Below are 72,089 nucleotides of genomic sequence, written 5' to 3' on the forward strand. Positions count from 1 at the left end.
TCAAAAGTAGAAAGAGCAGTAAGATCTTCAAACAACTGAGGAGTAGATGGTGGGTATTTATTTATCCCTTCAACCTTGAAGTATAAGTCTCTTTGCAACCATAAGGGATCGAAAGAGCCGTTATCATTGTCCATTGGTTAATCCCCACCCCACAGGAATGTATAACAACATATATATCAATATTTTTTTCCAAAACAAAGTCAACATGAACAATAATTTCTGACCAGAAAGAAGAGGGGGAAAAGCTATCCCCATATCATACGCCTCAAAGAGGCATTATCAGCATTACATTGCCAGCGGCTATCTGAACTAGCCAATTCCTTCCTATAAAGACCCTGTGGAGTCAATATATCTGCAATATCAACTTTTATTGAATGATCTCAGTTTTAAATCTAAAGATTTAACCCATTGTAACCCAACAAGTACTTGATGAACTTCTATATTTTTAAAGCCATTGAAGACTGGAAAATGGAGGGGAGAAGTGCATACCTTGCATTCCTCTATATGCCAATTCAGAAGTAAGTCCCATTGATTTCAATGAGGCTTACTCCTAAGCAAGTGGGTATATGTTTGCAGCATAAATGCCAATTACGACTTAATTTTGTTTCTGAAAGTCAAATGAAGTAGACGGCCTGTAAATTTGCACCAGTTGTGATATAGAAACTGTTTTAAAACTATTGGTAACTTTGTTGTATTTGTTGTATTTGTTTTATTCTTGTGTTGGCCAAACGGCCCTGCAACTTTTAATAAAGTTCTTCTTCATAAATGCCATGTATCTGGGCATTAGCTAGTTTTGCTAGAAATTGAGAGTTATATTGATATAGGAAGAGGTTGGAAGGCTAAGCATCCCCCACTTAAACATATCATCCACAGTGCTGCTCATTCACACTCTCGTTTTCCCAAGGAATTGGCAGGGAGCGGGAGTACACAGTACAGCACTCGTGGAGTTGGCTTGGCCCAGGGGCTGCCAGTTACGGACTCCTATCCTAGGTAATAATTGGAAAGCAAAAAGACAATTGAAGCAAGGATGTACCTGTGAAACCGGTAAGTTAAAGCAGTGACAACATCTAATGACATACTTCAAACACTCATCTAGATTCAGAATTAGGGTTGCCAGGTCCATGGCCTGAGACTGATCCTGTAACTTTAGGAGAAGAGAAGGCCAGTCAAGTGCAAGTGTTCTTGCAACTCTGTAATGGGAAAAACCACAAGGTGGAATTCTCCCTCCCCTCTCCACAACTTTTAAAGATACAGAAGACCTCTTGGAGGCTGGGCCTGGCAACCAAGAGGTCTTCTGTATCTTTAAAAGTTGTGCAGGGAGAAGGGAGAATTCCACCTTGTGGTTTTTCTCATTACAGAGTTGCAAGAACACCTGCAATTGGCTGACTTTCTCTTCTCCTAAAGATACAGGATCAGTCTCAGGCCAAGAACCTGGCAACCCTATTCAGAATTGCAACGTTGTTGTCTTTAGACCTGTAGTCACCACAAGCCCTCATCACATTAATGTGATACATTTGGCTCCAAATTCAGCAGGTTTGTTTAAGCCTCAGCGAACTTTTAATGTCATTAGAGGGTTCAAAGAGAATTCATTCAATAAATTAGAAAAGCAAAACAATTCAAATAAGGATATTTTGCCTAAAAAAATATTACTGCTTTTGATGAGATTACAGAGCTTACTCTCTTTTTTTTAGCCTTTTACTTTGGCTAACATTTATTCACTGCTTTTATTCATCAAGCTTTTAAACTAAAATGCATTCATTTTAGATAGCTCCTCAAATGCATTCATATAGTCTCCATCACAACATGCATCTGTAGCCAAAATAAACCTACTGCAATACTTAATTTATAGGGTTAGTTGAGGAACAAATTGCATGCTATTCAGTCCTCTAGCCAGCCTGCCTTGTTAAGTGGGGCAGCCACAGTGGGACTTACTCCTGAGTAAATATGCAAAATACTACACTGTAAGGTTGCAATCCTGCACACACTTACTTGGGGACAAAGCCCACTGAATTCAATGGGACCAATTCTAAGTAAACATGTATAGAATTCTACCGTTTAATGCTTTAGTGTGGGATGTGCTTCTGTGTACTTGAGCTCACTTCTTCAAGCATCTCATGAAGTGGACACCAGTCCATGAAAGCTTCTGCCACAATAAATCAGTTGGTCTTCAAGGTGCCACAAGACTCTTCATCGTCATTCCCCTTTCTTGTGTTTTCTATGGCTTAATGAAACCAAATATTTGGAGACCCTTGGTGTGTAAACTGCCATAGAAAAATAATTATGGACAAAAATAGCTTCTTACATATAGGAGAGCATTTTATGAGCGTAGTTGCTCCCTCTCTAAAAGAAAACTGAAGGGCAGTTTCTGGAAACTAAACTCCTTAGCTTTTATTTCTTAAATGTTTGTATACACTACTTCTTTTAATACAGCCTGTCTGCTTCTGTTTGCAGATGCCTTATTCTATGTTTGTTTGAAAAAATACTCCATGTACATTGTTTGCTGAATGTATTCTGATTAGGACACTGCTTACTGGAAGCAATCTTGCTTAATATATATCAGACAATTGCTTAAACTTGCTTCTCTTTCAGGAAGGATCTCACGTCATCTGACATGTTGTATACTTTGTACAAATTGCATTGGGTAAGACTCAAAAGAGCCCATATCGAACTTCTTGGAGTCTTAGAGCCATACTCCAATATTTGCTTTAAAATGTTCTGCTTTTACTGATGCACCACTACTGTCCTGGTATCTGCTTCTGTTATTGTCACATGTCGCTACCACTACCCCCCCATTATTATATTTGATATCTGCATAATAAAACTTTCTACTTTAAACAATATGGTGGTGCTAGATATGTACATATGATGAATTTTGGCTATTTTTGTTACTGTCAAGGCACAGTAGTGCCAGATCAGATAGTAACAGAGGGCAGCAAAAAATAGGGGCTGGTGGTGAAGACAGAGGATCTATATTTGTTTTTGGGGCTTGAAACACTTAAACTGCTGTGCACGGCCTTAAATACCAAACATGTGCCACCAAACAAGCCAGCTGAAGGTGTGTGTTACTTTTAAGCTGTCCTTCATTCCCCATGGTCCTGTTGAAAATTGTTCTCCTGAAGGACTTATTGGGGGGAAGCACCCATTGGTACCAAAACCTCCTGAGTCAAATAGGAGGAGTTTGGAGGGATTGATTTTCATTGGACAGGGGAGGAAAGGATTAACCTTCTCATGTGTATTACAGTCCCAGTCCTGACAAGGCCCCCCAGTGGCTAGTATTTAAATAAAAAATCTATAAATCACACAACCCCAGGCACTCTTGGAATAAATTTATTTATTTATTTATTTATTTATTTAATTACATTTCTAGACCGCCCTATAGCAGAAAGCTCTCAGGGCGGTGTACAACAAATAAAATCACAATTAAAATATGAGCAAGTGTGGAAAAAAATATATATATAGTACAATTATAAAACATTAATAAAATTGCCATTGAGATTTAAATTAAGATCATATTAAGTTTAAAATGTTAAATTAAAATATTTAAAAATTTACAAAATTTAAAAAGCCTGGGCGAAAAGGTAAGTTTTTACCTGGCGCCGAAAAGATAACAGAGAAGGCGCCAGGCGTATCTCGTCTGGGAGGGCATTCCATAGTTCAGGGGCCACCACCGAGAAGGCCCTAGATCTAGTTGTTGATCTCCGGGCCTCTTTATGGGTTGGAACCCGGAGAAGGGCCTTCGACGTCGAGCATAGTGAACGGGTAGGTACATAGCGAGAGAGGCGCTCCATCAGGTATTGCGGTCCGATGCCGTTTAGGGCTTTATAGGTAAGAACCAACACTTTGAATCTGGCCCGGAAACATATCGGTAGCCAGTGCAGCTGCGCCAGGACAGGTGTTATATGGTCAAATTTCTTTGTCCCAGTGAGAACTCTGGCCGCAGCATTTTGCACTAGCTGAAGTTTCCGAACCGTCTTCATAGGTAGCCCCACGTAGAGTGCATTACAGTAGTCCAATCTAGAGGTTACCATAGCATGGATAACTGAGGCAAGATGCTCCTTGCTCAAATAGGGTCGTAGTTGGGCTACCAGCCGGAGCTGGTAGAATGCATTCCGTGCCACCGAGGCTACCTGAGCCTCAAGTGACAGGAGCGGATCTAATAAGACCCCCAAACTACGTACCTGTTCCTTTAGGGGGAGTGTAACCCCATCTAGGACAGGTCGAACATCAACCATCTGGGCAGAGGGTCCTCCCACCAACAGCATCTCAGTCTTGTTAGGATTGAGTTTCAGTTTATTAGCTCTCATCCAGCCCATTATCGCGGCCAGGCAGCGGTCTAGTACATCAACAGCCTCACCTGAGGAAGATGAAAAGGAGTAGTAGAGCTGCGTATCATCAGCATATTGCTGGAAACGCACTCCAAAACTCCTGATGACCTCACCCAGCGGCTTCATATAGATATTAAAAAGCATGGGGGACAGAACTGAACCCTGCGGGACCCCATATTGGAGTACCCAGGGACTCGAGTAATGTTCCCCCAGCATCACCTTCTGGAGACGATTCCCGAGATAGGAGCAGAGCCACCGCCAAGCAGTGCCTCCCACTCCTAAATCCGTAAGTCGCTCCAGAAGGATACCATGGTCGATGGTATCAAACGCCGCTGAGAGATCAAGGAGAACCAACAGAGTTACACTCCCTCTGTCTTTCTCCCGACAGAGGTCATCATACAGGGCGACCAAGGCCGTTTCTGTACCAAACCCCGGCCGAAAGCCCGATTGAAATGGGTCTAGATAATCAGTTTCATCCAAGAGAGCCTGGAGTTGGCGAGCGACCACACGCTCTAGAACCTTGCCCAGGAATGGGACATTTGCTACTGGCCTATAGTTGTCCAAATTATCAGGGTCCAAGGAGGATTTTTTTAGGAGCGGTCTCACCACCGCCTGTTTCAGGCAGGGTGGGACCACTCCCTCCCGTAAAGAGGCATTAATCACCTCCTTGGCCCAGCCGGCTGTTCCATTCCTGCTAGCTTTTATTAGCCATGAGGGGCAAGGATCCAGAGCAGAAGTGGTCGCCCGCACCTGTCCAAGCACCTTGTCCACATCCTCGAGCTGTACCAACTGAAACTCATCCAATAAAACAGGACAAGACTGTGCTCTGGATACCTCATTAGGATCAACTGCTACAATAATGGAGTCAAGGTCCCGGCGGATGTTCATGATCTTATCACGAAAGTGTCGCGCAAACTCATTACAGCGGGCAATTGATGGTGTTATTGCGTCCTGGGGACCAGAGTGTAAAAGTCCCCGGACAACTTTATAAAGTTCCGCTGGGCGGTTAAGGGATTACTGAATAGAGACAGCAAAGTATTACTTCTTTGCTGCTCTCACTGCCTTCACATAGAGTTTGGTAGAGAGCTTCACAAGTGCATGATTACAGCCGTCGGGAGTTCGCCTCCATTTGCACTCAAGCCGTCTCCTTTCTTGCTTCATCACTCTTAGCTCCGGAGTAAACCAGGGAGCCAATTGAGCTCTGCAACGGAGAGGGCGCACCGGGGCGATCGTGTCAACTGCCCGGGCCATTTCCGTATTCCACAGCATGGCCAGGGTTTCGACAGGACCGTCAATTCTATCAGCCGGAAAATTCCCTAGAGCCATCAGAAAACCCTCAGGATTCATTAGTCTCCGGGGACGGACCATCTTAATTGGTCCTCCACCCTTGCAGAGGGGAGAAAACAGTGTAAGTCTAAACCTTAATAGGCGGTGATCTGACCATGACAAAGGAATAGATGAAAAATCCCTCACTCTCAGATCACCATCCCCTAATCCAGTGGCAAAAATCAAGTCCAGAGTGTGCCCCAACACATGCGTAGGGCCAGTAACAAATTGAGACAGCCCCATGGCTGTCATGGAGGTCATGAAGTCCTGAGCTGCTCCAGATAAAGCGGCCTCAGCATGAATGTTGAGATCCCCCAATACCAAAAGTTTGGGGGAACGCAACAATAGATCCGAGACCACCTCTGTCAGCTCAGTTAGGGAGGCTGTTGGGCAGCAGGGTGGACGGTACACCAACAGAATTCCCAGTCTGTCTCGCTGACCCAACGTTATGTGCAGACACTCTAGACCATTAGCCATCTGGATAGGGTGCCTAACAAGAGGGATGGAACTTCTATAGACCACAGCGATTCCCCCTCCCCGACCCTCGGATCTACCCAGATGCTGAACCGAATACCCAGGTGGGCACAACTGGGAGAGATTAATACCTCCCAGATCGCTCACCCAGGTCTCGGTAATACATGCCAGATCGGCCGCCTCATCCACAATTAGGTCATGGATGAGGGAGGTTTTATTATTTACCGATCTGGCATTAAAAAGCAGCAACTGGAGATCCGAGGGTTGGCTGATAGAACTACCAGCAATCCTGTGGGTGTGAGGAGGACCGGAACACATCACAGCCACCAGTTGTCTGGGGCGAGTTCCCCTTAACTGGCATGTCCTACTCACAGCGCCATACCTCCCATTACCCGTCACTACACTAATAGGGGCCCCCTTTGGTCCTCCCTCCCACAACACTGTCCTCTCGCCCAGGCACATAATAAAAATAAAATAAATAATAAAACTCATGGCATATACACACAATCACACACTCACTCATACAACCCACTCATACATTCAGACAACACAGCAGCATCCGAGGAGCTTCAGCAGCCGATAATCCGTAGTAGCTGATGTAATGGGGCCCAAGAACGATAGACAGCAATGACCCCCAACCTGGTGATAATGACAGCAGCAACGGTGGCATACACCTCAGAAGAGGCAACAGCAGCACTTCAGTCTCGCATTCCAGGACAGCCCAACGGCAGCAACAGAAACGTCCACGCCCTGATCAGGATCAGGCCTGGGGCCTGGTCCTGCCAGGCAGAAGTCCCTCTGGGAAGGGTGGTGGAGGTGGTGGTCCCACGGCGGCAGCAGCAGCAGCAGAGCAGCAGCAAGAGCAGCAGCCTCTCCTTCCCTTGGGCAATGGTCTCTTCCTCCTGCAGGCCCTGGGTCTCCCAGGCCACCTCAGCCAGCCGGCTTATGTATCCCTCCAAAGAGGGACAGGTGGTAAGAATCAGTCCTGGCTGGCTGGGTACCTGGGGCCTGGTCCTGCCAGGCAGAAGTCCCTCAGGGAAGGGTGGTGGAGATGGTGGTCCCACAGTAGCAGCAGCAGCACAGTAGCAGCAGCACAGTAGCAGCAGCAGCGCAGCAGCAGCGCAGCAGCAGCAGCAGCCTCTCCTTCCCTTGGGGGCGATGCTTTCTTTCTCCTGCAGGGCCTGGGTCTCCCAGGCCACCTCAGCCAGCCGGCTTATGTATCCCTCCAAAGAGGGACAGGTGGTAAGAATCAGTCCTGGCTGGCTGGGTACCTGGGGCCTGGTCCTGCCAGGCAGAAGTCCCTCAGGGAAGGGTGGTGGAGATGGTGGTCCCACAGCAGCACAGCAGCAGCAGCACAGCAGCAGCAGCCTCTCCTTCCCTTGGGGCGATGCTTTCTTTCTCCTGCAGGGCCTGGGTCTCTGATTGTTTTGATTCATTTTAGGCCTGGGTTTGGCACAGAGACTGCCTTGGTTGCTCTATATGATTGCCCATGTTAGGAGAGAAAGGGGGAGTGTGACTTTTTAAAATTCTCCTTGATATCTCAGCAGCTTTTGATATCTTTGACCATGATATCCTTCTGGAGCAACTGCCCAAATTCGGAGTGGGCAGTACTGTTGTGCACTGGTTTCCCATGTACTTTAATGGCCAACTCCAGAAGGAGGTCTTTGGGAGATGATGTTCAGCCTTGAGGACCCTTCAATGTGGGGTTTCATAGGGTTCAAGCTTATCCCCCATACTACTTAATATCTACATAAAACCACCAAGTAGGGCCATACAAAGTTTTGGAGCATGTTATTGTCAATATTGCCAGAAAGCGGCAGCAGCAGTGGCACCTCCTTCTTCTCTTGCAGGAGATGCCAGTGGACGAGGCAGGAAAGGATGGGTGGGAAGCAGGGAGGCTTTTGCTTGAACACCTGAGAAGGACGAGGCACATCTGTTGCTGCCGCTGCTGCCTCACATGACATTAGTGAGTGCCTGTACCTTTTGCCTCACATTGCTCACTCGCTCAAGTCGCACCAGGCAGCACTGGCAGGCCCTTGCAGCAACTAAGATAAGGCAGGAAGAGGTGACTAGGTCAGCGCTGCTGGTGGCGAGGGGGTTCTGTGTACTCATGGGCCCTTAGCCAGTGCCCAACCTAGCTACCTGCTAGCGCCAGGCCTGCATAGCAGTAGTCTAATCTAGGGGCTACCAGAGCATAGATTACTGAATCCAGTTTATTTCTGTCCAGACAGCATTACAACTGGGCCACCAGCTGAAGCTGCTAGAAGGCACTCCACCCCACAGTTGACACTTGTGCTTCAAATGACAGTAATAGATTCAGGAGAACCCCCAACCTCACATCACTCACTTACACAAGTTGTGCTAGGCAACAGCAGTGCCTCCTCCTTCAGTGTGCAATGAAAGCCTCCCTCCTTTTCGCCTCTCTTTTCCCGCTTCAGAGACCTGCCGCATGCTGCCAACTCCAGCAGCCAGTAAGAGCGGTGGCGGCAGCCCCCACCAGGGAGGGGCGTGTAGTGAAGGACAGCCCAAGAGGGGTCTGTGAGAGAGGGTGGGACGGAAGGGAGGAAGGGCATGGAAGTGAGGCAAAAGAGAGAGGTGTTGGAGGGAACAAGGATCAGGAGGGCTGGGGGTTGCAGAAGGGGTTGGAGAGAGAAAGAAAGTGTGGGTGTGAGGCAGGACAGGCTGGTGTCAGAGAAAGAAAAATGGCATGGGAGGTGAGGAATTGGGGTGCGGGAAAATGGAGGGATGAGGGATTGGTGAAATAGAGACAGAGACAGAAATGAAAATAGGGGCATGGGACATGAGAAGAAAGGAATGGATATGAGGTGGGAGAGGCTGGTGAGTGAGTAAGTAAGAAAAATGGGGGTATGGGGTATGGCTGGGATGAAGGAAAAAGGAGGGATAGAAGCAGGAGTGGCTGGTGAGTATGTGTATCAGAAAGAAAGAACGAGTGTTTGGGGTGTGAGGGTGTAAAGAGAAAGGGAGAGGTTATGGGATGAGCAGGAAAATGAGGGGTATGGGTATGGGGGTGCGAGGGAGAAAAGAGGTACAAGATGAATGGAAAAAGATACAAGATTAATGGAGAATTATGGTAGGGAAAGGAGTGCATAAGGTGTTACGGTGGTGGCGGCCGCTGTTGGAAGTGGGGCAAGAGCAACTCCTGTTTTGTTCTTTTGTTTATGTTCCAGAAGGGAGATAGAGTTAGGGTCCTCCAGATGGATAGGCTTGATTACCTTTACCTGTGATGCTCTGACTGACTTCCTTCCGTCGCTAGACTGAAATATCTTAGGGAAGCTTATCTGCCCCTCCTCCTTCCACCCTTCCTTCTCTTCTCTTCTTCGACTGTCCAAGAGAGAGGAGACACCTTTGTCTCTACTCTCTCTCTCCTAAGCCACGAGGGCAACCCCCAAGCCTGGGTGTTGCGCCTGCAACTTAGTTAGTTAGTTAGAACTAGGTATTCCTTTCTATCTACTATGTATTTCTATAAATAAAGTAGCTTTTCTTATTTTACTAAGTCTTAAGTCTCAGTGATCTCAATGCAGGGTAAAAGCCTGCTACTTAGGTAAACACACACACTGGCACACATGCATTTCAGGCCACTGATGTTCTCTGCTTAACAAATGTAGAAATTTACACAACAACAGCCGCCACTAGGCAATACCTGGGTGCCCTGGAGACAAGGGGCCACTGTGCCCAATGGTTCCCAGGAACCTGGAGCCGGCCCTGCTGCTTTGTGTTATAAATAGGACTGCCTTTAGATTGTTTGGGAACTCTGGTGCAAAATTATGTGGCCATATTGTTAAAAGGAACCAGATGGTCCAAACAGATTGCACCAATCCTGTCCTTGCTGCACTTACTACCATTATGTTTCTTAGGCCATTTCAAAGTGCTGGTTTTGACCTATAAAACTTTGCATAACTTATCCCAATATCTTACAGAATGCTTCTTCTGACACAAACTGATCTGGACCTGGAGACTTTCATCAAAGGCTCTCCTCCAAGTGCCACCACTGAGAAATATTCAGAAGATGGCAACAAGAGAAAGGGATTTTCCATTTGTGACCACTTGTTTTTGTGGGATGCTCTCTCCAGTGAGGTCTGCCTGGTTTTGATGTTAACCACTTTTTGGCAGCAGCTAAAGACTATCCTCTTCTCTTAGGCATTTGAATATTAATATTTTATGTTGCTGGGAATTCTACTGGTTTCGTATTGGTAGTGATTTTACATATGAATATTTTGGAGGGTGGTGGGATTGCTTAGTTTAGCTCATAAGATCATTTTTGTTGTTGGTTTTAATCTTTGCATATTTTATATTATTATATTTGATGTAATTTGCCTCAATATTCTTAGTAGTAGACATCTAATTAATAAAATAATAATAATAATAATAATCACAACGTAACTTGAAATGATGCATTTAATATCATGTGTAATTTGACTCTAATCCTTACACCAAACTAAATTGTTTCAATCCTCCAATATATAGGTAGACTCCTAACTGAAAAATGCAAAGTGTTGCCTACATTCTGAAAGAAAGAAAGAAAATATAGCATGCCAAGATCTGTTTCAAAGGCTAGTGGAAATTATGATCTGTAGCATCCTGCAAATCTAAGAATATTCTTCACTCAATACCCCCCAACTTCCTTTCTCTGATTAAAGGAATGGTTTTAATTTGCATAGGTAAAAAGAACTATAGTGATGGCACCCTAATCATAGATAAGCATCAGCTATATCTGATCTGCTACATTGTCTGCTAAGTAATGACTCATTTTGTGCATTGTTCTCTGCATGCCAAAGACAAGGGGGAGTAAACCTTATCCACAGGCTCTGGTTGCATTTAGACATTCCCCTCAATCTGAGAGAGGTACTGTGGAATTGTTAGTGCAGTCATAAATTAAGAGGGGAAAGTCCATATTTGTACAGGATATAATTCACAACTGTTTTAGTTCTCCATGGGATTTCAAAAATTTATTTGAACATTCAGCTAATTAACAAAATATGGGCCTGCTATTCAAGTTTTTGTCACTACTGACAGAACACCAACAACTAGCAAAAGCTGGAAATAATTCTCACGTGAAGCTGGATGCCTTATCACACATTACTAACTTGGAACTGAAGAATGTCAGGGGGAATCGGCCTGTGAGCCATAATTATGAAGCACTGGCCAAGGAGGAAGCAATAGGGGTAACTAGCCAGTCTATTAATGATTCCTCTTGGATTGCAGCATGCAAGAGGAGATCATATAGTCTGATGTCTATAACGCTTCCATATCTGGCTTCATAACAGAGGTCAGATTTGCAATAGATCTGCTTACCAAAACCATTAGCACGTACCAAAACAGTTCATAGTATAAAAGAACTCAATGCATTGGGCTTCACGTGGCTGACCTTTTCCTCAAACCCCTAAGTAGGTGGGACATTTATTTTGCGTATTATTTTAAGCTATTTTATAAGAAAGTCCTCCTCCCCCTTCCCCAAAAGGCAGGATGTAAGTGTATTAAAGAAACAAATGTTAATAAGAACATAAGAACATAAGAAGAGCCTGCTGGATCAGGCCAGTGGCCCATCTAGTCCAGCATCCTGTTCTCACAGTGGCCAACCAGGTGCCTGGGGGAAGCCCGCAAGTAGGACCCGAGTGCAAGAACACTCTCCCCTCCTGAGGCTTCCGGCAACTGGTTTTCAGAAGCATGCTGCCTCTGACTAGGGTGGCAGAGCACAGCCATCATGGCTAGTAGCCATTGATAGCCCTGTCCTCCATGAATTTGTGTAATCTTCTTTTAAAGCCATCCAAGCTGGTGGCCATTACTGCATCTTGTGGGAGCAAATTCCATAGTTTAACTATGCGCTGAGTAAAGAAGTACTTCCTTTTGTCTGTCCTGAATCTTCCAACATTCAGCTTCTTTGAATGTCCACGAGTTCTAGTATTATGAGAGAGGGAGAAGAACTTTTCTCTATCCACTTTCTCAAGGCCATGCATAATTTTATACACTTCTATCATGTCTCCTCTGACCCGCCTTTTCTCTAAACTAAAAAGCCCCAAATGCTGCAACCTTTCCTCGTAAGGGAGTCTCTCCATCCCCTTGATCATTCTGGTTGCCCTCTTCTGAACCTTTTCCAACTCTATAATATCCTTTTTGAGATGAGGCGACCAGAACTGTACACAGTATTCCAAATGCGGCCACACCATAGATTTATACAACGGCATGATGATATCGGCTGTTTTATTTTCAATACCTTTCCTAATTATCGCTAGCATGGAATTTGCCTTTTTCACAGCTGCCGCACACTGGGTCGACATTTTCATCGTGCTGTCCACTACAACCCCGAGGTCTCTCTCCTGGTCGGTCACCGCCAGTTCAGACCCCATGAGCGTATATGTGAAATTAAGATTTTTTGCTCCAATATGCATAATTTTACACTTGTTTATATTGAATTGCATTTGCCATTTTTCCGCCCATTCACTCAGTTTGGAGAGGTCTTTTTGGAGCTCTTCGCAATCCCTTTTTGTTTTAACAACCCTGAACAATTTAGTGTCATCAGCAAACTTGGCCACTTCACTGCTCACTCCTAATTCTAGGTCATTAATGAACAAGTTGAAAAGTACAGGTCCCAATACCGATCCTTGAGGAACTCCACTTTCTACAGCCCTCCATTGGGAGAACTGTCCGTTGATTCCTACTCTCTGCTTTCTGCTTCTTAACCAATTCCTTATCCACAAGAGGACCTCGCCTCTTATTCCATGACTGCTAAGCTTCCTCAGAAGCCTTTGGTGAGGTACCTTGTCAAACGCTTTTTGAAAGTCTAAGTACACTATGTCCACTGGATCACCTCTATCTATATGCTTGTTGACACTCTCAAAGAATTCTAATAGGTTACTGAGACAGGACTTTCCCTTGCAGAAGCCATGCTGGCTCTGCTTCAGCAAGGCTTGTTCTTCTATGTGCTTAGTTAATCTAGCTTTAATAATACTTTCTACCAGTTTTCCAGGGACAGAAGTTAAGCTAACTGCCCTGTAATTTCCGGGATCCCCTCTGGATCCCTTTTTGAAGATTGGCGTTACATTTGCCACTTTCCAGTCCTCAGGCACGGAGGAGGACCCAAGGGACAAGTTTCATATTTTAGTTAGCAGATCAGCAATTTCACCTTTGAGTTCTTTGAGAACTCTCGGGTGGATGCCATCCGGGCCCGGTGATTTGTCAGTTTTTATATTGTCCATTAAGCTTAGAACTTCCTCTCTCGTTACCACTATTTGTCTCAGTTCCTCAGAATCCCTTCCTGCAAATGTTAGTTCAGGTTCAGGGATCTGCCCTATATCTTCCACTGTGAAGACAGATGCAAAGAATTCATTTAGCTTCTCTGCAATCTCCTTATCGTTCTTTAGTACACCTTTGACTCCCTTATCATCCAAGGGTCCAATTGTCTCCCTAGATGGTCTCCTGCTTTGAATGTATTTATAGAATTTTGTTGTTGTTGGTTTTTATGTTCTTAGCAATGTGCTCCTCAAATTCTTTTTTAGCATCCCTTATTGTCTTCTTGCATTTCTTTTGCCAGAGTTTGTGTTCTTTTTTATTTTCTTCATTCGGACAAGACTTCCATTTTCTGAAGGAAGACTTTTTGCCTCTAAGAGCTTCCTTGACTTTGCTCGTTAACCATGCTGGCATCTTCTTGGCCCTGGCGGTACTGTTATTTTTTACTGTCCACCAAAGTCGTTTTGATTGCAGATTTTTTTTAAAAAATTGTAAATAATTTTTAAGCATTTTGCACAGTTCTCCCACTCTGTTTCCCCCCCCCCAAAAATGCACCAGATGTAACACAGGAGAGATATGGATACTTATATGTTTTGCAAGCATGTTTAATAAGTGTAAACATGGTGTCATGACTAACAAGAAGAAAAACCTCTTCATTCATCTCCCTCACAGGTTCTCCTATAATATCTGAAACTAGGACTGATGTCACTTTACCTGCTGCATTAAGGGATTAAATGCCAATTTGGACCATTGCTCTATTCATTTCATCTCCATGCACTGGGATAATAGAAGAAGCAAATATCATATACGTTTTAGAAATCTGGAAGGTGTCAACATCAATTTGCTGACTATTGAATCTTACTTTAGGTTAGATAAACTGCTTAAGATACACCTCTTCCTTACTGTGTTCATTTAAAAAGATTTACAGCAAAGTGCCTTTCCCACTGCTGATTTCTGTAAAAAAAACAAACTTGCAAGCCTAACATGGCTGTTGCTGTCTCTTTTGTGCTGTGCAAAGTGTATTATATTTTGCAGAATATGCCATTAAAAACTAGAACACCACCACCATATAGCTGTTCCTGAGCTCTTATGTTCTTTTAATCCAGTGTTTTCTGTGCCACCAAATGAAATATGCTTTGCTGGCAAGAAACCAGATTATTATTATTTATATACAAACAATCATTTATTTTCATTTTGCATGGCAAAAAATTATTTAAATAACTAGTGGTAAAATTTAGTCAATTTCCAGCCCAACAGTTGATGCTTCTATACCTGAGGAGAAACCCCCCCAAGCAAATTGGATAATGAATCCTTGCCTACTTAAGTCATTTCCTGCTCCTGGCTTTCACTGAGGATTTGGAATTAAGTCACTTGGAAGGAAAGTATTAGGATAGAGAAAACAGAAACATATTTGTATAGCATCAGTATGAATGTGACTCTACATTGTCCCCCTTGGGAATAAAAGCCAGAGCTGAAAAGCACACTGGGATAATAAGCTTCCATTAATATATTTCTATATTATACAGCCACGAGAGTGGCTGTATACTATAATCAGCATGGATTTTTCGCATTCCGCAATGTTAAATTGAAAATACCCTTCATGCCATTCTGATGCTTCCTATAAGTTCATTTCAAAACAAAACCTTACAAAATTTATAGTCCTGAACTCAGAAACACTTGCTCAACAACCTTCTAAAGTTTCATGCCAATACATAAAACAGTCAGAGAGAATCGAGAGTTCAAAGTGTAAAAAGAGAGAGAGAGAAACCAGAACCCTTTTGGACTTTTTTCTGTCAGAGTTCTCATAATTTGTTGAAATTAATTAAAAATCAGCCATGTTCACAGAATATCTGCAATCCTATTACCGACCTTGCCCCATACTCTGACCTTCATCTTCTGCAGTTTAAAAAATGCCTGGTTGATTTTTAATTAATTTAAGAAATTTAGCATTGAACTCAATGATAATGAAAAGGCTGGGCACGGTCAGTAAGAACCAACTGTCAGTGTTCTAAACACCAGACTGACAGCTGCTTGGCTTGCCTAATCTGGGGGCCACACCCACTGTGAGAGTTCTTAGGAGATGCCCTGTTCCCCTCACAGAGCTTCAGTCAGAGTGGCTGACTGTTAAACCACTCTGGCCAGTGGAGCTCTGTCAGGGGAATAAGAGTCTCCTCTCAGTACCCTTCACAAACTACACTTCCCAGGATTCTTTGGGGGAAGCCATGACTGCCTAAAGTGAAATAAAGGTCTGGTGTTGTCAGGCCCAGGATGTGACTCAGGAACCAGACCAACGATTGTAGTTAATTCGTGTTTTATTAGGGTAATGTCCAAACAAAGACTGCGTTTTCTCATGAATCAATACAGGAATACAGGTCCTGCGGCATTGGGAGAAAGTTGACAGAGCAAGGGACTTCTTCCCACCTGTTCTTTAAGAAGGGGCCAAACGGGCGCGCAATCTTTCGCTCCTCCTTAACTGCCCCTCAGGTACTGCCCGCCTTCCCCCCCTTCTCTCCTGTCTTTTCAGCTGTCTGCGTGTGCGCGGTGAGGGGGGAAGCATCACCCCCTCCTCTTCTGAAGTTTCCGATTCCAGGATGGGGGATAGGGGAGGGGCTGATGGTAAACTGCCTCCCCGCTTTTCGGCTGCGAGCAGCCCTCCCTCTTCCCCCTCTTGCTCTGAGCCTGAAAGAGGGGGAGGCGTGAGAATGTCCAGGGAGGGCTCAGGCTCCCCGTTGCTAAGCGACCTTATCACTGGCAGTTTCTCTGTTTCGTCTTCGCTCCAAAGGGGGGAAGTTCCTCCCCCTTCCCTCTGCCATCCATGCGAATACTCTTCTCCCAACTCTCCGGGATCCAGCTCCCCGGGATTGGGACCCCAGCTCTGCCTTCCGACAGGTGTGGATGCAGCCAGAGACAGCTTTGGTTTAAATCTGGGTTAAAGTCTACATGTGCCTGCTGTAGAATAAAAAGGTGGGGAAAACCCTGGAAAAGAATGATACTGTTCACAATATTCTCCGTTTGGAAAGGAAAAGAAAAGAAAGGAAAGGAAAGGGCAGCTCTGCCCAGTGCCCACTCATCTAATCTCATCCCCCTCCCCTCCCACTTCCTCCCTCCCCCTTCCATTCCTGCCCTCCTCATTCCCTCCTTGCCCCTCCCCCAGGTCAGTTTCACCTATCCTAAGCATGATTGCACGGGAGTAAATCCCACTGAACTAAAAAACATGCAAATGATCAAACCTGCCCTCCCCAGCTTCTCCCTCCTATCCCCTCCCTCTTGCCCCTTCCCTCCCCCTTCCTTCACCCCTCCCTTCTGCTCCCCATCCACTTCCAATCCCTCCCTTCCTCTCTCATTCGCCCTCCTCCTTCCCATCCCCCATGTCAGTTTTAATTATCCTAAGCATGATTGCACGGGAGTAAATTCCATTGAACTCAATAAGCATGCAAATGAACAAGCCTGCCCTCCCTCCTCCCTCCCCCTCCCCCCTCCCATCACCTCCCTTTTGCCCCTCCCTCCCCCCTCCTTCCCCCCTCCCCCTTCCAGTCGCCTCCTTCCTCCTCCCCTTCCAATCACCTCCTTCTCCCTCCCACTCCTTCTGCTACCCTCTCCCCCTTCCTCCTTCCCTCTACTCTCCCCTCCCCCTCCTCCTCCCCCATGGTCAGTTTTACCTATCTTAGGCATGATTGCACAGGAGTAAATCCCAGTGAACTCAATAAGCAAGCAAGCATTGATCAGACCTGCCTTTCCCCTCCTTTCCGTCTCCTCTCCCTTCCTCCTCCCTTCCTCCTCTCTTCTTCTTTCCCTCCCTTCTTCTTTTTTCCTCCTCCCCTGCCCACTCCAGGCCCCCCTCCCCATGGTCAGTTTTACCTATCCTAAGCATAATTGCAGAGGAGTATATCCCACTGAACTCAATATGCATGCAAATGATGAATCCATTCTCAGCAAACTTTCGCAGGATCCCATTTCTTACCTCCCAGATTAAAGACCACAGAAAAGCTAATAGGCAAAAAACCTTTCAGTTTAAGAACATACCTATAGCCAACAGATATTTCTATCAAACTTTAAAATGCAGGGAAATTGGGCAGCTATAATGAATGCACCAGAGGAGCAGGAGACCTGACCTCCTCTTTGAGATATTGTACTGCCCTACACGTTTGTCAAAATGCAAACACAATTTGGGTTGCTCTTTCACAGTCCCATCTACTTCCTGTGTAGCTTTGAAGAATTTGGTAACATGTGCCTCTGAGCATATGCTGAGTGGTGGTAACACCTGCAATCAGTCCAAGTAACAGAATCAAGACATGTGCTGTGCTAATCTTGTTTTAGCAGGGAGGAAGCAACAATATTAAACCAGTTGATATAGTGCAGATAGTCACTTTAAATATGTTTGATTTACTTTGCAATTTTAGGGAAGTTTCCTATAGGAAATCATTTTCTTTTGCTTCTGTTTCTGTGAATATGTGAAGTACGGCAACACTTGGCAACACTAAAAAAAAGCTCCAAAAACAATTGTGGAGTAATGGCATTGACTGTTCTGCAGAATAGTTTCCAATGGACATGAGGAGTGTCTCAGTTTGCACAAGTGGGAGGTGAAATATATTCTAGCAAAATCCTAGGTGTGCTCTATGTTTTTAATTGACCATGCCCACCTTTCCTTAAGTGGAGCATAGCAGGCTGAAAACATGCATCCTGGGCAGGCCAAGTTTGTTTTTTCTAACCCAAATTGTATTTGCATTTTGACAAATTTGTAGGGCAGTACAATATCTCAGAGAGGAGGTCAGGTCTCCTGCTCCCCTGGTGCATTCACCATAGCTGCCCAATTTCCCTGCTTTTTAAAATTTGATAGAAATATCTGTTGGCTATAGGTATATTCTTCAACCGGGTTTTTTGCCTATTAGTGAATACATCCTAGAAAACAACACACGATATCCCCTAGAAATCTTGCAGTTGAATTATGGATTACCGAAGAACCAAATTCAGGAGGAGACCTGGGGATCATTGGAACTACAACTCCCATGACCCCCAACTTCCTTGCAAACATGTCCATAGAATTAAAGAGCTAAGTGAAGCCTATAACTATAAACTGCCTTTCCTCCACTCCCAGGAAGTGACATGCGTGGGGAAGGCAATGAGGCAGGCCCATTTCACAGTGAGATCACAGTAGGGTTTTACATCTGAAATTCACACCCTGGTATTTAGATTTAATCACCAAAGCCTAGAACCTTTTTAAACATTTTAAATACCAACTTGGATATTCTGATAAGTAATCTTGTCTATCTGAATTATTTTTGAAGCAAGGTGGGGGAACTTTCCCCATGTTTAGCTCAGATATTCTCCTGTTAGTGGCAGAATTGGTTCCTAAAGATGTTAACAGTTTTCAGAAACACTAGAAGAAGCTGAGAACAAAAATAATATATTAAAGATCACCTTACCTTCTCCTAATAAAGTGTGGGCTATTAATTCAGTTTTGAAAGCCAGATGAAACATTCTTGAATTCATTGACAACTCTACTCGTTTCCTCTTGCTTATAATTACAAATTGTCTCACAAATCTGACCTGACCCACAATAATTTTGTGTACGTTTTTGTATCTCAAATGACAGGGGACCTCCAGTCTACTTACCTTTTGTGATGGCCCCCTTAGGTCCTATTTTTAGAAGGCTACAGGGGGATCATGATGTGGCTAAAACTGGGCAGAGTCAGCAGGCATGACCTGTGGATTTTGTCAAGGGCCTTCCTGCCTTTCTCTGTATAATCTGAACATTGCAAATCTCCCTTCTATAATCTGTAGGACCTAATGAGACCTAAGAGAGTCTGTTTAGGTAGGCTGGAGTAGAAAAGTTGTCCCAAGCAGTTTTCATCACAAAGAATTAAATTTCCCTTGATAAAAAGTTTCCTTGAAATACTTTGGAAATCAGTTCTATTTATATAACTCTCTCTCTCTCTCTCTCTCTCACACACACACACACGCACACACACACACACACCACACACACACACCAATTTCTTGTTCTTGTGTATTTCCTGAGGGCTGGTTCCAGGCTTGAAGGAGTCCTGGGCAAAATGCCCTTGGTAATGCCCTGTAATACCGTTGCATTTGGATTTGTTGGACAATAGAGGAAGCACAGAGAGTAGCACCACATAGCTGCAGCGAAAGCAGAGCTTGGAAAAGTTACTTTTTTGAACTACAACTCCCATCAGCCCCAGCCAGTGCCATGCTGGCTGGGGCTGATGGGAGTTGTAGTTCAAAAAAGTAACTTTTCCAAGCTCTGCGAAGGAGCCACCATTTGAGGCTGCAGTTCTATACTCACTTATCTGGGAGTAAGTCCCATTGAACTCAGTGGGGCATACATCTGAGTAGACATGCTTCGGCTTGCACTGTTAATCTCCACAAGCTCCCAACCTAGCATCACTCCAGAATATTGGAGGAATACAGAAACTCCTTCAGTCCTTCCCATGGCAAGAGATAGGGGCTGGTGGGCACTACCCACGCTCCCCAGATGTAGTTGCAGTTGTAGGAGGCCATTTCTCAGACAGAGGACTGAGGACAGAGGACAAACTGTCTCTCGCTCAGTAGGAAGCTTGCATGACCTGGCAGTGGGAAAGGCTTTCTTAGTCTAAAATTGAGACACTGGGAGCAAAGAACAATATATTCACGTTGGAGTTAGGGTTGCCAGGTCCATGGCCTGAGACTGATCCTGTAACTTTAGGAGAAGAGAAGGCCAGTCAAGTGCAAGTGTTCTTGCAACTCTGTAATGGGAAAAACCACAAGGTGGAATTCTCCCTCCCCTCTCCACAACTTTTAAAGATACAGAAGACCTCTTGGAGGCTGGGCCTGGCAACCAAGAGGTCTTTTGTATCTTTAAAAGTTGTGCAGGGAGAAGGGAGAATTCCACCTTGTGGTTTTTCTCATTACAGAGTTGCAAGAACACCTGCAATTGGCTGACTTTCTCTTCTCCTAAAGATACAGGATCAGTCTCAGGCCAAGAACCTGGCAACCCTAGTTAGAGTACATTTTTACTGTTTAAACCACTGTCTTCTCCTTGCCTTGACACAAAGGAGAAAAAAGCTTTAAAGGTGGTGGTGATGGTGATGGCAGCTGCATTTGGGCTGCTCCTGCTTTTTATTTCCACTCACTCACCTTTGCTCCTAAATTCAAAAATAAGATTTTGTGAATACAGGCAGGGAGGCAGGCAGCAACCCCCCCTTTGCACACACCCCTTGATATTGGAGGATTGAAACAGTTTAGGCTGGTATAAGGATTGGAGTCAAATTAAAGATGATACTGAATGCATTACTGCAAGTTTTGCAGAGCTCAAGCTTTTGGACAAGAAGCATGAGTTGCTGATGCTTCCTTTTCCACCTTTACAATAACAAATTCTGTGCCATCTCTAAGTAATCTTGATCATTTAACTAAAATAAATTGTGAGAGGAAGTTATGGAAGAGGACCAAACATTACTTTGGTGTAAGGGTGACTGGGGGCTGCAGGAATCACTCAAAACTCAGGCTGTCATACTTAACTTGTATGGGTCTCGAATGATGGACCTACCTCAAAGCAGCATACTAAAGGGATTTCCTTAAAGTACAAGATATCTGGCAATCAATCCTGAAACAATTGTGTGTGTATGTGTGTAAGGCTGAACTGTAAGTTAATCATTTAGAATAACCCAAATCTGAAAGATCAATGGGAAACTGTGCTCATTAAATGTAACCCAACCATTTAGAAAATGGGTTTGAAAACAATATTGAATTTTTCTCCTCTGCTTGATCAATAAAAACCACGAAGAAATGTTCTATTTGAGATTCTATTGAAAAGAATCAGTTTGTGGTAGAAATATTTTTAGATGAAACATTTCTTTGGAACCAAGTGTTCATTAAGGTCCCAGTTGAAAAATCCAGCACAGAGGTAGGTTGGTGCTCTTGCTGACCTATTGGCATGAGAAAGAAGAGGCCTCCATTTAGTCCTTTTCACTTCCAGCGCTAGATGTGGAAGTCCCCACAAATCCACATGATTGGAGACAGAGGACAGCCAGTGCACAGAAACCTATTTGTGAACAGTGATCACTCTTGATGGGCCAGGAGATACATGTTTAAAACATAAATTCCTCTTCTTTTTTATTTTGGTTTTGCACATATAATTAAGTGAAAAGTTAAGGGAAAAATACTCCAAAGGCTATTAGTAATGAAATGTTTTGAAAAACAAAACACTAAACTTCAAGAAGCCCTGTTTGATGTGCTTTTTGAGACCTGTCATTTATTGAGGAGGTGGGCTTGTGGCGGCGGGGGGGGGAAGCAAATGATGAAAAATATAAAGGAGAAACTCAAAGCTTGTAACTTTATAGTGCTACTAAGTTGACTCATTATAATGTGGCTTGAGGCTTGGGGTTGAACCAGATTTTCCTTCCCAAACCGAATGATGACCTTTGAAGTTGTGCTATAATGAATGTTATTAAAATGGATTTAGCTGCTAGTTTTATAGGTCTATATCAAAGAATGTGGTGTGTATGCATGCATATGGGTTGTTTATTTTTTGTTAAGCTGGAAGGTGTGGTGTTAAAATGAACATATTGAACATATGGGTAAAGAGGACATTCTCTCAATCACATTGTCCCAACCTGTTCATTGTGGCTAATGGTAAATCACTTGCAAACAAACAGATGGCGTTGGATGGATTGAGCATCATTATTTTGAGAAATGCTCTGGATCTGGTAGAATTCTCTTTCTGTAATTACTCTGCATTGTCTTATTAGCACAAACTTGCGCATCCTGATTTGCTACAACAATTTTCCGGAATGCCATCTAATCCTATTTCCATAGCTACAGATAAGAAATTGAAGACTGGGGCCTTGAGCTGAAAATAGCTAACTTGCTTCATGGAAAAGGACTCATTCGTATGCAAAGCTCTGAGCTCTATTCAAAGGACACTTAGAAGTTTGATCTTTGGAAGCCTGACCTTCTATTTGCAGCTAGTCTGAGGCTGTAAAAAAGGAATGGAATGAAAGCAGAAAAAAAAGGGGAGGAGAGGTGAACTTTTGCTTAGTATACATAGTTTTTACTGGATAACACTAAGCAAAATAGGGACCATTCATACAATACACCCCCCCCAATTCATTCGTACACGGATCCCTGTGATGGAATGCCTGCTGAAATGTCTTGCAGAAATGATTCAGACAAGTAAATTGTACACCAAGACAAGCCTAAGAATAAAAGGCAGCCATTTGTTAATTCTGTTTGATATGTGTGTGTAGTATGTAATCTCTTACAGCCTGAGGGCCACATTCCCTCATGGACAACTGTCTAGGGGCCACATGCAAATAGCAGAAAGAGTCAGAGGCAAAAGCAATATATATGCCTCTTACTTTTGTAGAGCAAGCTACACTGCAGCGATGCAAAAATCATGGGGTGGTATTCAATGCTACATCTATTCAGAATAGACCCACTGAAGTTAATAGACATGATTAGCTTTGATTCATTAATTTCAGTTAGTATATTCTGAGTAGGACATCGCTGAATACAATCCAATAGGTTTTTACACATGCACGCACGCACGCATACACCCCCCCATCCTATAGGGTTGCCATATTGCCCTGTTAGCTGGGTTTTACCCGGATTCTTTGCATGCCACCTGGCACCCATTTAGCCCCTTAGGTGGCCCAGATTCTCAGCTTTAATTTAAAAAAAATATTAAGTTTCTAGGTGGTCCGGTTCTTGAGATATACACAAAAACATCAGCCACCCCCAACTGTTAAATCTTTTTTTTAAACAAATCTGTACTTTGTACTTAGCACTTCATATGTCAGTCTAACCCTGCCCGTTCAGGATTGTAGCCAATCAGTGTGAAGCCAATTTGGTTGACCTGGGCAGTGTCTAGAAAATCTCATTGCAGTGCCAGAAAATGGTGGTCCCCCCTCGTTTATCTGAAAATCTCATAAATTGGGTAAGTATGTACATTTCAGTTTTCCCCCCTCTTGTGTGCAGGAGTCAGATCCTGGGCAGTGTTTTGAAAACCTTCCTAATACTTGCTTTTGTAGGGGTAAAAGCATGCTAATCTCGTATGCCCAGAGTAAATCTCATTGAATTCAATAGGACTTACTTTTGAGTAGACATGGTTATGAATGTGCTGTAAATTAATGGGACTTTTGAGTGAATGTAAAAAAGAATCGTGTTTGTGTTCTAACTATTTCTGTCCCCCCCCTCCAGTCCTATTTTAAAGCAAGTAGGCAGGTATTACAGTTTTTATTCTGTAGGAAACTAATACTGATTTTTAAAAAACTAATACTGATTTTTCTGCAATGACCAACTGGTTTGACAATAAACTATTATATGGGCTGTATGTATTTATACATCTGCAGTGTGTGTGTGTGTGTATGTGTGTGTGTGTGTGTAGTCTTTCCAACAACCCTGTGAGGTAGGGTTGGGAAACCAAGGCAACTCACAATAAGAAATAAATCCCTTTAAAACCCAATAACCATAAAGCAAGAATAAACAGGTGGAAAACAGTCTAAAGAGGCATGATTCTGAATTTTGGGTTGGGTGAATGAAGTTTATTTATTTATTATTTGATTTATATCCTGCCCTTCCTCCCAGTAGGAGCCCAGGGCGGCAAACAAAAGCACTAAAAGCACTTTAAAACATCCTAAAAAACAGACTTTAAAATATATTAAAACATCTTTGAAAATATTTTTAAAAGCTTTAAAAAAGCATCTTTTTTAAAAAAAGAAAAGGCTTAAAAACATATTAAAAAGCAATTCCAACACAGACTCAGTCTGGGATAAGGTCTCAACTTAAAAGAACAAGTTGAAAGAACAAGTTCCTTATCACTTGAGGCTGTAGTTCTCTGCACACTTCCCAGTTTGAGTAAGCCCCATTGAATACATTGGGACTTGCTTCTGAGTAAACAAACATCGGATTGCACTATAAATATATTTACAGATTGTGTAATTCATAAACATATTTGATAGTCATGTTTATATAAATATTTCTTCATACTGTGTCCCAATAAGTACAACTATGGTTGTAGATGATTTTTTCCTCTACATTTTAAGTGTGCCCTTCTTCCTGGGGCTGGTCATGGTTCTCCATTGTTTTCATCCTGAGGGGAGGATAGGCTGAGAGATGGTGAGTAGCACATTTAAGGTCTCTTCACCTGCCCCCTTTTTTATTTGTATTTATATTTCCCCAATATCTTCCCCTGGCTGTTTTTATGTATTTTAAATATTTTTAGATTAAATAAATAGGAAATCATAATTGTGAACCTCCGTAAAAGCAATTTACCTATCCTTATGTTTTGGCAAAGTGATGGTGTGAAGGCATGCTGGTAGAACAAGAGACCATGTCTGAGGCATGTTATAAGGTGTTTGAGGACTTTGTCACACATTACTTTTTGAGACCTGTATATTCATGTTGGAAAGAACACGTGCACGTATTGAATGGTGGCTTGGGTGCTGTTTTTTCAGTCTACGCTGCATGCATAGGGAAGGTGATACATCATCTGGCAGCTAGCTTCATAACGTGAGAATGAAAAACATTTGGATTGCCATTCACTTGTTTACTCTTCTCACTATTGAGACCACTTCATGTATTACTTTTTCATACACAGAAATTTAATCTTTGTATAGGAAAAAGTATTTTGTAAAATATGAAGGACAGTGGCTGCCCAGTCAGTATAACCACTGTACAAGATCTACTCAGCCACTGTAATTACCTTTTTGTTTTGAGTGCCCTGCTGTCTAGGTCTTGGTTCAGGTGTGTATCCAACTTTGATGTGCTTATGGAAGGGGTGTGCAAGTAGTGCCCCCCCAAGTGTGGAGGCTTGGATGAACATTGTGTTATGGAAAACCAAAGTCTGTGTGAAAGTACATATTTGGGAATGCCATCAGTGTAATCCTAAGAACACTTAATAAATAATGTCATATCGAACTTGCACGTCACAAACTATTTTACGTTCATGTCTATTAGCACCAGGAGGGTAGTCGCCCAGGGGGTCTTAGTCCCTCTGCTTTTTTGGGAGCAGGGTCCCAATATCTCCAAGCATCCTACAATCAGCATGAAAAGGAAGTGTGTTAGTCACTGAGAAGAGTCTTCTAATATGCTTTCTTGCCTTTCCTGCTGATTGGAGCCAATCAGAGTGAAAGGTGAGTCAGCCACCGAGAAGACTCTTCGCAGTTACTAACACTGTCCACTTACATGCTGATTGGCTCCTAGAGATGCTTTTTATTGTGAGAGAATGCATTAACAAAGATATCATTCTTAATCCAGGAGCAAAAAAGGGTGTACGTGGCTGCAACTATCATGAAGGGACTCTGCACTTCTGAATTTTCTACTGAACAACTGATAAATACCTATGTAACTTTGTGTCTGGAGACTTATTATTAAGAATCACTTTCCATAATTCCCAGGCACCTAAATGAGGGGTGAGAGCAGCATAGGGACATAAGCAGATGTCTTATACCAGGGGTTCCCAAACTTTTCTTCTACATAGACCACTTGAAAATTGCTGAGGGTCTGAAAGTACCTGAAAATTTACTATGGGCATATGCAAGATAATTAACTCCCATTAGTGATAAGAGCAAGAATTTATAATTATTATTTTAATTAAAACAAGAGGCTTATCAGTACTTTGAAGAGGTTGTTATGTGCCTTCAAGTCGACTATGACTTATGTCGACCCTATGAATCAGCGACCTCCAAGAGCATCTGTCATGAACCACCCTGTTCAGATTTTGTAAGTTCAGGTCTGTGGCTTCCTTTATGGAATCAGTCCATCTCTTGTTTGGTCTTCCTCTTTTTCTACTCCCTTCTGTTTTTCCCAGCATTATTGTATTTTCTAGTGAATCATGTCTTCTCATTATGTGTCCAAAGTATGATAACCTCAGTTTCATCATTTTAGCTTCTAGTGATAGTTCTGGTTTAATTTGTTCTAACACCCAAACATTGGTCTTTTTCGCAGTCCATGGTATGCGCAAAGCTCTCCTCCAACACCACATTTCAAATGAGTTGATTTTTCTCTGATCCACTTTTTTCACTGTCCAACTTTCACATCCAGGACTGGGTCTTTCATGATGCCCGGTGGGGGGGGGGGAGAGCAGGAGAGTAGTCGATAAGACAGACATCCTGGCATTGGTAATCTAATTAGCAAGGTATATGTGGGGTTGTTGCACACTTCCAGGCCCAGTTTCATTTTAAGTAGGGAGGTGGAACCTGTGTAGATGTGATTGATCAAAGAGAGAAGAAATTTTGAGTTAAGCAAAGCTCTGCTTTTATAAAACCTAAGAAACATACAGATACTTTGAATGTCTGAGTGCCTGCACCAGTGGAATACTGGAGGAACTTGTAAAACTTGCTGCTACAGTATTTAGAACTGAGCATGTGGTATGAAAGACTCCTTTTTCTAACATGTTGGCTTCTTGTTTTTCTCCACCCACCACATCTCTGAAATATGTTGTATATGTAATGGTTAACCAGACTGGTGCGCTGACTTACTTTATGTTTGTTGCTATTTTGTGTTTTTATTGTGTTTTTATATTGATTGTGTATTCTGTCCTGAGCTCTGTTTTTAACAGCAGAAGGGCAGGATATAAATCCTCTTAAATCCTCCGTGGGGCAGAGTGGTAAGCGGCGGTAATGCAGTTGAAGCTCTGCTCACGGCCGGAGTTCAATTCCAATGGAAGGAGAAAGTCGAATTTCCTGTAAAAGGGGTCGAGGTGCTCTCAGCCTTCCATCCATCCGTGGTCGGTAAAATGAGTACCCGGCATATGCTGGGGAGTAAAGAAAGGCCAGGGATGGAACTGGTAATCCCACCCCATATATACGGTCTGCCTTGTAACCGTCGCAAGACATCACCCTAAGAGTTGGAAACAACTCGCACTATAAGTGCGTGGACACCTTTACCTTTTTAATCAATCAATAAATATTCCATAGTGTTGGAAACTAGAGTCTAGGCATTTAAGGCTGGAAATGTAAATTTTTTAAAAAAAGATTTCTCACATCTTTCCCCAGTTTTTGGTGGTAATTCCTAGGCACAAAAACAAAACAACTGGACAATCCAAATATTCATATGCAAATAATATGCAAATATTTGCATAATATGCAAATTAGCCTGCCCAGATTTGTGGAACTGGAATATGGCAATCCTACCATCCTAGCAACCAAGAAGCACGATCCCAATTCAAATGACATTCTAGCCAGACCAAATCACACAAGGAGGGTGTGGAACAGGGCTGGTAAGACACCCAAGGGCCAAATAGAGAGGCCTGGACGGCTGCATTTGGCCCCTGGGCCTGAAGCTCCACAACCCTGTTCTATAGTTTTCAGTAGAAGGAAGGTTTTGCTACAAGAATGGGACTTTCCAGTAATGACTGAAGTGTCAGCTCTGCACTGAGACAACAGTGCAGGCGGGGCTGGAAATTCCTGGGTATTTACCAGGGCAGGAAAGTCCTTTGCTGGCAGCTTGGTCGTAAATCTGCCAGGCTAACAAGGATGAAGCGTGATAAGGGCAAGGCCCTTTCCAAGCTTACGTGCCAAGCCAGAAATCCAGAAGTGAAGTCAGTAGAGGTCCAGGTTCAATTGCCAAGGGGTCAGTCCAAAATAAGGTTCAGGGAATCTGGAAACACACGAAGCCACGCCTGACATTGTCGTCAGCAACAAGCTGAAACCAAGGTTTGTCTTTTAAGGAGCAGGTTTGTCAGCAGGTGTGAGCCATCAGTGTTTTGGCCTTAAGTGGACAGGCCTGCTCTTCTTCTGCCTGACCTTCTGTTGTCTACATTCTGCAGGTGAGGGGGGAGTATCCTGTTCACTGTTTGTGTCTGGCTGAAGGGCTTCAGCTGTGTCTGGGGTGCTCTGCAGCTGAGGGGGAGAAGGAGCTGGGTTCTCAGGAGTTTCCTCTGTTTCTCCTTCTGGGTCTGCTGCTGTTACTCCTGAGTCATCCTCGTCTGATGAGTCCTCCGATGGGGCCATGACATGAAGGATGTAGAAGCAAAATGGAATGAGAGGGCCCATAGTTGCAGTGCAGATGCTTTGGATGCACGGAGCGCTAGCTCTGGTCCTTGGACTTCAGTGAAAGGATCTTAGAAGTCTGGGCTAAGAAGACTTCTACATAAGTAGAATGTAGGCAATATTGGGCTAGATAGTTTTCTTATTGATAGCTATGTAAATAGGTGTGTATGTGGCTTTAAAAAAACTAAATGTCCCAGGGTATGGTCTGAATGCACATCAGGCTACCTTTTACTAAAACTAAGCCAGCTGGGTTCGATCAGTGCTTGGATGGGTGACTGCCTAGGAACAACATGTATGCTGCCTTGGGTTCTATGATGGAAGAGATATAGATGTAAGAAAATAAATAAATGAACTGATGATCCAATGGTCTTACCCAGTATGGCAGGTACAGGAATTAATTCGAGAAGGACAGGGATGCATTTTGTCAGAGATGGCTAATTTTTTTTGCCTAAGGGACACACTTAATCTTGGGCAGGGACCACATGGCAGCGGTAGGTGTGGTCAAAAGGAGGTGGAGCCACCCAATACAATCACAAACAGGACATACACACAACACAGGCAAACAGCCCCCCTCCTCAGCTGATCTGTGCAGATCAGCTAAGGAGGGGGTGGTTATTGCCCCTTCTCTGTTCATCAAATGATTGATCTATTGACCATGGAGAGGACAATTGCCTCCCCATCAGGGCCTTGGGTTATTCTGTGTCTTTTAAAAAAAAACACACCCCATTTTTTTCTGCTGCTGACGAAATCAGTGAGTCTTCAAGGACCAGAAAAAATTGCTTGGGGACCCAGATCAGGCCCCAGAACTGGGAGGTAGCTACCCCCAGATTACTTGAGTCCATGGGCATCCCCAATTCAGTATATGGCATCTTCTTGTACTCTAATTTTCTTCAGGAAGACCCCATCGCTTAGCATATACTGTATTTAGACAAGCACCTGTTTAGATAAACATTTCCCTGATTTCCTGACTTGAATTTCCTGGTTTGATTGTTGTTTTAACTGTTATGCTATTTTAATGAGTTTGTTCATTATGTATTTTAATTATGGATGCTTTAAAGTAGTAGTTTTACCATGGATCTTAATTACGAATAGCTGTGTTTTTATAATTGTTATTTTGCTCTTGGCTGGTATTTGTTTGTGAACTGCCTTGGTATCTTGAAATGAAAGGCAGTGTATACATTCTATGGTTATTAATATTATGCCTTGACTACGGCAAGCTCCCATGTTCAGTTCCTAGCATCTTCCATTAAAGTATATAAAGTAGCAGACAGCCTGCTTGGAATATTAGTCTTATTTGAGTTGTCACTGGGTCAAGAATACCTGATCTAATGACAATTCTGGCTCACACTCTGGCTCATGTATGGTGGTGATGCAGGGGCCCAGGTTGGACTTTAGCACTTCTTTTTCTGGTGCTGATGATCCAATAGATCTGGTCAGCATCCCCTTGTTCAAGCCAGAGTTCAAACACAGGATTTGCTCTGGATTGGGGACCTGACAAAATTACAGTGATTATCTGGTAGGTGTTTCTTTAGGACTGAAGATAGGAACATTCTAACCTAGAGGACCATTCTTTAAGTAGCAGCAGTAGTAGAATTAAGTGGCCTAGAGATTTGTGAAAGTCAGACAATGGCAAAGGCAGTTAGCAACAGTTATATCTGAAAGGAGTTTCTTTCCTTTCCTACACATAATAAATCAGCAAAGTACCATCTTCTATTTTCATCAAGGCGTTTGTTCAACAGTATTTGGAAACTGGGTTTCTGATGTCCAAAGTAGCAATACCCCCCCCCAATAGGGTATCTAACAGATTCACCTGGAATTTGTGCAAGACTTTAATTTTGTGCTTAGGTCCTGTGAGTGCCATTTTCAACCACCTCACATCTGTTTGTTGAAGGCTGGCCTTCAGCACTCTCCTGTGAGGTTTATCTCAGGGAATGAGAGATGCCAATGGCTGATGGTTGAAAGCATGTTTCATATTCTGAGACACATCCAATTTTTATTTGCCAGCCCTTGGGAGAGCTTAGCATCCCAAGGTGCCACCATCAAATTTCTTGCAGCTTTCATAGCCAGATACCTGTTATTTTTTTCAGCCTTGTCAATGTCATTTTCTTTGTAAGAGTTTAGGTCAGCTAAGCATACACAAATACCTTCATCTCTTCTCTTGTCAGTCTCCAAACACGTCCACTGTTCCGCCAGCAGTTTTGACTATTGGTTTATTGCAATTTACAATAAACCCATTGTAGATACTTAGCGCTAGCCTCCATTGTTTTGTAGTTGCTTGGGAAGAGCTAGTGATCCATGATAACTGATCATGTGATAACTGAAGATAGCAATTTCATGAAATCAGGCTGTTCAATGTTAAATGCAACTATCCAGTGAATAATGTAGCAAGTGACTGGGGTTGATTTTGTAACTTCAGAGCTTTTGCCCAGCTCTTTGCATGGAACATGGTAAATGTTATTCATGAGACTGTCACTGAACGCCACAAGAATGAATTAAACTACTAAGGAGTGTTGCTTGATTCATTTCATGTATGAATTCAAACCCTGACTAAAGGCTCTTTCATTAAGTGAGAAATTAGCTGAAAGCTTTAATTCCACAGATGTGTACCTTTGTGTTGCTGCAGCAAACCCTAACATTACAATCAAAGGACTTGTGGAAAAGAAACACTGACTGATTTTCTTTCTATTAGTCAAAACAAAAATTATGAAACTAATGCTTTCAAGTGTGTGAGAATATTTTTCAAATTATATCATTCTCTTGCTTCTTTGTAATAATTAAATAGCACAGACATAAAAATCTGGCAGGCGCTTGCCTAGCTAGCTGGTAGGAAAGCTAAACAGATGTTTGGATATCCATGGGTGGTTATGTAGGCTCTTCAAACGCTGATGAATTTTTAGTAGCACTTTGCACTGACTAACAAAACATATATGTACATAGAAAGAGGGCTTGAGATGAGCAGTTCACTCCACTTCAGTGTCCCTGTGCACTGCTAGAGTAGTGCGAAGTACCTTAAATGTAAACGACGGATTGACATGCTGACCTCTATGTAAATAAGCAGGAAAATAGTTCAACACATTGGGCTTGGATCCTAAGTTCCTGTGAGCTTTGGGAAAGGTCGTAACACAGTGCCTTGCATGTAGAAGGTCCCAGGGTCAATCCCCATTATCTCCAGGGAAGGCTGGGAATGCCTCCTCCCTGAAACCCTGAAGAGCCACTGTCAGTCAGTGTAGACAATGCTGAGCTAGATGGATCGATGGTCTGACTCAGTATGAAGGAGCTTCCTACATTTCCATGAGCAGCACTCCAATTACAGGATGCTCCCACTGGGAGAATGGGACGAAGGTGATCTCTGAATCCCCCTTCTCCCTGCACTATCCCATGCTCTTCCCAAATCTGCTCAGAAGGGTAGGAAAACCCTCCTGAACAGGATTGGGAGTTGGCATTGAGGGATGCACAATGAGGAAGGAATGGACAAAAATCACTTTCACGTCTTGGCCCAAGGAGAGCCTTCAGAGGGTTGAAGACCCTTCTGTGAATGACAAGAGCTCTTCTGCTTTCAAAAGAGAAGCTGAGAATCCAACCCATTAATGTTTTCAGAACTGGAATCAAAAGACCACTGTGATTCTCACTGCCCCCAGCCACACACACTTTCCTATTGTGGGGAAAATGGGTCTCTCATCAGGTCCTGAATGTGTGAAAATCTTTTTCTCTCCTGTTAGAGCAGATGTCAGTGCACAAGCTTCATTTGTCATGAGGATGCTTCCACAAATAGCCTCCCCATGGTGATTGACCCTTGCCCTAGAAAGGGATTAACACATCAGTCAGCACCATCATGGTGAAAACTTCCAAAGAGGAAGCTGTTTTATTTTGTTGCAGCAGAAACACAAGTCTTGTAGCATTTAAAGACTAACAACTTCAAGACAATTGAAAAGAGACAGTAGTTTCATGCCCCACAGGTGTTGATTAACTGAACAATGCTAGTAGGATGATTGTGTTATCACAAATTACTGCTGTTCTGAATGGTCAGGGTGCTTATCTACTATATATTTTGGAAAGTTGTTCACAGTGCATTTGGACACCTCTTAAGATATCATAACCAAATGTTGCATGGTGGTTCCAGAGATCAAGGAGCAGGTTTGTCCTCTGTTTAGATAAAACTGAAAACATTTTGAATCAGCATGGCAGACTGAAACTTTCAAAACTGCACTAATTTTTTGGTTATGTAGAATTCCTGAGCAATGGGGTACGAGGCTACTAGGTTTGCAAATTTTGAAGCTTTAAACAAATTGTCATAAATTATACTTTTTCATTTCTTTGCCATGTTTAGCCCTTCTAATGTGGAGCACACTTTGCAGTCCTGTTGGCGGCTGAAAGGTGGGGAAGTTTTTTAAAAATAAAAATAATAATTAAAAATCTGTACCTGCCAATTGAGAATAATATTTCATCCACATGCATGCATTTTATGAAGTGAACTCAAGTCCATGAATGCTTATGCCATAATAAATTTTTATTATGTCATGATAAATTTGTTAGTCTTTAATGGACTACAAGACTCTTTATCATGGGGAAAGTTTTCACATTTCTGGCAGTGGCTGCCTGAACCCTTCAATGGGAGAGTGCAAGCAATTGTGTACAGCAACAAAGTTGTGTATAGCATGTAATTTGAGGTTTCCAAAGCAACTATCTCAACAATAACTTATTAATAGAATTTGGGAGACCAAAATGACAAACCTATTCAGCAAGTACAGCAAGCAAGGAATCCTCATTTTAAAAAAGATATTATATCACCATGGTTTCCATTTATTTCCTCTGTGGGAGCCCCTTCACACTTTTGATCAAATTCTAATCAGGTATTGGTGCCTATTATTTTTCCTGAAAAAATATGTATCTACTTTTTCTGAATGCCAGTTGCTAGGAATCCCATGTGCAGTTGCACTCAGGTCATGCTTTTGGGCTTCCCATAGGCATTTAGTTGGCTTCTGTGAGAACAGGATACTGGACTACATGGGCCATTGGCCTGATCCAGCAGGCTCTGTGTGTGTGTGTGTGTGTGTGTGTGTGTGTGTGTGAATAAATGATACAATTAATGAACTAGTTATCCAGCAAGCATGATATACTAAGGATTTCTGTCAGTGAGTTTCTTTATTCTTTGACAGAGCAATCATCTACATGTCTACTCAAAAACAAATCCCATTGAGTCCAGTAAGGCTTACTCCCATGTAAGTGGGTATATAATCGCAGCCTTAGTGATTTTAGCATACAAGTGGTATATAAATAATAATAATTATAATAAATGGTATGTGTTTGCATTTTTGTTGCATTTTAACTCTTTTTTCAAAATAAAATTCCAATAAAAAAACAAAACAAAGGGAAAATAAGTTCTCTTGTGACAGTGAATGTCAAACTTGAAGAAATTTTTCCTTTGCTTTGCCAGACAGATATTAAGCTCTCTGAAGCAGAAACTTTTAAATGTGAAAAGAGCTCAACTTAGACCTTTCCAAGTTTGCTAGAATTCCTAATTTCCCACTGTAAAATGAATTACTATGACTAACCCAAGCATGCCTGAAATCTCATTTACACTACAACTTCCTTATATAGCTCTGGTTGGGAGAAAGAGGAGGATGTATAGTATGACTATACCCCATTTTTAATGGTTTTATGTCTTTGAAACTGTGTAAATTGTACTGGAGGGCTATGATCTTGACAATGCAATCTTATGCATGTCCCCTTGGAAGTAAGGCTTATCGGTTTCAATGGGTTTATTCCCAGGTAAGTGTGTATAGGATCGCATCCTGAATGTTTTTCTTCTGGCTGATACAAAATAGCCAGAGTTAGACATGACACGTAAGGTGGCCAGATGCAAAAGATGGCAGGGCTCCTTCACCTTGAATAGTTGTGTAGTTTGGTTTTAAAGATGTTTTTAAAGCTTTTTAAAAATGTTTTGTTGTTTTGTCTCAATGTATTTTAAGGTCTTTTTATGATGTTTTAAAGTGTTTTTAGTGTTTCTGTTTGCTGCCCTGGGCTCCTGCTGGGAGGAAGGGCGGGATATAATAATAATAATAATAATAATAATAATAATAATAATAATAATAATAATAATAATAATAAATAATTTAAAAAAGGGAATTTCAGCAGGCGTAGCGTGCATTACAAACTACACCTGATCAATTTCCCTCACCTACATAACAAATTGTATATTTGTTTTAATGTTTTTGATTGCTGTAAACCGCCCAGAGAGCTTCGGCTTTGGGGCGGTATACAAGTGCAATGAATGAATGAATGAATGAATGAATGAATGAATGTGCAGGACATACGTAGGTATGGAATAAAATAATGGCATCCATAGTGATTTTGGAACAAATGGCTTTGCTTTGTGTGCTAAGATATTGGGTGTCAGCTCAGGCCACCATGATCACAACTGCTGTGGATTTTGCAAGGGGTTCCGAAAGTAGAGGAACACAGGAAGCTGCCTTATACTGTCAGACCATTGGGTCCATGTAGTTCAGCACTGTCTACAGTGATTAGCAGTAGCTCTCCAGGATTTCAGACAGGATTCTCTCCTAGTCCTACCTGGGATTGGAACTTGGACCTACTGAATGCAAACTAGATATTCTACGTAATGAGCTACAGCCCTTCTCCTATAATCCTCAGGATTGTTTCTGATGTTAGACTGAAAGCGTCTTTCACAAGCAATCTTTACATTTCCCATGTCTCCAATGATGCTACATCTGCCCACATTCTTATCCATGCACTTGTGATCAGTTCACCCACACATGTACATCTCTTTAAATACAAATACCTAGTATGGGGGTGGGGAACCTTTGGCCTGTGGGCCAATCTTGACCCACCAGAGGGTCCAATTTGGCCCACAAGTCCATTTTTCCCAAAGTGCGGACATCACTGGTGTGATCCAGTGTGAACCTGTTCCCATTAGGGGACAAGATCACACAGACAAGGCAGCAGAATTTAATCCCCACTCCTCAGCTGATGAGCAGAGATTAAAGCCCTGTGCAAAAGCACCCTTTAAAGCAGCTCACCTGCACAAACCACTTCAAAGAGCACTTTTGCCAAGGCTTTAAGACAGCTCTTATGCTCCCTTTTGAGTCTCTGGAGCAGCCTTTCCCAACCAGTGTGCCTCCAGATGTTGTTGGACTACAACTCCCATCAGCCTCAGCCAGCATTGCCAATGGTCAGGAAAGATGGAAATTGTGGTCCAACAACATCTGGAGGCACACTGGTTGGGAAAGGCTGCTCTGGAGGCTCAAACAGGAGTGCAGGGATGGTTTTAAAGCCTTTTCAAAGTCTCCCCTCCCCCCTTTGTCCTCGATCTTGGAAGCTCAAAGACATGTGGAGAGACTTGGAAAAGGCTTTGTGAGTCTCCTCCCTCTCCCCCTTTAAGCGTCCGACATTGGGGACTTACAGGGGAAGAGGGGGGATTTGGAAATAGCAAGGGATTTTGACAGGTATGTAGTCCTGGCCACTTGTCACATTTGGCCTGTGAAGCAGATACTGAGAAGGATCTGGTCTGCGGAACTGAAAAGGTTTCTCACCTCTGACCTAGTACCCATGACTCAAAGATAAATATGTGGACTGTGTAATTTGCCTTTTGACTGCACCCCTCAACGTGTCTCACAACACAGGTTCTAAAACAATTAAAATGCAAACATTTTAAATTGTATCAGTATATGACAGGAGGCAACATTTAGAACAGCAACTCCCATCTGATGTGGTGCCAGATCTGCTTTTGTGCTTATACACATGCATTCATGAACCTGTGTCTGATGTGCATACTCACAGAGCTATTACTTTGTGGATCTTTACTGGAGACAATGGTGCTGCAGAGTTTATTCTAATAAATACAATTGCTCTGTAAATACAACTATTGCTTGGTTTATTTTGGAGGAATTAGCAAACTCCAATAAAAGCCAGTTCAACTAACTATGAAATGTACTGCCTTCAAGCTGATCCTGACTTATGGCGACTCTACGAATAGGGTTGTCATGGTAAGCGGTAATCAGAGGTGGTTTACCATTGCCTTCCTCTCAGGCTGAGAGGCAGTGACTGGCCCAAGGTCACCCAGTGAGCTTCATGGCTGTGTAGGGATTTGAACCCTGGTCTCCCAGGTCCTAGTTCAACACTCTAACCACTACGCCACACTGGCTGTCAGGACCATTTATGCAATGATGGCAGACAGGATGTCAAATGGCTTTGCAGCTTGAAGTGCCAGTATCCAAGTGTTACAGAATGACAAAGATTATCAGTATAAGGCAATATGTCACTTTGCCCAGACCCTTAGCTTAGCTATCTCAGTACAGAGATAGCTAGGGGAGAGGTGGGGAGTTTCCTTACATGGACATTTACAAACCCAACAGAACTGCAGAGGTGTAGGGAAGCAAGAGCAGCCAAATAAGAAAGGTAGAAAAGAGCAAGAGGCAAGCTATGGTTACTTGTCTTGAGAAAGGAAGAGCAAAGAGAAGTGGTTTCCTGGGTTTTTGTTGGAAGGTAGAGCTGGGGTCCCAATCCCGGGGAGCTGGATCCCGGAGAGTTGGGAGAAGAGTATTCGCATGGATGGCAGAGGGAAGGGGGAGGAACTTCCCCCCTTTGGAGCAAAGACAAAACAGAGGAACTGCCAGTGATAAGGTCGCTTAGCAACGGGGAGCCTGAGCCCTCCCTGGACATTCTCACGCCTCCCCCTCTTTCAGGCTCAGAGCAAGAGGGGGAAGAGGGAGGGCTGCTCACAGCCGAAAAGCGGGGAGGCAGTTTACCATCAGCCTCTCCCCTATCCCCCATCCTGGAATCGGAAACTTCAGAAGAGGAGGGGGTGATGCTTCCCCCCTCACCGCGCACACGCAGACAGCTGAAAAGACAGGAGAGAAGGGGGGAAGGCGGGCAGTACCTGAGGGGCAGTTAAGGAGGAGCGAAAGATTGCGTGCCCGTTTGGCCCCTTCTTAAAGAATAGGCGGGAAGAAGTCCCTTGCTCTGTCAACTTTCTCCCAATGCCGCAGGACCTGTATCCCTGTATTGCTTCATGAGAAAACGCAGTCTTTGTTTGGACATTACCCTAATAAAACACGAATTAACTACAACCGCTGGTCTGGTTCCTGAGTCACATCCTGGGCCTGACAGCTTGACAGAGCCACCTAAATCACCCTCAACGCTCTCTTCACTTGACTGGGACAAGATGTCAAAGGGAGCAGCGGGGGGGACGAACCCCACTTCTGAGACGGAAGAAGTGAAACTCTTGAGGACTAAGGTAGCTGATTTGCAGACGGATGTTCAAGCCCTGCTAGCAGCAGTCAAGGTGCTGAAGATGGATAATCAAACCTTGAAGGTCACGATAGACCAGATGCGAACAGCCCCTCCAGCTGCCGTAGTAAAGGTTCCCATTGGATTGCCCCCAAAATACGCGGGACAATGTGATCAGTTGGCAACTTTCGTGGCTCAATGTGAGTTATATCTGGATGTCAGGCACATGGAATTTCCAGACGATGGGGCTAAAGTGGCCTTCGTGATTAGCCTCCTGGAGGGAGAAGCTGCAAAATGGGTGACTCCGTATCTCGTGAGAAAGGATACTGTCTTAAGAAGGTACAGAGGATTTATACAGGAGATGACCGAGATGTTCCAAGACCCGCAAAGGGCTGAAACAGTAGCGCAGCAACTAGGCGCTCTGAAGCAAGCTAAAGGGACTGTTTCCGAGTACACTAACGCTTTTAAAATTCTGTCCCAGGAAACTGGTTACAATGACGCCGCCCTGATGTTTATGTACCGGAGTGGATTAAATGCTGAAATCCTGGATGAGTTGGCCAGGACCTCCCCCCCCGCTGACCTACCAGGGCTCATCCGGCTATGCCTACAGATAGATCACCGGATGGAAGGAAGGTGCCTGGAAAGGAAGCAGGAGGTCCCGAGATACTCAGCCTCGGCATCCCTCAGCAAGATCCTTCCCTCTGCAGGGATGGCAGGTAATGCAACTGAGGGACAGGGAGGGGCTAGGCCAAGACTGTCGGAAGAAGAAAAGGAAAGACGCCGTTGGGAACGTTTATGCTTTTATTGTTCAAAGCCGGGCCACGTGGCCAGAGACTGTGGACTGAAAGGGGGGAAAGCTGAGCTGTCAGGAAACGAGAACACCCAGTCCATGTACAGGCCGGTGGACTGGGGGCAGCGTTGTATAAAGGCCCCCCAACGATCCAACCTCCCTCAAAGGGGGTGTTGGTCTTGCCTATTCGGATTACAACTTCCAGAGGAGTGGTGTTTAATTCCACTGCCTTAATTGACAGTGGAGCCTCCACAAATTTTATTGATGCAAAGTTAGTCAAGCGTCATGGAATTTCCCGGTGGAAACTGGACACTCCCCTAGCTGTGGAGACTATCGATGGGAGACCCCTGAAGTCAGGAGGGGTGACAAAAGCCACGGAGGAAGTGAAACTTCAAATCCCTGGGCACGAAGAGTTCATTTCGCTATACGTGTCAGATCTCTCGAACTTTGAGGTGATTCTGGGAATGCCCTGGCTAGCAAAGCATGAACCCAAAATAAGTTGGAAGGAGGCGGTGGTGTGGTTCACCTCACAGTATTGCCAGGAGAACTGTCAACCTGAAGGAATCAAGAACACCTTAGTGGGGGCAGTGCAAGAGATCGAGCAAGTGACCCTGCCGCCAAAGTATGAAGAATTCAAAGATGTGTTTGATGAAAAAGAGGCAGAGACTTTACCCCCCCACCGCCCTTACGACTGTGCAATTGATCTAGTGCCAGGAGCCAGCATCCCATCAGGGAGAATCTACTCTCTCACAGAGAATGAGAGGGAGGCCCTGAAGGAATTCCTGGATAAAAACCTGAGGCGAGGATTCATACGCCCCTCACAATCCCCTGCTGGAGCGCCACTATTGTTTGTGAAAAAGAAGGGGGGGGACTCAGACCCTGTAACGACTATTGCACATTGAACCAGATCACCATCCCCAACAGCTACCCGCTGGCCCTGATCTCAGAGTTGCTGGACCGACTGCGCTCTGCAAAAATCTTCACGAAGTTGGATTTGAGAGGAGCGTACAATCTGATCAGAATGAAGGAGGGAGATGAATGGAAAACAGGATTCTTGACCACTTACGGACAGTATGAATACCTGGTCATGCCGTTTGGGCTTTGTGGAAGTCCAGAAATTTTTCAAAAATTCATGAACGATGTGTTTAGAGACTTGTTGGACACGTATGTAATCTGTTACTTAGATGATATCCTGGTGTTCTCAAAGAACCAGGAAGACCACGACCAGCATGTGAAGACGGTGTTGAAGAGACTGAGAGAAAATCACCTGTATGCTAAATTAGAGAAATGTGGATTTGACCTCAAGTCTCTAGACTTCCTTGGATATCGAATCTCAGTGGAAGGCGTGGAGATGGACCCAGGGAAAGTAAGCTGCATATTGGACTGGGGCCAACCTTTCACCAAAAAGGATGTACAACGGTTTTTGGGGTTTGCCAATTATTACAGAAAGTTCATTCCAGGGTTTTCCAAATTAACAGCTCCTCTGACTGACTGTTTAAGGGGGAAGAAGAAGTTTCAATGGACAGAGAACGCCACCGAGGCCTTTGAGGAGCTGAAGAGAAGGTTTGCTACTGAGCCCATTCTGCGCTTTGCTGATCCGAACCGCCCTTTCGTAGTGGAAGCAGATGCTTCAGATTTTGCCATCGGGGGGGTCCTGCTACAATTAGACCAAGAAGGGAAGGAGCTGCACCCCTGTGCGTACTTCTCTCGGAAGTTAAAGCCTGCAGAGAAGAACTACACAGTTTGGGAGAAGGAGCTGCTGGCCATCAAGGACTCTTTTGAAAACTGGAGACAATACCTAGAGGGGGCCTCTCATCAAATTGAAGTGCGCTCCGACCACAAGAATCTTGAAAGCCTCCAAACAGCCAGAAAGCTGAACCAGAGACAGATAAGACGGTCCCAGTTCTTCACTAGGTTCAACTTCCAGATTACTTACCATGCCCAAGCCAAAAACCAGAGAGCGGATGCCTTATCCAGACAGCCACAATACAAAGAAAGTGAATCCGAGGACCAGCCTCAGTACGTAATCCCGCCAGAGAAATTAACGTTGGGAGTATGCCAGCCTTCATGGGAAGAGGAACTCAAAAAGGCACAACAAGAAGATGCAGACATGCTAAAATATCAGCAGGAGACGGGACAAGGTCAAGACTCAGAAGTAACCTTTCACTGGAGAAATGGACTGTTATGGTTCAAAACCGCCAGATATGTGCCAGAAGGGGAATTAAGGCTCAGAATCCTACGCCAGTGTCATGATTCCATCACAGCGGGACACTTTGGGATTTACAAGACCATTCAGAACGTGGCCAAGGACTTCTGGTGGCCTAAAATGTGTCAGGATATTGAGAGTTATGTAAAGTCCTGCTCTGTCTGTCTGCGGACAAAAACACAAACAGGGACACCAGCAGGACTGTTACAACCGTTGCCTGTCCCACACGAACCCTGGAAGGACCTCTCCATGGATTTTATAACTGATCTACCCAAGTCCCAAGGAATGACAGCCATCTTAGTAGTGGTGGATCTACTTACCAAAATGGCACACTTTCTTCCTTGTGCAGGGGCCTTAGAGGCTAAAGAAACGGCCAAGTTATTCATAAAAGAAGTCTACCGGCTGCATGGATTGCCAAACAGTGTAGTCTCAGACCGAGGAACTCAGTTCACAGCCAAATTTTGGAGAGCAATGTGGAAACAGTTGCAGACGGAATTAAAACTCTCCTCCGCCCATCACCCCCAGACAGATGGGCAGACGGAACGCTTGAACGCCGTTTTGGAAAGATATTTACGAAGTTATGTGTCCTATCAACAGACTGACTGGGTATCATATTTGCATTTTGCAGAGTTCGCCTACAACAATTCTCTGCACTCCAGCACTCAACAAACCCCGTTCTTCGCTAATTATGGATTCCATCCTAAAGTCTTTCCAAGCAGCTCAGAAGGAATGCTGGTACCGGCAGCTGAGAACTTCCTTAAGGAATTGCAAGTGGCGCAACAGACACTGAAACAGCAGTTAAACGAAGCCAAAATGGAGTACAAGCGAGTTGCTGACCTGCACAGGAAGGAGCCCCCCCCCTTCAACCGGGAGACCAGGTATGGCTGTCCACCCGCTTCCTCCAGAGGCCGGGCAAATGTAGAAAATTACAAGACAAGAGGGTGGGTCCTTTCAAAATAGAAACTCAAATTAATCCCGTGGCGTACCGACTGAAGCTGCCTGACACGTTTAAAATACATCCTGTGTTCCATCGATCCCTCTTAATGAAAGCCGCCCCTCCCAGTGAGTTACGGCTGGAGGAACCTCCCGGAGCTCCACTCCTGGTAAATGAGCAGCTTGAGTTTGAAGTTGAGGAGATCTTAGATTCCAGGATCAGATGCCACAAGCTGCAGTACTTGATTCACTGGAAAGGATATGGGGTGGCTGACAGATCATGGGAAGATGCAGCTGATGTGCATGCTCCAGAATTGGTAAAACTTTTCCATCAACGTTTTCCCCACCGTCCCAAGCCAGACAAGGGGAGGGGGGAACAGCCTGGGAGGGGGGATGGTGTCGGAAGGCAGAGCTGGGGTCCCAATCCCGGGGAGCTGGATCCCGGAGAGTTGGGAGAAGAGTATTCGCATGGATGGCAGAGGGAAGGGGGAGGAACTTCCCCCCTTTGGAGCGAAGACGAAACAGAGGAACTGCCAGTGATAAGGTCGCTTAGCGACGGGGAGCCTGAGCCCTCCCTGGACATTCTCACGCCTCCCCCTTTTTCAGGCTCAGAGCAAGAGGGGGAAGAGGGAGGGCTGCTCACAGCCGAAAAGCGGGGAGGCAGTTTACCATCAGCCTCTCCCCTATCCCCCATCCTGGAATCGGAAACTTCAGAAGAGGAGGGGGGTGATGCTTCCCCCCTCACCGCGCACACGCAGACAGCTGAAAAGACAGGAGAGAAGGGGGGGAAGGCGGGCAGTACCTGAGGGGCAGTTAAGGAGGAGCGAAAGATTGCGCGCCCGTTTGGCCCCTTCTTAAAGAACAGGCGGGAAGAAGTCCCTTGCTCTGTCAACTTTCTCCCAATGCCGCAGGACCTGTATCCCTGTATTGCTTCATGAGAAAACGCAGTCTTTGTTTGGACATTACCCTAATAAAACACAAATTAACTACAACCGCTGGTCTGGTTCCTGAGTCACATCCTGGGCCTGACAGTTTTCATTGTATCTTAAGGGTATATGGTCATGGCTGGGCCCTGAGTGGCTGGCACTGGCCACGTTGTTTATTTGGAGGTGGAGATATTCCTGAGATCAGACTGTCTCTGCTTAATGATTGGGTGGTCCAACCAACCACACTTCCTTTGTCCCAGTGAGACCCAGGCGTATCCTGGCAGTGTCCAAGGACACTCTGGGCTTCTAGTGGGAATCCACCTAACAGAGTTCAAAACAAAATAAGTTACCTTTAGGGATGACACTGGCTTGGGCTTCCCACAAAAGTCCTGACTACTTCAAAGAGAAAAAAGCCAATACACGTGGCTGCAAGGTAGGGAGATGGGAAGAGGAGGCTAGGGGAGTGTTCTAGCTCGAAGAAGTCTGGATGCACAGGGTTGGAGCAGACCTGAAGAAGAGTGACATAGAGTGGTTCACAAAGCAGAATGCCAAAGGACTGAACTGGAAAGAGACATAGAGCATGGAAGAACCTCAGTTGGTAGAAAAAAACTGAACCAAGTGGAGACTGAGAGGCGTCTAGTTATAGGAAGGAAACGTCCTGATGAGCATTAACTCTAAGACAAAAGGTTATCTCATTAAGGTCTAGATGGAAGGGAGAGTAAATCCTGATGTACATAAGATCACAGTGATCTTAGCTATGCTGGGACTGCTGGAGAGGGAAGGTTAAAGTCTCCACTCTTCAGCAATCCCAACTTAGTCAAGAAAGGGTTCAGATCTTGTAAGTTCAGGTCTGTGGCTTCGTTTACAGACTCAGTCCATCTCTTGTTTGGCCTTCCTCTTTTTCTACTCCCTTCTGTTTTTCCTAGGTTATTGTATTTTCTAGTGAATCATCTCTTCTCATTATGTGTCCAGAGTTTGATAACCTCAGTTTCATCATTTTAGCTTCTAGTGATAGTTCTGGTTTAATTTGTTCTAACACCCAATTATTTGTCTTTTTTGCAGTGCATGGTATGTGCAAAGCTCTCCTCCAACACCACATTTCAAATGAGTTGGTTTTTCTCTCGCCCTTCCTCCCAGAAGTACACATTAACCTTCCATGAAGAGGGAATTGTGCACATTTCCTGGGTCAATAAACATAATCTCCAACAGCCCTTGGGAAATGTGCATATATTGCCTGTATGGGTGTGGAAAAGTGTATGTATGTGTAAAAGAGACAGAGAAAAAGACAGAATGAGTGTGAATATGAGTGTGGGTATATATGAGTGTGTACATATTTAAGAATGAGAGTGATGACAACCTTGGTCTCACTCATCCACTAGTGGTTCTGGTCTCACCCACTGACATATAGCCTCCAGTTGCCCACCCACTGCTATATGTAGTCCTAGAAGCCAAAAAGGTTGTCTAGTTCATTTCCCTCTCAGATTTCCTCCTAGTCTTATTCGTGCATTCATTTGCATGCAAATACTTTGTGTTCCATTCATCTGTGAGCAGATATATTGCATTTCTATGTGTTTCAAAACTATTTATATGCTAAGGGGAAAGTAAATTGAGTGGCTAATGTGCACAATAAGCAGCCATTGTGCACATTCACCAGGTCTCTGGAAAATATGCACATTAACCTTCCATTAAGAGGGAACTGTGCACATTTCCTGGTCAATAAACATAATCTCCAACAGCCCTTGGAAAATGTGCACATATTGCCTGAATTTTGTACATTCTCTGGCCTTTATGCATAATTTCCAACAGGCCTTGGGGAATGTACATATCTCAACTATATTTTATACATTCTCCAGGCAATATACACATTCTCCAGTCAGTATGCATTGTCTCCAAGAAACATGCCTTTTTTCTCTTGTTCAGAAGTCTACAGTCTGCAGCACCCCCCAGCTGCTATCTAATCTTACATGTTCCACAACATACCCTTACACTGATCAGCAGAGCAGTAGGAAAGGGCAGGGGCTCCAGACATTTTTTCTACAGCCCAGTACCCTTTTCCCCATTCTCACCCGTTCCCTAGTTAGCTGAGCAGTACAAGGGGATGGCAGGGAGAGGAATGTTTTAATTTCCCCTTCCCACAGTTCTGATGGAAATTGCTCCCCCACCCCTCCAGTGTGATTCCTTGTACATACCCAGTCAAGAGGCTGATATTTGGGAGAAAAGCTGGGTAACACTATTGCACAAATTAAAATAACCTTCAGTGGTATGTTCACCCATTTTGCACTGAGATAAAAAATTGTAATATTTTATCCAGCTTTGCTAATACGCATGTATTTTTTATTTTATTTTAATTCTTTGGAATACTGGCACTATTGATTTAATTTGTTTCTCCTTAATTATTTAACATGAAAGATGCCCGAGCTTTAAGTTGGAATGAAGACTGGGGGAAATATTTGCATAAAATACTCATTTTTGAATATACCATTTATCTCCCTTAATTCTTTGTCTTCCCCCAGATTCTGGTGCCAAAATAAATGAATACTGTTTAATACTAACACTGGATTTGAATCTTCTTTTCTTCAGTGAAGTTTGAAAATAAATACTTTCTTTAAAAAAATGATGTAAGTACATATATTTTCTACAGGGCATAGCAACATAGCAAAAATAAAACAAAATTGACAATGAAGTTTCTTCACACGGAGACTTGTATTTTTTTGGTAACAGAACAACCCTATTAAGGTATGTATGCTGGAGATGTAACTTTACACCTATGCTCTCCTTCTGCACATTATGCTAATAGAGTCTGTACTGGAGAGGATGCTTTGGCTTCTCTTGGTCTGTGCAGCTATGCTTTGTGTATGGTGAGTACATACGTACTGGGTTGGCTGACACCACTGGGTCATTAGGCCATTGCGGTGCATTGATTATTGCTTTCCATACTTGATTAAAGTGGGAGCACCATCAATATTTTCTTCTGTTGACTTCACTGCAATTGAGTGTAGAATGGCAACTACATTTTTCTGGAGTTAGTACTGACATAGCAGCTACCCTGGAATAGCAAGGACATGGAGTTGCCCTGCAAACCATGGGGGACCACATTCCTCATGAGGTAATTTGTCAGGGGGCACATGCTGGTGTTGGGCAGGGCTGCAGACAGTGGTAAGTAGGGCTGAACCTGAAAGTGAGTGGGGTGTGGCACCCCTTTTCTCTCTTTTTTCTCCCACCCCTTGTCTTCACATTCTTTTCAGTTTCTTTAAAACCTCTTAAAAATGTTTTCATGTGCAAAATTACACATTACACGCCATAAAAATGTTTTCATTGGACTGCTGGATTTTTCTGCATCTTGTACCAGATAAAATAAAGCACAAGGTTAGGCATGGTTGTTATACTTATCATTCCTGTATTTCACAAATAATGTCCTATGTTCAACAAAATGATCCATTATTATTTGTGCCCTTCCCTTACACTTACAGAGTTAAACAGCTTCATTATCTCTACTATTTGCCAAACCCTCTAAAGACATTCAGACAGTAATGGTGCATTATCATTCTTACTCATTAAGGCTAATGGAAAGTTTCTGTTTACGCTGAAATGACATTGGATGAGGACTTAACTAGATGTTACATGCACTTAATAAGGAAAAGCAGCTTTGGGACACTGTGGTTCTTAGCTGAGAAGAGACTACCACCCCCCTCACTGCTTTTCCCACTTCCAATATCTCCCCAGCTGCTTCCCTCCTCAGAAGCATTCATCTGGAACTGCTAGCGGAGAATCATCACAGCTTCTGGGGGTGGGATGATATGAAGTGGAAAAATGGCAGGTGGGAAACAGGATTAGTACCATCTCTCTCCACTCATTCTCAGCTCAAACGTGCAGCCTTCTTAAGGTGTATTTCCTTATTAAAAGAAGTAATGCAGGTATAATCACAACTTCTATTTATTACATCATTTCTTTGACATCTGGCTCAAAATCCTTCTTTGGCTAGCATGTGCCATAAGATATATAGCCTGCATTAAAGAGAAATACATTTGGGTTTCATCAGCATATTGACCCCCCCACCCCATTTCTGTCTGAAGAAGGCTATCCTAATTAGGGTTACCAGGTCAGAAGCATCCCAAACCCTATTTCAGGGGTGGGCCCTAGTGATGTCATGGGGCAGGTCATAGTGATGTCATGGGGACAGGCTGTAGTGATGTCATAGGGGCAGACCTGAGTGATGTCACAGGGGCGGGCCTTAGTGATGTCATTAAGCATGACTAGGGTTGCCAGGTTCATGGCCTGAGACTGATCCTGTATCTTTAGGAGAAGAGAAAGTCAGCCAAGTGCAGGTGTTCGTGCAACGCTGTAATGAGAAAAACCACAAGGTGGAATTCTTTCTTCCCCCTACACAACTTTTAAAGATACAGAAGACCTCTTGGTTGCCAGGCCTGGCCTCTAAGAGGTCTTCTGTATCTTTAAAAGTTGTGCAGGGGGAAGGGAGAATTCCACCTTGTGGTTTTTCTCATTACAGTGTTGCAAGAACACCTGCACTTGGCTGACTTTCTCTTCTCCTAAAGATACAGGATCAGTCTCAGGCCAAGAACCTGGCAACCTTAAGCATGACACATTAAGCATCAAGCACAGTTGCTTGGAGCATATAGTTCAAACAAAAATATTTTTCTCATTGGAAATTAAGATAGAAATCTTAGCTAAAAGATGGAGCCTGGGTAGGGAACATTTAATCTAGTCTACTTGCTTCTATCAAAAAGGGTTTAAGTGCCCTCAGGCCAGGCCAGTCACAAGAAGGCCTTTGCATGAAGAAAGGAGCCTAGTGTTGTAGAGATGTTAGAAGGGAACACTCAGGAGTAAAGATGGATGCCCCTGAAGGCTGCAATTCTAAAAACACTTACTAAGCCCCATAGAACTCAATAGGACTTACTTCTGAGTAGATATGGTTTGCTTTATGCTGTTGGTAAAGCTTGACTAAGGATCCTCTGCAAAGATATCTATATCAAAGCAGGGTTGGCAACACCATGCCTGGAATGCCCTGCCCCTACCTTGTAACATGGCTGCTCCAAACTTCTTTACAGATTTGACCCTTCACTTCAGAAAGAGGTCTGAGAAATGAGTAAGAGTAAGGAGATTCTGTCTACCCTGTGGACTGCTATAAACTCACTTTGACAGCCAACTCAATTCCAGTGAGTAATAATTGACAGAGAGAAAACATACATGGTTTGGTCTACAGACACAGATAGCAGCTTGGGAACAACAGCAATTGCAGCCACACTTCCTTGTATGTGAATTCTCTTTTACCACTAAATGCAATACCGTACCAACCACAACAAAATTCCTATGAGTAAGGAAACTCAGCATCCCACAACCAGTCAGGATTCCTAAGCAAAAACCAAAACTAAAAAAATCCTGGCATTCACCCAACCCAAAATTCAGAATCATGCCACTTTAAGCTGTTTTGCAATTGTTTATACTTATTTTTATGGTCATTTTATTTTAAAGGGATTTATTTCTTCTTGCGAGCTGCCTTCATTTTCAGTCACCAGCTCTACCCCACAGGGTTGTTAGGAACAGCTCCAGCACTGGGGGACTGAAGAACACCTGCTCTGGGAGTGAGTACTTGATCATCGGGGTGCTAGCTTGGTCACTCCTCTGGGTTGCTGTCTGTCAAGACAGCTGAGGTCCCTAGTAAGTGTTGCAAGGACTGGGACTCCCTGCCTGACTCTGAATCCAGAGAGAGGCTGCCATCAATCTTGCAGCCTCTTGCATCAGCTCCTGGCTGGGTCAGGGGGCATAAAACCTCCGCTGCCCTTTGAGGTCATCCTTTGGGGACCCCCTTAGGGAGTCCCAAGGGCAAGGGCACTACCCCTTCTATTTAAAAAAAAAACAATCTGGAGGAGATTGGTAGTGTGGTGGGGGTATGACACATGTGTAGTTCTTGTGCAGGGTGGGAGCCTGTGCAGTGAACTGAACAATAGGAGAAAGTCACCAGATGCCTTCAGAGTGAGAGTCTGTAACTGGCCGAAGGCTGGTCCTCCCTGGGTGTGAGACGGGGGGGGGGAGTAGATGTGCCCTGTGTGAAAAATATTGAGTGGGTTTGACTGTTCCCAATTTTCTCAGATGCCTACTGGGATAATTGGTTCAAATAGGTTTTGTTGGTGGGCTCTCATTGGGTTCATATCAGGTATTTAGGAGGAGTCTTAGTAAGGAGTAACATAGGTGATGCCATCCTAATTTCAGTGATCATGGGTATAGTTATGGGGAGGTGGTGAACTACCATAGAAGATGAGGGCAAGGCTATCTACGCCTTGTTTCTCGCTCCCACTCCTCTCATGGATGGGTTCCTTGTTGCTGATCTGCTGTGCCCACTAGCCTGTGTGTGCTGTTGTTTAACACCAGATCGGTACACAATAAGACCACACTCATCCATGATTTGATCATGGGTGGTGCCGATTTGGTGTGCATTACCGAGACCTGGGTGGGTGAGCTGGGAGGTGTTGATCTGACCCAGCTTTGCCTACCTGGATACTTGATGCAACATCAGCACAGGCTACAGGGACGGGGGGGGAAGGAGTTGCTGTGGTCTACAGAACTTCCATCTCTGTCACCAGCAAACCACTCTGTCTTGGAGCTGGCTGTGAGGGGCTGCACCTGGTGTTGAGCCAAGGAGACAGTAAAATAGGGTTGCTGCTGGTGTACTGTGCCCCTGCTGCCTGGCAGCTTCTCTGACCGAGCTGGTGGAGGCCATCCTAGCTGTGGTATTGGAGGAGCCTGGAACAATAATCTTGGTTGATTTCAATGTCCATGCTGAGGCTGCCTCTAGTGTTCCTGCTTGGGACTTCATGGCCTCTATGACGACCATGGAGCTGTCTCAAGTTGTCACCGGCTTGATGTATAGAGCAGGGCATGGTTTTTGCTCCAGATGGAGGAAGGGGTGGTCTGGGGATAGGGAGGGTGGATATCACCCCGTTGTCATGGTCAGACCACTTCCTGCTGAAGTTTAGACTTATGGCTGCTATGCTCCCCTGCAGGAGTGATAGACAGATTAAGATGGTCTGCCCCCAGAGACTAATGGAATTCACTAGATTCCTGAATGCCCTGGGGGAGTTCCCAGTAGATAGAACAGGTGACCCTGTTGATGCTCTTGTCATGCTGTGGAACAGCGAGGCATGCTGGGCTCTTGACATGGTTGCCCCCAACCACCCTTCTCCAACATTGTGGAGCCCAGTTTGCACCCTGGTACACCAGTGAGCTAAGGACAATGAAACAGGCTAGACAATGGCTAGAGTGCAAGTGATGAAAGACATGCTGTTAGGCTGATCAGGCACGAGTAAAGCATCATAACTGTGCCTACTGTGTGGCACTGGGGGCAGCAAAGAAGGCCCACTTCTCTGTCACCATTGCATCCTAAACTAGCTGTACAGTGGAGCTTTTCCGTATTGTCATAGACATAGTCTATAGTCATGGCCAGACATAGACTGGCCGCATATGTGTTCCAGTCATGACAAAGAAGCAAAGTTTCTAGATATTCTAAATGACTATTCCCTAGACCAGTTGGTCATGGAACCGACCAGAGGGACGGCAACCCTGGACTTAATCCTCAGTGGGGACCGGGACCTGGTGCGAGATGTAAGTGTTGTTGAACCGATTGGGAGCAGTGACCACAGTGCTATTAAATTAAACATACATGTAAATGGCCAATTGCCAAGAAAATCCAACACGGTCACATTTGACTTCAAAAGAGGAAACTTCACAAAAATGAATTGGTAAACAGAAAGCTGGGGATTGGTAAACAGAAAGTAAACAGAATTGGTAAACAGAAAGCTGAAAAACAAAGTCCAGAGGGTCACATCACTCGAAAATGCTTGGAAGTTGTTTAAAAACACTATATTAGAAGCTCAACTGGAGTGCATACCGCAGATCAGAAAAGGTACCGCCAGGGCCAAGAAGATGCCAGCATGGTTAATGAGCAAAGTCAAGGAAGCTCTTAGAGGCAAAAAGTCTTCCTTCAGAAAATGGAAGTCTTGTCCGAATGAAGAAAATAAAAAAGAACACAAACTCTGGCAAAAGAAATGCAAGAAGACAATAAGGGATGGTAAAAAAGAATTTGAGGAACACATTGCTAAGAACATAAAAACCAACAACAAAAAATTCTATAAATACATTCAAAGCAGGAGACCATCTAGGGAGGCGATTGGACCCTTGGATGATAAGGGAGTCAAAGGTGTACTAAAGAACGATAAGGAGATTGCAGAGAAGCTAAATGAATTCTTTGCATCTGTCTTCACAGTGGAAGATATAGGGCAGATCCCTGAACCTGAACTAACATTTGCAGGAAGGGATTCTGAGGAACTGAGACAAATAGTGGTAACGAGAGAGGAAGTTCTAAGCTTAATGGACAATATAAAAACTGACAAATCACCGGGCCCGGATGGCATCCACCCGAGAGTTCTCAAAGAACTCAAATGTGAAATTGCTGATCTGCTAACTAAAATATGTAACTTGTCCCTTGGGTCCTCCTCCGTGCCTGAGGACTGGAAAGTGGCAAATGTAACGCCAATCTTCAAAAAGGGATTCAGAGGGGATCCCGGAAATTACAGGCCAGTTAGCTTAACTTCTGTCCCTGGAAAACTGGTAGAAAGTATTATTAAAGCTAGATTAACTAAGCACATAGAAGAACAAGCCTTGCTGAAGCAGAGCCAGCATGGCTTCTGCAAGGGAAAGTCCTGTCTCAGTAACCTATTAGAATTCTTTGAGAGTGTCAACAAGCATATAGACAGAGGTGATCCAGTGGACATAGTGTACTTAGACTTTCAAAAAGCGTTTGACAAGGTACCTCACCAAAGACTTCTGAGGAAGCTTAGCAGTCATGGAATAAGAGGAGAGGTCCTCTTGTGGATAAGGAATTGGTTAAGAAGCAGAAAGCAGAGAGTAGGAATAAACGGGCAGTTCTCCCAATGGAGGGCTGTAGAAAGTGGAGTCCCTCAAGGATCGGTATTGGGACCTGTACTTTTCAACTTGTTCATTAATGACCTAGAATTAGGAGTGAGCAGTGAAGTGGCCAAGTTTGCTGATGACACTAAATTGTTCAGGGTTGTTAAAACAAAAAGGGATTGTGAAGAGCTCCAAAAAGATCTCTCCAAACTGAGTGAATGGGCGGAAAAATGGCAAATGCAATTCAATATAAACAAGTGTAAAATTATGCATATTGGAGCAAAAAATCTGAATTTCACATATACGCTCATGGGGTCTGAACTGGCGGTGACCGACCAGGAGAGAGACCTCGGGGTTGTAGTGGACAGCACGATGAAAATGTCGACCCAGTGTGCGGCAGCTGTGAAAAAGGCAAATTCCATGCTAGTGATAATTAGGAAAGGTATTGAAAATAAAACAGCCAATATCATCATGCCGTTGTATAAATCTATGGTGCGGCCGCATTTGGAATCCTGTGTACAGTTCTGGTCGCCTCATCTCAAAAAGGATATTATAGAGTTGGAAAAGGTTCAGAAGAAGGCAACCAGAATGATCAAGGGGATGGAGCGACTCCCTTACGAGAAAAGGTTGCAGCATTTGGAGCTTTTTAGTTTAGAGAAAAGGCGGGTCAGAGGAGACATGATAGAAGTGTATAAAATTATGCATGGCATTGAGAAAGTAGATAGAGAAAAGTTCTTCTCCCTCTCTCATAACACTAGAACTCGTGGACATTCAAAGAAGCTGAATGTTGGAAGATTCAGGACAGACAAAAGGAAGTACTTCTTTATTCAGCGCATAGTTAAACTATGGAATTTGCTCCCACAAGATGCAGTAATGGCCACCAGCTTGGACAGCTTTAAAAGAAGATTAGACAAATTCATGGAGGACAGGGCTATCAATGGCTACTAGCCGTCATGGCTGTGCTGTGCCACCCTAGTCAGAGGCAGCATGCTTCTGAAAACCAGTTGCCGGAAGCCTCAGGAGGGGAGAGTGTTCTTGCACTCGGGTCCTGCTTGCGGGCTTCCCCCAGGCACCTGGTTGGCCACTGTGAGAACAGGATGCTGGACTAGATGGGCCACTGGCCTGATCCAGCAGGCTCTTATGTTCTTATGTTCTTATGTCAGGGGTCTGTTGACATCAGGTCGAGGAAATGGAGTTCTAGACCCTTCGGAGGCCCACTGTGAATTGTTTGCAAAGCATTTTGAGGGTAAAGATGCTGGCCTTCGTAGAAATCTTGATGCCTCTTCCACATCTATTGTAGTCCCCAGTGAGGTGTCTAGTGCAACGTCTGCTGCAACTTCTTGGGAACAGTCTCAGTTGATGTGGCCTGATGATGTAGACAAGGTGCTTGCGATGATGCAGCCAGCAACATGTCCTCTTGACCCTTGCCCTTCTTGACTTATTAAAGCTTGCCAAGGGGGGTTGACCAAGTGGATCCAGGGTGTGATCTATGCATCATTACCAGGGAGTGGTTCCAGCCGCCTTGAAAGAGCGACCGCTCCTGAAAAAGCCCACCCTGGACCCATTGGTGTGCAACAATTACCGACCGGTTGCAAATACCCCCTTTTTAGGGAAGGTGATTGAGAGGGTTGTGGTGCAGCAATTGCAAGTACTATTGGATGAAACAGATTATCTTGACCCATCCCAGTCTGGGTTCAGGCCTGGTTATGGGACTGAATCGGCCTTGGTTGCCCTGATGGATGACTTTTATTTGGAGAAGGACAGGGGGAGTGTGACCCTGTTATTATTACTTGATCTCTCAGTGGCTTTTGATACCATTGACCATGGTATCCTCCTGGGCCGGCTTAGTGAGATGCGTATCGGAGGCACTGTTTTACAGTGGTTCCGATGCTATCTCCAGGGTTGTTTTCAGATAATAGGATTGTCTTTCAGCTCTCTGGCAGTTGTGCTGTGGGGTGCTGCAGGGTATCATCTTGTCCCCCATGCTGTTTAACATCTATATGAAGCCCTTGGGAATGGTCATCAGGAGATTTGGGGCAAGGTGTCAGCAGTACGCTGATGATACCAGCTCTATTTCTCTGTAACATCTGAATCGGGAGAGTCCGTGCAAACCCTGGGCCTGGACTCGTTGGTGGGCTGGATGAGGGCCAATAAACTGAGTCTGAATCCTAGCAAGACAGAGGCACTGTTGGTTAGTGGTTCCCGAGTTCGGATAATTGATCAGTTGCCTGCTTTGGATGGGGTCGCACTCCCTCTGAAAGAGCAGGTCCATAGTCTGGGGGATGCTCCTAGATCCATCTTTGTCACTAGAGGCTCAGGTGACCTCTGTGTGCTTTTTACCAGGTTTGGCTGGTAAGACAGCTATGGCCGTTTCTGGACCGGGATAGCCTGACCACTGTTGTCCACGCACTGGTAACCTCCAGACTGGATTACTGTAATGCATTCTATGTGGAGCTGCCCTTAAGGTTGGTCCGGAAGCTGCAGCTGGTGCATAATGCGGCAGTGAGACTGTTCACTGGAACAGTATATTGCCAACATTTCACTCTACTACTGAAAGAATTGCACTGGCTACCTGTTAGCTACTGGGCTACATTCAAGGTTCTGGTTTTGGTGTATAAAGCCCTAATCAGCTTGGGACCAGGATACCTAAATGACCATCTTATCCCTTATATACCCAGTCAATCACTGCACTCTGTAGGTAAGGGCCTCCTGTAGATACCATCTTATGAGGAGGTCCGTTCCAGACAACATAGGAAACGGACCTTTAGTGTAGTGGCACCTACCCTTTGGAATTCCCTCCCTTAAAATATTAGATGGGCACCATCTCTGATATCTTTTTGGCACCTATTGAAGTCCTTCCTCATTCAACAAGCATTCTAAGTCAAGACCTTATCCCAGTCTGCATCTGTGTTGGAATTGCTTTTTAATATATTTTAAACCTTCTTTTAAAAAATGTTTTAAGCTTTTAAAAATGTTTTTAAAAATGTTTTGTTTTATTGTTTTTAATGATTGTTGCATTTTAATATATTCTGAACTCTGTTTTTATGACTTTTGAAGTGTTTTTACTGCTTTTGAGAGAGCCAGTGTTTTGTAGTGGTTAAGGTGTTGGACTATGACTTGGGAGACCAGGGTTTGAATCCCCACACAGCCATGAAGCTCACTGGGTGACCTTGGGCCAGTCACTGCCTCTCAGCCTCAGAGGAAGGCAATGGTAAACCCCCTCTAAATACTGCTTTCCATGAAAACCCTATTCATAGGGTTGCCATAAATCAGAATCGACTTGAAGGGAGTCCATTTTCATTTTAGTGCTTTTGTTTGCCACCCTGGGTTCCTACTGGGAGAAAGGGCAGGATATAAATCAAATAAATAAATAATAATAAATGATAAGACTCCATATACACACACACACTGGAGATGTAAAAATACAAAGACCCCATATAATAGTTTATCGTCAAAATCAGTTGCTTATTGCAGAACTTTTTTTATTATGTAGTTTCCTACATAATAAAAGCAGTGATACCTATGCAAGCCCTGCCTAGTTGCTTTAAAAAATAGGATTGGAGAGGGAAAGATTTATAACACAAACATGATTCTTTGCTATGTTCACTCAAAAGTCCCATTAATTTACAGCACAATCCTAACCATGACTACTGGTAATTCCTGTTGAATTCAATGGGGTTTACTCTGGGTATGTGGGATTTGCATTGCAACTTTACTCCCAAAGAAGCAAGGACTGGCTTAAAGCTTCATATTGGGGAGGTTTTCAAACACTGCCCTCTTCAACAGCCCAGGAAAATTTAAACTTGTTTGACTACTGCACACAAGAGAAAAAAATATTTTTGGTACTGCTGAAAGCTATATACTTACTCAATTTATGAGATTTTCAGATAAACAGGAAAAAACAACAGTTTCTACCTCTGCAATGGGGTCTAGGTACTGCCTGGAGGCCCAGAAATCCCTTGTCAATCATAACCCTGGCTTCACTTATTGGCAGAGGTTGGAAAAGTTACTTTTTTTGAACTACAACTCCCATCAGCCCAATCCAGTGGCCATGCTGGCTGGGGCTGATGGGAGTTGTAGTTTAAAAAAGTAATTTTTCCAAGCTCTGCTTATTGGCTACGAACCTGAAAGGGCGAGGTTAGAGCAGCCAGCTAAGAGATCATTTCACAGAAGTTGGGGGGGCTGTCGTTTTGGTGTATATCTCTTGAACCAGACCACCTACAAACTTAATTTTTTTTAATGAAAGCTGAGAGTCCGGTGATTAAGGTGACTCACCCAGAGACCTAGAGAAGATCCCAAAAATCCAGAGACTCCGGGTGAAAACCGGACACCTGGCAACCCTAAAACCAATCTTCAGATAGCCCTCTCCTAACAGTTTCAAATGGGAGACAAGGTGGAACCTTTTAGAACCTCATAGGATATGGGGTAGTGCAGCAGTCCCTCCAGTACAACTTTCTGAGGTCCCTCTACCAACACAACCAGCCACCCCAGCAGGAAACCATGGCTGATGGTAAAGCAAGATGCTGAGAAATCTAGGAGAATCCACAGGGTCACACTCTCCCTGCTTGCCACTCAACATAAGTTATCCAAGTCAATCAAAGCAGTTTATTCTATTATACAGACTGATGAGCATCTAGTTAATCTGGTTGATCCTGAAGACCCTGGCTCTATACAGCCATCACTTCCTCCTTGCCTAGAAATGCTAGATTAGACATAGCCCCTCAGTATGTGACATAAGGGTATATGTGTTGCTCAGTTTCCTTCCTTTTATAAAAGTCAGGGGGAGGTCATAGGAATCATATTTTTCCACATATGATCTTCCATGTTGAAGTAAATGGTGATGGTTGATCATCCCTCCACCGAGTGAAGGTTGATACCACTCAGGTAAGTCTCTGAACTCATACTCAGTCAAGTTCGATGTGACCTGGAAGATCTGTGAACAGATCTTGCACTGTTTTTTTTAGAATGTTGTAGCTGCAGGGCCCCAATTCAGATCACAACTATGGTGCTGCTGGAGGTGTTGTTTATAACTTTCATGAATTTTCCCAGTTAAAACCCTCTCTCCCTAGAGCTGCTATTTGCTCCATGAGGTGAAACTTAAAGGTATTTATATAGTACCTGCATTTCTCCCTACAGGGCCAATAGCAGCTTCAGGTGCTGTTTTGGATCGGGAAAGCAGTGTAGGGGAGAAGGGCTAAAGTCTCCCTCCGCAAGTCCTGCTTCCCCTGCTCCATGCATTCATTTATTATTTAACTCCCTACCTCCAGGAGATTGAATCAGAGATCTCTCACCATCTTGTATACTTGAACCCTCAGGCTGTATATTATAAATTTATACCAAAATGTAGGGTTGGAAGGAAACATAAGATCTTGCTATGCTGCAGTGCTTTGGGACTTGGGTTACTGAATGAATCAGCAAAACATCAATTTGTCCAGACTGAAGAGTCAGGTGAAAATGAAGATACACCCCATAAATAAGAGGTTGATAGGCAGGATCATAAATATTGCTGAAATAGCATTTCACAAAGCTGTTCAGTGCATGACTGCTTTGAAGCTGCTTATATTTGCAATAAACATATTTATGCTTTATTGCTGTCTGGCCCCATACTGTAAATATGTGTTTACTGCTGTCATTATGGAACGTAAAGGTCATACAAGACATGTTGTTTTTTTAATCTTATTACTTCAAGCTCGAAAACACAGCACAGTAGAACAAATTAAAAATATACAGCCTGAGTGTGTGAAAGTTATTCAGCAAAGTTGATTGATTGGGTATAAACTGCTGCAATGTGGCAGGCACATTATAAACCTTTTGATGGTACAATTAATTTGACAGTTTAGGGACATGGAAGATGGACACGAATTCAGAATGTTGTAGTGCTTATGATGGAAAGAAGCAGAGCTATCTTAATTTCAGAGGAGTTTGCAGTAACTAAGGCCACAACAACATATTAGCATGTAGCTATGTGTGATTCTGTTTTCCAATGCATTTTTAAAAAGAAACAAGATACCTATGGAAAGATGGGGAAGAACCAATGGGGTGGTATTGGAAAAAGGGGCTGCTTTACCCTTTGCCTGTGAGACATTTGGCTGCTCAAGATTACTCCTGCAGCTACTCCCTCCCCCCAAGAAAAATATATGGGGACATATATTTTTTTCCCCTGTAGCTGGGAAAGCAGGTCTGGAGCAGATTCTGAGTGGACAGGTGGCAACTTCTCTCTCCTCCCTGTCACAGATCCAGATGAGTAGTCCTCAAATGCAGAGGCCTCCTATAATAGTAGTGCTAAGGAAGATGAGACAGATCAATTCCCTGGTCCTTTCCATGTGGATTCGCTGGCAGCAGAGCCTGACTCCTGGCCCCTAAGGAAATATTTCTGCCCCTGGACTCTGATGGTCACAGACTCCATGGAGCATCAGGAAAGACCCAAGGAGCTCTCCCCAAATTAGTCCTCGCAGGTTGAAACCTCTACTGAAATCTCCAATGCCTGCAGTACAAGGCACTGGCCCTTTAACTGGGCACATGTAGCACTCAGAGGCAGGGCTTTCATCTTGGCTATCTAGCCCAGACCATAAAACGCTGCTAGTTGCTTCAAGACCTTGCTGAGACAGCTTGGGTTTTTTTCTGTCTCAGCTACAGGCCTGATAAATGTGGTCCTGCACGAACGCCTTGGACTTTGTCCAAAGTCCTGACCTTGCCTCGCCTTACTTTCTCATCTCTTCCAGAACCATGGACCTCCTGATCAACATCTTGCTTGGACCATCACCTTCCTTTAGTGGAGGACGTCACTATGGATCGGGATCCCCCTCCACCCACTGCTGGTCTTTTCCTAAAGTGTCTAGCCTCCCCTGACAATGGATGCTTTTCTTTTAAAATTCCTATTTGGAAAAAGAAGCACACAACTATAAGTAATGTTTGGCCTGCAGCAGAAGTCATCAATCATTGACTTTAAAAAGAATTGGCATTTCAGAAATAGGTCAAACAGGGAGCATAATCGTGGGAACGTCTGCTGCACAAGTTCTACTGAAATAAATGCCTTATTTGCTCACATGCAGCTACTGCTTATGTCAATGTCAGTGTGACAGCTGGCAAAGAACACAGTAGGTACAAGGCAAACTGTACATGAAAGGGAGTGCTGTTCAAATGTTAACATCTTTCCATCATTGGAAGAAAGTTTCACAGACTGAGGCATTGGCCATCTGAAGTGGGAGGTGGAGCTATTGTGGGGGGGAAAGCATAAGGCATGGATGGGGAAACCTGTGGCCCTCCAGGTATTGCCAAACTGTAACTCCCCTCATCTTTGACTATTGACCATGCTGGCTGAGTTGATAGGAGTTGGAGTTCCCAAACAATCTGGAGGTCCAGAAGTTCCCCATCCCTAGTATGAGGGCTAGGAATAGTTTTGCTGGATAGGCATGGCAGAATGGATCTCAGGCGGATAGGAAAAAGAAGTTCATTGGGGCCTTGGAATGGAAGCACTGCAAGTGGATTGCACTGCAAATTATTTGGAAGCTTCAGCTGCAATCCAACCCCCCCCCCAATTAGGCTGGGCTGCAGAGAGTTTGGATTGATTGGAGGCATCCATCCACTTAGTTCCTGCCAACTGCTGGTGCAGATCTCCCCATTCTACCTGCTGAACATGTAGGCAGGGGGAAGACCCACAGGCGTATATGCCCCAGATGGGGTGTTCTGAGAGTGGATAGGGCTGTGCTCTCATAGTTGGGGCCATTCAGCATCAGTTCTGATCTGGGCCCGATTACTGCATCAGCCTAAGCTGGCACAGGGATCAGGCCCAACTGGCCTGCCCCCCCACCATGCCATGAAAAGCCAGGCTGCGGATACATTGGTAGCTCCTCTGCTCCACAGCAGCAGCGGCATCGCATAGTTCATGCTATGTATGTGAAGCTAAATTATCCTGATGTGTATGGAGTTCATTATCTTTTGCAAGCTGCCTTGGCAGGAGGGATGGGTGAAACTGTCAGTGTTGGTTTATTTTGGTTTTTCATTTTTCCAGGGTTAAGTTCAGTGTGCCTTAAAAAAGTCTTGTAGAAAATTCAGCAGAGTTTTAGTGCAAATTTCTCCTAAATATTTTTGTAAGCAATTTTGCCTAATATACACATTTTTGCAAAGCAAATTTCCCTAATATAACATATTTTGTATGTATTTTCACTAATATGTGCATTTCTATGCACTCTTTTCCTCAGTATATGTATTTTTGTGCACATTGCTGGACCAGAGAAATGCACTGCAAAATTCTGAGGTGTGCAAATTTTGAAGGGGGGCTGTGTTTTGCTTTACATATTGTTTCTGAAATTGCGAGTTATATTGTTCACCTTTAAATGCAAACAGAATCAAATTTCACCCCCATCCCTGTGTGGGAGACTTTGTCCTGAAGGCAGCACATATCACAAATGTGAAGGCTTTTCATTTCAAAAAGTGATGCACAAATATCTAGATCCAGAGCTTGGAAAAGTTACTTTTTTTGAACTACAACTCCCATCAGCCCCAGCCAGCATGGCCACTAGATTGGGCTGATGGGAGTTGTAGTTCAAAAAAGTAACTTTTCCAAGCTCTGTCTAGATCACCCCGGGACTGAAGTGTGGAAGGGAAGCACGCTCTGGGTAGCTTCTGCCATCATCCAAGGACCTAGGGCCACTGGGATGCTGCACCTCTTGCCTTCCAGGAACAACACTGAAGCAAGAGGGAGACCTGCTGGGCCCATCCATCAGCCAGAGAAGGAGCCTTTGAATGAAGCTCACTTCTCCTTCCCTGCCTGAAAGAACATTTAGCTCTACTTAACAGTTGCCCTGGAAGCAAGGGGGAAAGACACCCTGGCCCTATCAATTAGCCAAAAGAACAAGAGCCACCAATTGCTATTCAAGCAAGAGTACCAGCAAAGGACAAACAAAAAATGCTTATAGCTCACCACTTTATTCTGGCCTTGAGGAACTGGTGTCCATCCTCTACCTTCCTATTTCCTTTTGTCTCTTGCCTTTTTTAGTTTGTAATCTTAACAGGCGGACCCATCTCTCTTTTTATTGAGGTGAGCTGATTTGGAAAGACAATCATTGTCTGGGACTGGTTTAAATTAGAGTAGCTTCTCTATGCTAAAGCCTATGCATGATGAACCTCATTGTGCCTACAAATAGTACATTTTGAAGCACATTCATTTCTAGTAATACCAACCCCCTCCTGCTCCCAAGCTGCTTTTCATGGCAAGTTAACTGACATGTTTTACCAGAAATGGGGCCTTTAATTAGTTCATATTTATGTTGGAGAGCAGAGCACTACATATATCTAAACCACTTGCTTTGGGTGTGAGAATTCTGGAGACATGGAGATGGGGGAAAAATTTGATTCAGTTTCCATTTAAACCTGAACTTATCAAATCTGCACTTTCAGAAAAAATATGAGAATTGAAACAAAGCCATCCTTTGAAATTTGCACTTATCTGAATTCTGCAATGTAGTTCTCCAACCAAGCAATGCTTCCAAAAATGCATATATTAGGGGAAAGTGTGTACAAAATGAATATATTGGTGAAAATAACATACAAAAATGCATTTTGGATAAACTGATTGCAAAAATGTGTACATTACTAAAAACCAGAGGTTGGAAAAGTTACTTTTTTGAACTACAACTCCCATCAGCCCAATCCAGTGGCCATGTTGGCTGGGGCTGATGGGAGTTGTAGTTCAAAAAAGTAACTTTTCCAAGCTCTGCTAAAAACTGCATACAAAATGTATTTATTAGGAGAAATTCAAACTAAAATGTACACTGCTGCTGTTGTACTACCTACAAGTTGATTCCGACTTATGGCGACCCTATGAATAGGGTTTTCATGGTAAGCGGTATTCAGAGGGGGTTTACCATTGCCTTCCTCTGAGGCTGAGGTCTCCCAGGTCATAGTCCAACACCTTAACCACTACACCACACTGAGTTTTATTTAAAAAAATGCCAAATTGCTGCAGAAATGTGGAGAAATGAATTTAAGATTAGAAAAATGAGACAGACAACTGAGATGAACAGATCATTCCAGAGACATTAAGGTAGCAATCCTAACTATGGGAAACAAGAATAATTTATACCAGCTTAAATTAGATCCAAACATCTTGCAGGAGTGAGGCTGAGCTGGCCCAAGCCTGGCAGAGAGAAAGCAAGCCTTTACTACTATTTATTTATTTATTGTACTTAAATACCACCCCATAGCCGAAGCTCTTTGTGCGGTTTACAGTAACTAAAAACATTAAAACAAATATACAAATTTAAAAACACATCTTTTAAAAACAATTTAAAACACAACACATGCTAAAATGCCTGGGAGAAGAGGAAAGTCTTGACCTGGCGCCGAAAAGATAACAGTGTTGGCGCCAGATGCACCTTGTCAGAGAGATCATTCCATAATTTGGGGGCCACCACTGAGAAGGCCCTCTCCCTTGTTGCCAGACTCCCAGCTTCCCTCGGAATAGGCACCCGGAGGAGGTCCTTTGATCTTGAATGTAGTGTATGGGTGGGTTCGTATCGGGAGAGGCATTCCATCAGGTATTGTGGTCCCAAGGCGTGTAAGGCTTTATAGGTCAAAACCAGCACCTTGAATCGAGCTCAGAAACATACAGGCAGCCAGAATTGGTTTTATATGTTCGGACTGTCTGGTCCCTGTTACTACTACTACTACTACTACTACTACTAATTTGCCTGCTCTTCATCAATAGATAGGTCTTAGGGCAGGTCACAAAATCTACAATGCAATATTAAAAAGAATTAAAACACATTTCAATCATAAGAATAGGGTGGGTTCTGAAAGCATGTCTCAGGAGCTAAAGGCCAGGGTAAAAAGGTGTGTCTTTAGCATTTGCTGAAAACTAGTGAAGGTGCCAGATGCACCTCTGTAGGAAGGGAATTCCACAATTTAGGGGCTGTCACATAGACAGCTGTCTCCCGGGCCATCATACCCCAAATTTCTGAGGGTGGCAGAACTACTGAGAAGGTGCCACCGATCTTAACACCCAAGAGGGTCTCTGGGGAAGCAGATGGTCTCTGAGATAATTGGAGACAAAATTGTTTAGGGCTTTAAACACTACTGTGAGCACCTTGAATTGGGCCCAGAACCGAACTGGCAACCCATGGAACTGTTATAGAACAGGGGCTATATGAGTTCTAAAATGAGCTTCAGCTAGTAATCTGGCCACTGCATTTTGAACCAGTTGATATTTCCAAGTCATCTTCAAGGAGTTTGGCTTATACCAGCCTGAAAGGATCCAGTGTAAGTTTGCCCCACTGCCCAGTCCCGCCTCACCTCTGAAACACCCCCTTTTGGGGGCTTACACCAGCCTCAGCTGAGCCAGCTTTGGCTGAGCTATCTGAGCAGGGATGAGGGACTTGTGCCGGTGTATTTCTGGATGAGCTGGGGTTGGTGACTTGTACCAGCATAGCTCCAGCTGAGCTGGGGTTCAACGAGCTGAGCTGGAGATTACCAGATCCTAACTCTTCCCAGAGATCCTGGGTCTGGATTGCTACTTAACGTTACAATTTTAACCCCACTTATCTGAGAGTAAACCCTATTGAATTCTATAGGACTTACTTCTGAGTAGATATAGTTAGGCTTGTACTGTAATTGCTTTAAGTGCTGATATGCAAGAAGTATACAAATTGCATTTTTTCCATAAACCGAGCTGGAAGGAAATCCATTTAATGTAGAGGAGTCTGATATTAATTTATGACCAAGAGATTAAAAAGAAACAAAACTAAAACAACCTGAGAACATGTTCTTATGGATCAGTGGTGAAATCATATGAACTTGCTGAGGCAATAAATTTGATAAATGCTGATCATTATCATCAATGAAAGCTCCTTTTCAACATCTCTGCTGGGAAAGGAGAGCCGTTCAGCTTAAGGCACACGTGAAAGCTGCCAGTATTGCTTCAAACCAACACAAGTGCGAGAATTTGTATTTCTGTTCTAGATAAAAACACAAGCATTGATTGCAATCCACAGTAAGAGGGGACTGGAAAAAATTGAGATGGTGAAGAAATGGCTTCGTCAAACTAGTCAGGAAGAATGAAAGATACCAGCTTGGGGTTGACATAGTGTAAAGTTTATGAAACAGATTAGCCTTTGGAGGCGGCCATTGCTGTGAAGAAATTAAGACAGTTTTAAAGAGGGGCCTCGAGGATGTCAGGGCCAGCTAAAAGGAAATGTGTTGTTTGAAGAACCTGCACAATTTCTTTGATGATGAACAGCTGGAAGCAAAAGAGTGTGGACGGGGGGGAGAGATGGGGTCCATCTTAGAATATGCATGTCCTATACAGACTGTTTTCTCTGAGCAAGGATAAGCCATTTTGTAGACAATCCATGGGGGTGGGGAACTGTAGCCTTTCAACCTATCTATTGGTTAGAAACGCTCAAGGCAGATGGCAGCAAAGAAAATTTATAAGAGCAATAAAAATAATCTCAAAAGCAGTAAATGACAACAATAAACAGAACGCAGATGCTGATACAAATCAACAAGCAAGATAAAATACAATCAGCTACTGGATGTGCCAAAGGAATAGAGAAGCCTTCAGGTTTCTATGGAATGTCAGCAAGGTTCTGGAGCCTAACATCTCAGAGGACAGTGGTTATAATTAATACACTCCAGGAAGCAGAAACTTCCTACATATCTGGTGGGGGGCTCTCATTCCTACACAACTATACATTTATATTTGTTTATTTTTATTTATAAACATATTTGCATTCTGCTATGTCATTAAAAAATCATAGCTATTTACAACAAATATAAACCATATATTTATATCACTAATGTATACCCACTTTATTATTTATATATTTGTAAACATATAAATCAGTTCTGAAGGCAGCTTAGAAGAATTTAAACACAACCAAACCAGTAAAAACCATTCAAACATACCATGCAAAAAAGAATATCCACCCAATTGCACCTTTATTAAAAATCAGATGGAAAAGCTAGAATGGAAGATGGGAAGTCAACTCCTTGTTCTCCTTTCCAAAATTGCCGTTGCCTCACATTGGTGAAGAGCTGGTCAAAAACCAAGTCTTGCCCTTGAAATCTGTCAGTTGAATTATGGAAACTGTGATAAACATCAGAATTTGCTGAGGTGCAATATGCTGAAGGTGCAGTGAATTTTGCAGATCAGCACTATGATCTGCAGCAATTTGTAACCATTGCAAACTCACAGGCTGTGACAATCTCAAATCTGTGCAAATATCTGCTTTGAGCTGTATTTGTAAAGCATGTGAGAGTGATACATTTTTATATGTGTGTGTGAAATAAACATGTTCCATAGCATCAATAACAGTTATCCTGTCAGCCCCCCCCGCAAGGGTTATATGTATACGTGTGGTTTTTATATTTTTCAATAATTATTCTGGAGGTGGTAGAAATGGAGGAAGTGTAATCTTAATGAAGAGTTTTAATTAAAAACATTAAGATATCTAATGGAAACCAGTGACCAAAGTGCAGTGGTGTGAGCTAGGAAGAATGCAGGGCAGTGCAGCTTTATTTTTCTAGAAAAGGAGAGGTGATGGCATCTTCTGGGGCAGCAACGTAATTGATGGACCCTGCGTCCTCTGTCAAATGAATTATTAGGAGGCTTTCAATTTTTTCAGTTGTTTATGATAGATTAGCATGGAAGAAATTGGAAAACGAGGGAAATAATTAAGCAGAGGCTGGTTACTTCTATCCTTTTCTTTGGTAGGATTCCTACTGCACACTAGCAATTTAAATGGCAACACTTCATTGCAAGATTATTTGTATTTCTAATTAAAAGCTAAAACCTGCATTTCATCTGACTGAAGATTGTTACAGTTCAATGCATTTTGCAATGTATTTTATTCTGTGAATATCTATTCAATGACTGTCCATTGATCCTAATAAAAGTGTATCATGCTATTATGCTTTTTGGAAGGTGTATGTATGTACGCATGCATATTGTATGTTTATATATATGGATCAACACAGCTGCCTGCAGTTTTGGACTGGGTTGTGATTGCTTCCCACCCTTTTGACAAAGGATTGAATTGTGGTATTTCCATAGGTTCTACCAGTGTGCAGCACAGGCTTATTCAGCTAGAAGTAGGCTAGACGTTTAGGCAAAAGCTGTAATCCTAAGTGCACTTACTAAAGAGTAAATCCTACTTCAGTGGGATTTACTTCTGAGTAAACATGCACAGGAGTGCAAATTTTATGAAAGAAGATTCCACCCACTGCTAAATCACCTGGGTGCAGTTCTGCTCTGTAAAGAAGTCACAGCGATGAAGTGATAGGCCTCGCTGATGAACAGAGTTAATTAACTCTGGCTGTCAGCAAGCTATCACAGTTTGTAAATTCCTTAATTCTTTCCTTTATAGAACTCACCACTGTATTTCTACTACATTCAAAATTGGAGTGACTGTCATGTTTCTAACACAAAGAGCAAGCATCATGATACAGGCAACCCAATCCATAAGTTGGTTAAGTGGAGAAACTGGGATATGTCAGTTGAGCCCTACAGAGGCTAAATCAGTGTTACCAGCGTAGTTACTCATTCTGGCTGCAAGCCACAAGCCACTCATCCAGACTTACTGAAATCAGTGAGACTACTCTGAAGTGAGTTGGCTGTGGTCTGTTAGTTGAAACCCCAACGATGATTAGCAGAGGAAGCCTCCTGATATAATTGGGCAATCTGTGCAAAAATGAGAATGAAGCATCCTCAAAGTGTGTCAGTAATCATATAAAACTGCATTTGTGCAGAATCAATAATCATTTTCCACTGCTGAACACAGGAAAATCCTTGTATCTTTCCTTTTTGCATTTTTCTAATTTAGTATAATATTCTGTTGATTAACTCTGATTTATGATGATTTTTAATGTGTAGTCAAGAAGTGTACTTTGTAAGAATTCTGCATGCATTTCTCATATTTTCCCCGTCATAAAAATGCACAAGACAGGGCAACGTAGTGAGCCTCGTATGACAGATATCTGCACCTGTTTTATGACAAATTAAGTTTGTGGGTGTTCTCAGGAGCCCAGAATGTTCCATTAGCTGCCAGGGTTTAGCATACTCATTATAGGGGACCCATGGTTACTGGTGACCTGTGCTCACCACCACCACACATCTCCTGTTAACACTTGGTAAAACAAACACATGAGATGACATCATTGCATTAAGCATTTCACTGAGCAGGTTGGTGCTTGCAGGGTTAGGGAAATGAAAGACGAAGCCACATCACGTCAAAATTTTTTGTAACCAAATATTACCAGAAACATGTCCCTAGGAATGAGATGGGGATGGATGGGATATGGATCCTGTATTGTATAGTTAGACTCTCATTCTTTAATAATTCCTAATGAGAGCCAAGACTCAAAGTTGTATCCACTCAAACAGCAGGCTTCTGCTTGTGCAACAGAACTTCCTCCTCTTCTCTCCCCTGAAGCCACTCTCCCATGCACCCTGCATCTGCTCCAGAGTGTGGTGTGACCCTCTGGAGCAGATTCTGGGTGTGTGTGAGCAGTGGAGAGAAAGGGAAAGTCCCGATGCACAAGCAGAACTCCATATCCACCGCCTTTGATACAACCCCTCATGACATTCAAGGAGCTCCAGGATTTGGCTTTTCAATAAAAATATATGAATGACTCCTATTTTAGTGGACAGAAAAATCATAGGTTTATCAGTGTATATTTACTTTTCTAGTGTATATTTACTTTTCTCGTACACATGCAGACTTTTGCATAAGCTTGTGGGTGTGATTTCTCTTTGAATACTGGGTTTTTCAAGTTTGATTTTTAATTAGGTGTTCATTCAGTTGTATGCACACCATAATTGCAGAATACTGATAGTGGAACTACTGGATTGCAGCATTAGTACTGTAAAAAAGCAATTCCTTACACTTTTCTTTTAAGGGGTGAAAAACTGAACTCCATTTCTTTATTAAGATGCAGAAACATCATTTTCTATATATCTGGAGAGTATACTCCAAACTCTTTGATAAAAGAAAGCCTTTGGCAGAGCAGAACATACTGTATCAGCTAATGTCACAAATTATAGAGTACACATATACTTCATTACAGCATATTCTCCAATAGACAGATGTTTTCCAAAGGGTCTGGAACATGTTCTCTGTGGAAAGCAAAGACTGTCAGATATGATAAAGACCTTCTGTTGCTCCATATAGAATCTGCATATCCTCTTTACAAAAATATTTTCATATCGTTAGAGCTGCTATTTTTCTAAAAGTCTTGGAAGAGCTAAATTTCATAGGAAAAATAAACCTATGTTATTTTTATCAGAAATATAAATCCAGTGCTTCTCCAAATATGTAAAAATGAGACAAGGTGTGTGTGTGTGTGTGTGTGTGTGTGTGTATAGTATGTTAGCAGCTGACGAAGGCTGAAGCTGAAACGTTTTGTTAATACAATAAAAACCTCTGTTTTGTTAATCACAATTACATTCTTAGATTTTTATGTGATTAACGGAATCCTTATATGGATCCAGAGCAAGCTTGAGTGAAGTTCTGTTTGTTGCTTTCAAAACTGTCTCTCTCTCTCTATATATACGTAAAGCAAATTTGCTCGTTTTTAAAAAAGACATGTCCAAGCAAAATGTTATGTTACGAAGGCAACTCCCTCTTTTTCTTACTCCGCCCTCCCAAATGGGAAAAAAGAGAGCAGGAAGTGGTGCTGGCAGTGATAAATTGATCATGTTGGGGTTTAGAAGGGACAGTGAGCCGGGCAAAAGCAGTGTTGATTGAGGTCAAGAGCAGCCAACATTATACCCTCCTGATGTTGTTGGACTACAATTCCGATCACCACTGGCCATTGACCATGCTGGCTGAGGCTGATGGGAGGTGATACAATAACAACTGGAGGACACCAAGTTTAGGATGGCCTACCACCCTTTTAGCTCAGCAGTAGACCCAAGGGACAACTGCTACGCTTGACTCTTCCTTCTGTTTCTGTAGAGTGTAAATACCTGCACTATTCTAGAGAAAGAAAATAAGGAGTACACAGACAGGCAGTGAGTCCCCAAGTTTCCAGCTGTCAAGGGAATGTGATAGGGTGAAAGTCTATGGGAACAGCCACAATGACCAAATGAGAACTGGGTTTCGAGGAGTGTTGATGCTTCCCCAGAACAATGCTATGTTGGAGGGGAGAAATAGTCCTAAGTTTTTAAATTTAATTTTATTATGTTAAGGAACCTTCTTGAATGAAAGGCAGGATAGAAATCAGTCAATCAGTCTTCGTAGTAACTTAATCATACATGTAATAAGTTCCAACCTACCCATCAATAACAGCTGTTTGTAGTGATGGTGGTGGCCATTATGACTGGTAGGGAGGAAGGCAGGAGGCCAAAGGTGTTGGTGGAGCTTGAGCCAATGACACATAAGCACAACTAGTTCTAGTTTTGTCTCCATCCTTCTCCATGCTGAGTTCTACAAGGGTAAAAGTGAGACTAAGGAGGAGGAAGCTGACAGTCAATATCAGACTCCAGACTGGTTGTAAGTAGGAAGGCAAACTGGAGGGGGCTAGCTGAAGGCAGAATGAGGTTGGAGGGGCAGGGCCCCATGTGCCCTAATTAGGGATGGGATCTGTTGGCCAGTGCCTCTTCGAAAGCATTCCATTGACCTAATAGGTTGATATCAGTTCAAGTTCATTCTTTGTATACCATCTGCTCCTTTTTGTAATGAATTTTTCCCCTCCCCAAAAATATTGATATTAATATTAATATTAAGGGAAATATTGACATTTTGAAAGGAAATATCAATATTTTGAAAGGAAATATAGATAAAGGAAGGAAATATAGAAAGTTTTCATTCTTAATATTGATACTTTAGAGGTGGGGGTTTTTTTTTAAATCCTTTTTTGAAAATAGCCATAGAAAATTACTGCATAAAAATCTGATCTGCAACGAAGGATAATAAGCACATTAATGGAAAATTCAGTACCAAATCCAAATTGGGAAGAATTCAAGCACATTTCTAGCCCTAATTAAGCAGCCTCCACTGACTGAAACCCAGCTCAAAATGCCCAGCTGACACAGGGATGATAATCCCTAGGAAATTCAGAGGTAGTTCCTTAGGGCACTCCTTTTATTTTGAGTCTGGACAAATAAATAATTCCATGTTCATAGATGGATGGGAAATTGCATCCTCGCCTGGAATGACGATGCAATATGCTTGTCACTCGGTTAACCAGAGTCACAACCTTATTCGCATTTAACAGAGGATGGTCTGCAATGAATATTGTAAGCTGTTAGGAAACACTGGTTAAGGCAGGAGTTGCCTTGTGACCACCTCCTGCTGCCCAGGTGAAGGTGAGTTACTCTTGCCCTCAGTCTGTAAGCAGTTCTCTGACTGCCTCCGCTCCATCTGGCGACGCCGTCCTCAGTGCTAAGGCAGCCCCTCCTGAGTTACTACCTCCCAAATCCCAAAACTTTGGCTGTGTGAGCCAGGCAAGCACTGCCTGGATCTCTTTCACTATCTTGTTGCCTCTGAGTGCTCATCAGTAACTGTGCTTGCAACTTCTACTTTGTGATTACTTTTCCTATGTTATGTATGGCATTGCTCCCTGCAGTAGTTGCCAAACCCAGGGTGAACAGCGCAGACTAGGTTGGAAAAAACATGCTTCTCTTTGCCAGTCTGGTTAATGGGCACATAGATTTCTACTTGGTCCTTAACATGATCAGCTGCTCTTGTGCCACAAGCTCACAGGCATGGGCAGACACGAAGACAATTTCAAATGCTCTGGAGGCACTTGATTTACAAAGCTCCTTTTGTAGACACATCCCATGCTGGCCAGTTCATGTATGTGGCCTGTGTCCATATGATGTTTGTTTGTTTATTAAGTCTGTAACCCAACCCTTTCTCTCATAGGAGCCCAATCATATTGTTGTCCAAGCATTCTGCACTTTACCCATTCTGGGGTTTGAGAGAAGTAACTGTGTGCAGCATGGGTGCTGAGAAAAAGTTTCCAGCCCAGTCTAACATTCATGACTCTTTGGTAAATAAAGGTGGACTCCTCATGAAGAGGAGGAGGAGGAAGGCTCAGTTTAATACTCCCTGTACCTCCACTTCCCTACCAAAACCTGACTGCTAGGTAAGGATTTTACCTTTTTTAAAACCCTGCTATCTGTCCACTCTGTTCTTCTCCTTCTCCTTCATTAAATTTGTTAGAGACCTCATCCTAAAGCCTTGGTAATACAGAACAAAACTCTGTTAGATCGGGGCCTGTATGTTTTCATTAAAATCAGTATCTTAAGGGAAAGCAACAAAATTCTTTGGACATTTTAAAAAATATATTTTCTCGGACTGTGCACCCATGCCCCTCAACAAGGAATCTGAATTTTTAATATGGATTTATCAGACTCTGTTTGCAGGAGACTATAATTTGTTGGTCCTACTATGAACCTGAGATTTAGGTATCTTGTTTGAATATAGATATTATTCAATTAACTTACTTCTTTTCATTAGGACACGCGTTACAATCAGCACTCAAGTACCTATTTTAAGCTGACCCATTTTCTTTAATATAACTGCTCTGTGAAATATTAACTCCTTGGTAAACTATTATGGAACTGATAATAAAATCTAATAGAAAATCTTAATTTCATTATTATTTAAATTGTGCAGTTAAAAAGCTCTGGACTATTTTTTTTCTTTTTGATATTTCATAAACAAGTGATCCTCAGAGATAGAAGCACTAACTTCAGAAATTTTCACAGTTGTCAGATATTAACTTGCCTATGGGATCAAGTGTAAGAACTGACTCTTTCCTGTATCACTATAGGACGGTTGAAAGGACACTTTGAAGAATGACACTCAGTTATGAACAATGATCTTTATACTGAAATAGGAAACTTTTATATCAAGTATAGAAAATGCTTGACAAGCAGTCACAAATATCTATTATCCCAGATGTAGCTTCACTGAGGCCATAGCTAAGTTGAAAAGCTTTAGTACAATATAATTATTTCTTTATTTCTTCTTATTTATAGTTTCAAAAAAAATGATGCAAAGGCAAGGTGTTCCAGCTAATCTTTACACACAGGTCTATAATAAGTTAGACAAAAACAAAGGGCTCCTTAGTTCAAAGTTCAGTAAGTAGAATCTACATCACGTAGAAAGAATGATTAATAGAAAAAAGTGGACAAAATGTTGGATCATGGAGCGTTCCTGATCGCTGTTTCAGCCACCAGCTGCAGTACTCCTTCACAATGTTCCATTCTATTCCCCTTCAGTCCTGCTGTTCCATCCCTGCCCCCCTGCCATTGTAAGTAAGCATTCCGTGGCCAGTGAACATAATCAGTCCGCATTGGGCTATTTTTAGAATTTCTCATCTTAGTTTTATTTTTATATATTTTCTTTTTGGTACTTCTTTCAACATTGGGATTTCCCCCAGACTATTGATATCTCCGTCTTGTGGATGGGTGGCTCCACCTAAGCAATGGCATTCATAGTATGAACCTTAGAAACCAGAAGGAAAAAGTGGGACCTGCAACAAAACAATGCAGCATGAAGTGCTTCTGTTTCCAGGGTATTCCATTCTGTCCCTACTAGCCCCTTGTTTTCTACTTTATTCCAACAATCTTTTAGCATTCCATGTCCTCATTGGACTGTTTTTATGTCCTCCCTGCTTTGGGTTTCCCTCTGAAATTATTTGGTATTTCTGGAAACCTTGGGGCCCCTCTGAGACTGCTGATACCTTCCTCTTGTGCATGGATGA

General features: G+C 43.3%; 1 long non-coding RNA gene across 1 annotated transcript; it reads left to right on the forward strand.

Moving 5' to 3' along the window:
* The first annotated feature begins 23,229 nt into the window (after positions 1-23,229).
* Positions 23,230-58,403, forward strand: LOC133373430 (uncharacterized). The gene is made up of 3 exons (XR_009759715.1): positions 23,230-23,298; positions 44,969-45,073; positions 58,100-58,403. It is a non-coding gene; the product is annotated as an uncharacterized LOC133373430 (long non-coding RNA).
* The last annotated feature ends 13,686 nt before the right edge of the window (positions 58,404-72,089 follow it).

Source organism: Rhineura floridana, chromosome 1 (genome assembly GCF_030035675.1).
Source record: "Rhineura floridana isolate rRhiFlo1 chromosome 1, rRhiFlo1.hap2, whole genome shotgun sequence".
Taxonomy (NCBI): domain Eukaryota; kingdom Metazoa; phylum Chordata; class Lepidosauria; order Squamata; family Rhineuridae; genus Rhineura; species Rhineura floridana.